At 37.3% G+C, this 72,089-nt stretch overlaps 1 protein-coding gene across 7 annotated transcripts; it reads left to right on the forward strand.

Moving 5' to 3' along the window:
- The first annotated feature begins 17,305 nt into the window (after positions 1 to 17,305).
- On the forward strand, positions 17,306 to 33,512 carry LOC133863475 (uncharacterized). 7 transcript variants are annotated; one of them, XM_062299415.1, is made up of 13 exons: positions 17,306 to 17,440; positions 19,281 to 19,434; positions 19,534 to 19,639; positions 19,955 to 20,044; positions 21,193 to 21,306; positions 22,442 to 22,627; positions 23,530 to 23,661; positions 23,874 to 24,379; positions 24,970 to 25,069; positions 27,928 to 27,987; positions 32,416 to 32,508; positions 32,594 to 32,713; positions 32,822 to 33,512. In XM_062299415.1, the coding sequence occupies exons 2-13, from the start codon at positions 19,397 to 19,399 to the stop codon at positions 33,137 to 33,139; spliced, it is 1,863 nt and encodes a 620-aa protein (XP_062155399.1). In that variant the 5' UTR covers positions 17,306 to 17,440; positions 19,281 to 19,396; the 3' UTR covers positions 33,140 to 33,512. The 7 variants fall into 7 exon arrangements, with proteins under 7 accessions (XP_062155399.1, XP_062155398.1, XP_062155395.1 ...); XM_062299414.1 differs by lacking the exon at positions 17,306 to 17,440 and adding an exon at positions 17,479 to 17,676; XM_062299411.1 differs by lacking the exon at positions 17,306 to 17,440 and adding an exon at positions 17,787 to 18,033.
- The last annotated feature ends 38,577 nt before the right edge of the window (positions 33,513 to 72,089 follow it).

Here is a 72,089-nt window from a genome sequence, read left to right on the forward strand (position 1 = left end):
TATTCCAGTGGCATGCAATTACCCAGATGTGTTTGCTAAGGTTGTGACAGGATTGCCACCTGATCGTGAGATTGAGTTCACCATTGACTTGATCCCGAGAACCCAACCTATTCACAAAGCACCATATTGTATGGCGCCCGCCAAGTTGAAAGAGTTGAAGGAACAACTCCAAGAATAACTGGATAGAGGATTCATACACCCAAGCGTATCACCATGGGGAGCACCGGTATTGTTTTTCAAGAAGAAAGGTGGCCATGCATGGACTACCGGGAGCTAAACCGCTTAACATAAAGAATAAATATCCTCTAGCAAGGATTGACAACCTATTCGACCAATTGAAGGAAGCAAAAGTATTCTCGAAAATCAACCTTCGATCGAGATACCATCACCTGAAGATAAAGGATGAAGATGTGCAAAAGACGGTGATCCGAACGAGATAAAGGATCAAAGCTGATGCTCTAGGATTAGGAACCAAATCCTAGGCATGTGTATCCTCACAAACTAGGTGAGTCCATTCCCCCTCAAGGGGTGAATGTCTGCCTCCTTCCTGACCCATGCCTGCCTTCTTTTTGGTTGTTGTTGACAGGACTTTATCTGATGATGCATCCACTGTATCATGCTTTGCATCCAAATAGGCAGCTCCCTATAGAATTGATCATCCTCCATCTTCTGTGGCTTCTTCATGAAGTGCCTTGATTTGTTAGTCTTAGGTTTGCCATTCTGATTTGCAAGAACAAATCTCTACTGAGGCCACTGATGCTGAGGAGCCTGGCATCGTGGGGCCTGATGCCTTGGAACTTGATGCCTTGGAACTTGATGCCATGGATCTTGATACTGGGGGGCCTGATGCCGTGGAGCCTTATGCTGGGCCAGAGGTCTTGTGCCAAAATTTGTTTGTCTGGGCACCTCTTTCTTGACCTTTGATTTCTGAGCCTTGAGGAGAGAGCTCTGGGGTCAAACATGCCTACTTAGGCCGTAGTGATGGCATATGGGAGGTCGTCTAATGGTGGGAGGTTTTTGAGTGATTGGAATATCTCCACCAATTACGTCATTACCTTTGTCCACGATGGTGAGTGGAGGCTCGAGGACTGTAGGCTTAACAAAGCAAGTCCTAGAAGTAGAGGGAATGTCAGAGGGAGGAGCTACATACCCAAGTCTGGTCTTCTCTGTTGGGCTCTTCTAGATTTACAGCATCTGGGTCAACTTCTCATCGGTGACCCTCTCCAACTGAAGTTGTGTCTCCAGTAGCTTCTCATCTAGGTCTTGTATCTTGAGCAACAGTGACCTTTTCTCAGTCTGTAAGCTATTCAGCTTATGGATGTTGATAAGCTTTGAATGTTGCACCTTCAAGCCCCTTAACTTGCATATGTTAATTTCTTAGCATTGTTATTTGTTTGATTTTGTGTTGTTTTAATGATTTCAAGTTTTAAATAGAGATGCAATTAATTCTATTGATTTTGGGCTTAAAGCACACTTTGAGAAGACCTAGGAGATTTTGGTAAGCTTAACCAATTATAAGAGAAGACCTATATGATGTGGTTAAGTTTAATCAAATCAAGTGAAGGATTAAATCGGAAATTTTCCACTAAGAGTCAAAATCGGATTGGGTTCAAATTTGGATTCTGCATATGTTTTAGTATTTTGGTCATAACTTTTGGCTCAAATATTAGATTGCAATAAAATTAGTAGAGTTAGAAAGCTAATAACAAATCCAACAAATATGTCAGAAATAGATTTTCCCTAATTCTGACATTTAATATGCCAAAATCTCCCCGCAATAAAAGACCACAATTCTGCACGAATTTGGAATCATTTTCCTACTTGGATTGAAGTTTCAATCTCATACTTGGACAAGAAGACTCAAGAGACGATTTTTTTGGAATTCCAAGAGCTTCTAGGCCTCTCCTAGTCTCTATAAATAAACCTCTAAGCTTCAAGAGAATGGGTGCTTGTGCTTAACTTTAGACAGAAAATTCTTCTTGGAGGGTTGATAAGTTGAAGAGGAGAAGAACAAGGGAGGAGGCCATCCCAGCACCACGATGAGCGGCTAAATTTGTCATAGGGTGTTGATATAGCCTTTTCCAAGTAACAATGGTTTAATTGTATTTTAATTTGGTATTTTCTATATGCATGATGGTTGTATAACTGTGAAAATTGATCTTAATGTTTATATTCAATCATTATGAATTTTTTATCTTGTCTTAGAAAATCTTTTATATTGATTGAACTCAATCCTTCAAATTTTCTGTGATTATATGAATAATTATTATACAACGGTTTTAATTGACATATGATCAAGAGGATTAGATAGACCATGCCTAGGAAAGACGGATTGTACTACACCCTAGTTTAGTGTAATTTAGGTAGACAGTTAGTACCAACCAAAGATAGATTATACTTTTTCATTGATTGTGTGTATCCTATTGTAACGCCCCGCCTTTTACAAAAAGACGTAAGTAAAAATTTCGATTTTCACATGACATTACGACATCATCAGAGTTATAAATTGGCTGCAGAATATATTTTTTTAATGATAACACATCAGAGCTTCTAACAAAAATACTTCAAAATATATATAAAGAGTGTAATTGAATAATTATACATAAGGTAGTATTTGTGCCACGCAAGACACATATAATTTACAAGCCAAAACAACTAGAGTATAGCTAATACACACCAACAGAAATATAAATATCGTTCTCAAGATAATATAATAAAGGACTAGAACACAGCAGTCCACAAAATGGAGGCAAGCTAGCCTCAAGTATTGACAACAGGATCCACCTAAGGATCTGGGTAATCCTAGTACTCCTCCTCCTCATATCCTGTAATAATATATAATATAAAAAGAAAACAGTAATACAAAATACCTAAGTGAGTCCACTGTTTCCAATAATATAATAAATGCTGATTTATTTATGAAATGCAACACAATGAAGTAAAATAAAATAAAGCTTATATATAAATATATAAATATAAATAAATAAATAAGGAAATGGCATGACAATTTTATATGCAAAGTTTAATTATCATCTTTTGCACTTTTCTCGTGATGGAACCTACGGTCCGTATTAGTGTGTTGTGGGAACCTACTGTCCCAGCTGGCAATACCTTCACCTCCCGCTGTATTAGCCAACTCTCACTTAAAGCTTATTTTATCTGGGGCTAGGAACCTAAGGTCCCAGCTAGCCTGTAAACCTACGGTTACAGCATTTGATTATTATTTTTACGGGAACCTAAGGTCCCACTAGCAATACCTTCGCCCCTCGCTATATTCACCAGTTTTGTTATTAATCAGCTTAATTAAAATATAAAACATGCAAATTCACATGCACAAACAAATTAAATAAAGGAGCAAACACAATATTATGGAAAAATCCACTAGCTTCGTCCTCAGTAAGTATAAAGATACTTACAGCCTTTTGGTGCAGTCTCAACTCATTATCTGCAATAAATACAAATATACCATAGAGATGGTATATTTATCAGTTTCCTTTTCTATTAAACATTAAAACTCAACTTATACCAAAACAGTTAACAACTCTATTAAAAACAGTAAAAACCATCTAACGTAGAAGAATCTACCTATCCGGTCAATCTTACAAAACTATGTTTAATTAACCTTGAAAACAACCTCAACTTAGCTAACATACATCCAACACAGGAGACACCAAATCCAAAACCACACATAGCCGAAACCACAACCCGAATTCAGCCGATCACCAAAACAGAGGATAGGGAACACGGGTTCAACCCCAAAATTATACACACACACCCACAGCCAAAACCCATCAAAATATAACCACAAGAAATCAACACCCACCCATAGTCAGCCAAGTGGCAAGACAGAGGAAGAACACCACACACACACACGGCTCGCCGAGGCAGGGGACCCAAAACAGGGGCAAGGCTGATCATCCACATACGCAAACACCATTCACAACTCATCAAGATTTTCAAAATAATACCCATAGTAAATCAAATACAGTCTATCCAAAATATCCACAACTGGAAACGGGGAAAAATCACGAAATTAAACCCATAAAAATTACAAGAGATTACCCAGAGAGTTTCTGAGAAACCCATCGGAAATCATCTCTGATTTTGCCGGAAAACGGAATCGGGTCGCCGGATATCGTGTCCCACGTTCCACAGGAGTCGACCCACCAAAAATTGGCCAGAATCGCGCCTCTGGTCTGCTGGACAATGCCGTCAGCTCGCTGTCGACCTACCAAAAATCAGGCTTCCGGTTGGCCATTGGTGCTGACCCATGGACGTGGGTCTGGGTTTGTTGGGTCTCACCCAGGTTCTCTCGATTTCTCTCGGTCTTGCGGTTCCTCTGGTTCACCGGAAGTCATGAACGTCACCCACCATGAACCACCGGAAGGTCGGATCTCCGATCTCCCCTGGGTTCGACGGGTTCTCTCTCACGGGTCTCCCGGATCTCTCCCTCTCCTTCGGTCTCTCTGTGTTTTTCTCTCCCTCAGCTCTCATCTCTCATTCTCTCTTAATCTCAATTTCTCTTGTGCACTGAGACGAAAAAGAAAATAGCAAGAAACAAAATGAAAGAAAAGAAGAAGAGAGAAATGAAGAAGCTCAGTAATTGAGAGGTGCGAGTTTCTGATGCAGAAGGGAGTTCGAATTTATAGAAGAGAAAGCGTGGGCGGCAAGGGTGATTCACAGGAGATGACGCACAGGGAATGACGTAGATGAGTAGTGAGCTGTCCAGGAGAAAGATTGCATAGAATCTCCTCAAAGATATCGGTACAGATGAAGTTAATCTGCAGGTATTTTTACATTAGGTCCTTATCATTTTAATTTCTCACTAGGATATAATTTTAAATCTGTTTTGAACCCAGTTCGTATCATAATTAATGTTAATTTTTGAATAATATTATTACACTGAATAATATTAGGCCAAAATAATATTATGTACAATAAATATTACACGATAATATTGTATATTATTCCAAAAAATATTCTCATATAATAATATTAGGAATATTATTATCCAACTAATTCATCAGATATAGGTTTCTCTATTTATCAATTAAGAACAGGTGGCGCATAAATATGCAATTATCAAAGCAATGTCGATCGAGCGACATAAAGTGGTTATCGAGCGACAGGTATTGTTCCCCACAGGTCTTAAATTCTATTTAAGACGATCTGTCTTAAATCTGGGGTATTACACTTTTTAAAGACGTAGCTAATTCATACCTAGGGAAGACGGGTCGTACCGCATCTTAGTGGTTAGGTAGATGGTCCGTGCCAATCGAAGATGGATTATACTTATTCTTTAGAGGTAATTTCTTGATTACTCGAGTGAGACGAGCCCTATATCATGCATAGTATGAATTTTCCTTGTTAATTTATTATTGACCATTGTTATGCGGTGAGTGGTGAAATCAATCCCCTATTCTTTCTCTCATCCCTACTCTATTTACATTTATGTATTTATTTTTAGAAAACAAAATCAATCAAACATCTTCTAAATTAAGTTATATTTAATCTCAAAAAGCTTGATAATAATTCTTACGCAGTCCTTTAGGTTTGACACCCTCAATATAGCCCTATCCTACAAGGATTCGTTCTATTGCGAGTGGTTATTTATTATTGATATATTTTGGTAAACAAAATACCACATCTATTTTTTGGCTCCGTTGCCGGGGACTGCAAACGGTTATGTTATTAAGTTTTAAAGATTGAATTTAACTTGATTCTTTTCTTCTTCTTTTTTTCTTCTTTTTTTTTTTATTTTGGTTTCTTTAGTTTTTTTTCCTTTATTTTTTTTGTTAATTTAATTCATGTGGGAAGGCATTCCAACACCCCATGGACCATGTTCATATTGCTATAGTCCTTATCACCATGTTAAAGATTGTCCTACTGCAAGACAATTTTCTAACTATTCTTATGAGCATATGAACACACAGTTATCTAGACCGAGGAATGACCCTTACTCTGACTCCTATGACCCAGGATGGAGCAACCAGTCTAATATCTTGTGGCAAGCTCAAGCTTCTGAAAATTATGCTCCACAATTTTATGAACTATACCATCAAGCATATCCACAGTTCAATGATCAAGCAGTCTATCCACCATCTAACTTCCATCCTCCCCACCAGCAATTGCAATCATCTCCATATTGTGCGGACTATAAGGATAACTGGCAGCCTTCTTCTCAGGCTACACCATCTCCTCAATCAGATTCTGACGTTCAAGCTCAGATCTTGAAACTTATGGGTGAGATCAATCAGAAACTCACTCAGACAATGACCTCTCTCAGTCAGACATTGAACTCTCACTCTGAATCCATTGCCAAGATAGAAGCTCACAGAGAGGAGTCATCTCCTATCTATTGGCCTCCACAACAACAGTCTCAACAGGAACCATATACCCCTCAATTCTTTGCCGAGATGGAAGTTAGGATGGATGCTCACTTTGAACAAATCATGAACCACCTCAATAGAGAAGAAAAAGAGCTTCAAAGACAATCAATGGCCAATCTTGATGGACACTACATGGTGAATGAGAGTACTTCCTATCATGAGCAAGCCATCACCACAATGAAGAATGGAGAAGTGGTCAAAACTTGGAAGAGATGAAGAAGGAGCAAATTAAGGCCCCACAAGCTCTACATCGGGCAAAAGGCGAGGAAGTGAGCACTGAGGCTCCTTCATTATCCACTCTTATTCTAGAGACACCATATGAACCCCAAGCCCCTATTGCTCATGACTTACCAAAAGGTCAGGAGAGTAGTTTGTTAAGGCTATTAGAAGAGCAAAAAGAGACCATCGAGGTAGAAAACTTTCTTGTGTATTCTTCTCACTTTACTCCAGTTCATGATTCCCTTTCGGATGAGAAACTGTTTGAGAATACTCAAAAGAATCCACCTCGATATGTGGACATTTGGAATTACCTTTATGTAGGTAAAATTTATTCTCTTTTGTCCAAGAGAAGAAAAGATTGGTGCTTCAAATTTAAATTTAAAGGTTAGAGAGCATTGAGCGCATCAAGGATGTGGATTCCGTTGGCTTGACGGATCCCACATATTTTGACTAAATGAGTCAGCTTCATAGGTTCGAGCACAGGCCCTGTGCGCTCGAGTCCTCCATCAGGCCAGGGTACATGATCTCCATTGTTGTTTCATTCTTAGTTTATATTTTTGCAACAATGTGTTGCACTTGACTAGTATTTGGTTGGAGTATCACTCTCTTTTTCAGAACTTGTTTTTACAATCAAGTTTGGGGGTATGATATGCCCGCATCTGCTCATTCAGGTATTCCTATCCTCTTATTGTTATGTTTAGTTCTATACACACATTAGGGACAATGTGTGATTCAAGTTTGGGGGTATGAAAGAACAAAACACTGTCCAATATTTTGCTATGTTATTCTTGAGCATGCTGTTGATCTTTAATTTTGATTTGTATTTCATTAATGAGCTTAACATGATGAACACATGATCACTTGACTAGGGAATTAAGAAGTTTTGTTATTTTCTTTGGCAGTATGAGATATTACTTATTTCAATTTGATTCTCACAAGCACACTAGCACGTAGTCTGTGGGGTATGAAATTTGAAATCAGTTATGTCTGTTATCAATATCTTGGATGCAACTGGGTAACTTATTAAAGGAATAACCTTGGCATAAAGAAAAAAAGAGAAAAAAAAGAGAAAATAATATTGATCACATTGAGCTTTTCACTGAGTAACCGGATCTCTTGCCTCATTAAGCATTGGGCATTCAAGTCAAAAAGTGAAAGTTTTGTTTGATTGATAAAATGACATAATATTGATCACATTGAGCTTTTCAATGAGTAACCGGATCTCTTACCTCATTAAGCATTGAATATTCACGTCAAAAGGTGGAAGTTTACCTTGATTGATAAATGGCTAAGTTTAGCTTCGTAGCCTTTTTGACTCGAGTTAGTAAGTCTTTAGGGTGTTTTACACCTAGTGCCCTAAAACCATCTGGTTTGGGAGTCATTGACCTAACACTCGTTACATAAGTCAATTAGAAAGCTTAAGGGAGCTAAGCATTGCATAGCCTGCATATATATAATAATAATAATAAATATATATGACTTGGTTGTTTTATCTAATAAGGAGTCCAGTGAATTTTGAGTGTTGAACCATTCATGATTGAGATTAGTTTTGAAATCTCCTGACTGTGTGTTAAGTTTACTTTACACTAGTTGAATCTTGTGATATCTCATAATACCATGTTAGTAGCTTAATTTTTAATTCCCTGAAATTGTGAAGATGGAGTTTATTTTGTTAAGTTTGCTAATGAATGAGAACCATTATTTTTATGATGCTGCATTCTTAAGGATAACATGGTAGGAACAATGTTTATGGGTATCATTCTTGGCAAACCCTCATGAGACTTCACTCGTCCACTAGGGAGTCCTAAGGGTTTAAAAGGCTTGTTGCATAAGCTAAATGGAATTGTACATCCCACGAAAGAAGGATTTATCTTGTTGTTTTTCAGTTTTATTTCTTGTTTTGTATTGCTAAGGGACTAGAAATATGTAAGTTTTGGGGTGCGATAAGCTTCGAATATTGCACATTCAAGCCCCTTAACTTGCATATGTTAATTTCTTAGCATTGTTATTCATTTGATTTTATGTTGTTTTAATGTTTTCAGGTTTTAAATAAAGATGCAATTAATTCCATTGATTTTGGGCTTAAAGCACACTTTGAGAAGACCTATAAGATATTGGTAAGCTTAACCAATCATAATAGAAGACATATATGATGTGGTTAAGTTTAATCAAATCAAATGAAGGGTTAAATCAGAATTTATCCACAAAGACTCAAAATCAGATTGGGTTCAAATTTGGATTCTGTACATGTTTCAGTGTTTTCATCATAACTTTTTTCTTAGACATTGGATTGCAATAACATTTGTGTCATTGGAAAGCTAATAAAAAATCCAACAAATATATCTGAAATAGCTTTTCCCTAATTCTGACGTTTACTATGCTAAAATCGTCATGCAATAAAAGACTGCAATTCTTGACGAATTTGGAATCCTTTTCCTACTTGGATTGAAGTTTCAATCTCATAGTTGGACAAGAAGACTCAAGAGACGATTTTTCTGGAATTCCAAGAGCTTCTAGGCCTCTCCTTATCTCTATAAATAGACCTCTAAGCTTCAAGAGAAGGGGTGCTTGTGCTTGTTCTTGTTCTTAACTTTAGACAGAAAATTCTTCTTAGAGGCTTGACAAGTTGAAGAGGAGAAGAACATGGTAGGAGGCCATCCCAACACCAAGATGAGCGGCTAAATTCGTCATAGGGTGTTGATGTAGCTCTATCCAAGTAACAATGGTTTAATTGTATTTTAATTGGTATTTTCTATATGCATGATGGTTGTATAACTATGAGAATTGATCTTAATATTTATATTCAATCATTATGAATTTCTTATCTTGTCTTAGAAAGTCTTTTATATTGATTGAACTCAATCCTTCATATTTTCTGTGATTATATGAATGATTATTATACAACAGTTTTAATTGACATATGATCAAGAGGGTTAGATAGACCATGCCTAGGAAAGATGGATTGTACTACACCCTAGTTTAGTGTAATTTAGGTAGACAGTTCGTACGAACGGAAGATGGATTATACTTTTCCATTGATTGTGTGTATCCTATTAAAGACGTAGCTAATTCATACATAGGGAAGACAGGTCCTACCGCATTTTAGTGGTTAGGTGGACGGTTCGTGCCAACCGAAGATGGATTATACTTATTCTTTAGAGGTAATTTCTTGATTACTCGAGTGAGACAAGCCCTATATCATGCATAGTATGAATTTTCCTTGTTAATTTATGATTGACCATTGTTATGCGGTGAGTGGTGAAATCAATCCCCTATTCTTTCTCTCATCCCTAATCTATTTACATTTATGTATTTATTTTTAGAAAACAAAATCAATCAAACATCTTCTAAATTAAGTTATATTTAATCTCGAAAAGCTTGATAATAATTCTTACGCAGTCCTTGAAGTTCGACACCCTCAATATAGCCCTATCCTACAAGGATTCATTTTATTGCGAGTGGTTATTTATTATTGATATATTTTGGTAAACAAAATACCCATCAAATGTGCTTCTTACAAGTATCCCTCAACTTCTCAAACTCTACATAGAGGATTTTGTATGCCACTTTGAGCTCTTCCCCATCTTCATCACCATGCTCAGAGTAGTAAGAATCCTCCTCTTCATGTGGATCTACAAAGGCTAGAAACTGATCTTCGGCAGGAGATTCTTCTTCTTCGGACTCATCACTGAGAGTCGCATTGTATGTCTTTCCTTTTCCCTACTTGAGATTCCCACAATCAGCTCATATATTCCCAAAGCCTAAGCATTCAAAACATCCGAGGCCACTTGGGTCTTTCTTCTCAGCTTCAGATTCTCTAGGGGTCTTCTTCAATTTTTCGGAGAATTTCTTCTTGAATCGATCATTCCTCATTAATCTTCTGAAATTCTTGGCCGGCATTGCCACAACATCTTCTTCTTTCTCATAGTCTTCTTCAGATGAGACTTTGGCTATCTTTTTAGATGCCTTGAGAGCAATTGTCTTCACCTTATTGACTGTGGGCAGGGATAGCTCATAGGTTTGAAGAGATCCCACCAACACTTTAATCTTCATCTCTTCTACATCTTTGCTCTTTTCAATGGTAATCACCTTGATTTTGAAACATTGTGGCAAAGATCATAGAATTTTACATCCGAGACTGTTTTCCCAAGACTTACCATTGAGTTTCTTAGGTCGCTCATCTTGGAGTAAAACTCTCCGAATGTCTTATCATCCAACATCTTAATCCCTTCAAATCTAGAAATCAACATTTAAAATTTGGCAGATTTAAAAAGTTTTGTGCCTTCATATGTTGTTTTTAAGATTTGCCATACTTCTTGAGCAGTTCCACAATTTGAAATTTTAGTAAATTCAGATGGTGAAAGCGCTTGACATAGAGCATGGATGGCTTTATCATTGGAAAGTCGTGCGTTCCTTTCATTTGCAAGCTCAATATTTGTATCCATTGGCTCAATCCAACCAGTTTCAATAGTTTTCCAACAATCAATGGATTTTAAAAAGAAACGCATACGAACTTTCCCATAGCCATAGTTCGTGCCATCAAAGGTTGGAATAGTTGTAAGATTTTGATACATATGAAAATAAAATAGAAGTCAACAAGAAGGATAACACTTAAGAATTAAATCTGAACAGGGTGTACCAAGCTCTGATACCAATTGAAAAATAAAGTGACTTCTAATTTAACGTGTGTATGTGTGACGTGTAACAAAATATTGTAAAAGTGGAATTTGAAAGACACAAATATTTTGTTAACAAAGTGGAAACTTAATTAAGAGAAAAATCACTCTGAGGCAACCAAACTCAGGATATCCACTATTCAGAAGACAAAGTTAGTTACAAAGCAGTAGCACTCACATATCCTTATGCAGTGGTCGTACCTTAAACTCTCACGTGTAACCCAACACAAACGCCTCCCAACCAAGTCACCTACTTGAAGGGGTCTTCAATGGAATCCTTTACCTTAGAGCTCCTCCCTAAGATAGATTTCACATGAACACAGCAACAGTACTTTGGCAACAGCTTGAGAGCAAACTGATCAGCACATTAACTCCTAAATTATACTCTCTAAGTACTATGGAATTCAATGCAGAATTCTTACAAATTACACGTCTAGAGGCTACAGAAGACCTAAATCGAGTCTGAATCAATTTTCTCTAGGCTGCGTCTAGACGATATCTGAGGGCATCTGCACAGACAACTGTGCAAATGGCTTTCCAAATTCGCTGAAATTCTTTCCTGAATAGAGCTGCGTTTGGAAGGTGTTGCCCTAGGGTCTGGATGGTTGCACTTCTGCTGCACGCAATTTCCATAATAAGGCCTAAGCGTCTAGATAGTGTAGACAGATATCCAGACGGTTGAATGTCTTCTGCACGACTTGCCTTATCAAGGATAGCGTCCGGACGGAATAACTACGTCTCTGAATGGTTGCAGCTGTCTTCCCATATCTGTGTTTGCAAAGGAAATTTTTTTACTTGTCGAACACTGAAAGGCGTCCAGACGTGTTGCTGAGACGCCCGAATGGATGCAACCTGGAACAGTTCAAAGCTTTTGGACACAAATGGGAGTCTGGACAGAAAGTTTTCGTTGTCCGGACAGATGTTGCTTGACTGATGAGCGTTCGGACGGAATACCACGTCGTCCGGATGGATGCAAGGGATTTGAACTTCACTGTCTTGAATTTTACACAGAGTCTTCTTGAAGTACATAACCGAAGTGTAGACTCTGAATATAACAGTATCCTTGATTAAAAATCAACATTACATAAAAGTGATTTTGTCCAACAGAATGCAGCCAATCACAAACTAATATTATATATGATAGAGATAGTCAGGTTGCATGGAATACCTGTCTATTGTATCTGATCGTGATGCATGGTTTACCTCTTGTTTCTGTCAATGTTTGCAAAAGGCAATGGGGACAAAGTTAACTCTTAGTACAACATACCATTCTCAAATCGATGGTCAATCAGAGAGGACCATTCAAATTTTGGAGGATGTGCTAAGACTTTGCGTGCTGGACTTTAAAGGTAAATGGATTTAATATTTACCATTGATTAAGTTTGCCTATAACAACAGTTTTGAAGCAACTATTGGAAGGGCTCCATACGAGGCACTCTATGGATGGAAATGCAGATCACCATTGTATTGAGATGAAGTTGGGGAAAGACAGCTAGTAGGACCGAAGATAATTCAGGACACTAAAAGACAAGATTACCCTAATTCGAAAGCGGATGCTGGCCGTATAGAGTCGCCAAAAGAGTTATGTTGATACACGACGTCATAAGCTAGAGTTCGAAGCCGGTGACTAGTTGTTTCTGAAAGTATCACCGATGAAGGGAGTCATGCAGTTCGGTAAAAAGGGGAAGTTGAATCCGAGGTATGTCGGTCCCTTTTTAGTGACTAAGGTCATAGGTTTGGTCACCTATACTATAGAGTCAAATTACCATTTGACCTAACCGATGTACACGACGTATTTCACATTTCCACGCTACGAAAATACGTGCACGACCTGTTACACGTGATCGGCTTTGAACCCTTGCAAGTTCAGGCAGATTTGAAATATGAAGAGAAGTCGGTGCAGATCTTGGACTGAAAAGTATAACAACTCAGAACAAAGACAATACCACTAATAAAAGTCCTATGGCAGAACCACGATGTGGAAGAGGCTTCTTGGGAATTAGAATAGGAAATAAGAACCGAGTACCCGTATCTATTCCCGTGATTTACTATGCAGTAGGTATATGTATAGACTTCCATGATTTACTGTGCAGTATGTATTATTATTATATTTCATGATTTGTTATGCATTAATTTTAAATTAATTAATTTTGGATTTAGTATGCAATAATTAAATAATTTTGCAATTAAATAATTTTAAAATAAATTTCGTGATTTATGATGCTGTAATTTATAATTAATATATTTTTGATTTACCGAGCAGTAATTTTTATTTTTATTTATTGCGTAGTAATTGTATTGAATATATTTTGTGAATAGTAAAAATCACTTTTTACTATTAAATATAATAGAAGTAATAGGATGTAGACATTTCAGGGACCACTTGAAAGAGACATGGAGAATAAGGAAGAACCTGAGTCAGAGTATGAGAAAGGTAGCACATCGGGGACTAAAGATGAATTACCTGATGATGGTACTAAGAAAAATCCTAAGGATAATGATGATCTTGAATCAATAACTGAGCTTCCTAACCTTAGTCCTGCGATGGAAGTAAAGGATCAAGGTGCTCAAGGTGTAATTGTTGTTGACAACTGGGGAGAGTGGGCTCTAGTAACTTGAGATGATCCATTCTTCCTAGGATTGCCAGGGTAACAACTACATCTAGATGAGATCCCTCAAACTCCCTCTGGGCCTCATCCATATAACTCAGATGATGAAAAGTGAGGCAAGTTAAATCTTAAAAGGTTTAAGTTTTCTTTAGTGTAAACTTTATGCTTAACATAGTTTACAAATTTCGGGGACGAAATTTCGATAAGTTGGGTAGGATGTAATGCCCAGAAAATTCAAGCTATTAAGAACTCATTGATATTGTCGAGAAGACAATATCAATAAGCTTTTATAGCCAAACCTAAAAGTTGTTTTTAAAGCTTAAAGATCAAATCTCAAAACCTTAAAACCTAAAAATTAACATGAAAAATAAAGATGACTTCTATTCAGAAGACAAAACTAGTTACAAAGCAGTAGCACTCACATACCTGTATGCAGTGGTCGTACCTTGAACTCTGACGTGTAACCTAACACGAACACTTCCCAACCAAGTTGCCTAATTGAAGGGGTCTTCAATAAAATCTTTTACCTTAGGGCCAACCCTTAAGATAGACTTCAATTTCAGCATAGCAACAACACTTGGCAATGGCTTGAGAGTGAGTAAATATGCACAACAACTCATAAAATAATCTCTCCAAGCACTATGGAATTCAATACTGAATTCATACAAATTACATGCTTAAGGGCCTTTATTTATAGGCTACAGAAACCTAAATCGTGTCTGATACGATTTTCTTAGGCGGCGTCCGGATGGTAGCTGAGGGCATCCGGACGGTGCTGCCTTAGAGTCCAGATGGTTGCACTTCAGCTGAACGCAATTTTCATAATAAGGCCTGAGCATTTGGACCATGGAGTTTGACGTCCAGACGGTTGAACATCTTCTGCACGACTTGCCTTATCAAGGATAGTGTCCGGATAGAATAGCCACATCGTCCGGACGGTTGCAACTGTCTTCCCATATCTTTTAACTTGTCGAACACTGAAAGGCGCCCGAACGGATTCAACCGAGAGCAATTTGAAGCTTCTGGACATAGAGGGATGTCCTGACGGAAAGTTCTCATTTTCCAGACGGATGATGCTTGACAGATGAGCGTTCGGACGAAAAACCACATCGTCCGAACAGATGCAAGGGAATTGAACTGCACTATTTAGAATCTTGCACAGAGTCTTCTTGAAGCTCATAACTGAACTATAGAATCTGAATAAAACAGTATCCCTGTATAATAAGCATCATTATATAGAAGTGATTTTATTCAACAAAATGCAACCAATCACAAACTAACATAACATTTAAGCTTTAAACTTTGATTGAACGAAAATTGGTCAAACGAACTCAGATTTAGACGAATTAAAGACCGTTGTACTCACAAAAGAAAGATCTATCATATGGAAAAAGTTTGTAAAAAATCCACTGGTTGACTTTTGACTTTAAGAATTGACTATTTAGTGACAAGTGACACTTTTTGTTGAAGTTTGACTTCTAAATTTGGGCTTGATAAATATGTTTTTAGAACTTATAATTACGCAATATAGTATTTATATAGTTAATACTTGAATCCTATGAAGTCAGAATTCAATTTGGAGAGAGTTGACTTTTTTGCCAAAACCGGTGCCTAAATTATCCAACTGTTGAATTTTTAGCAAAATTAAATCCAAAGCCTAAGGCAGCCAGCCCTAGCTGGTTTCTAGAACTGAGACAAGTTGGTTTCTTGTTAGTTTTGAAGTCTAGTTAGAAACAAAGTCCAAGGTTGAAACTTAGTTAGACTTTTTAGGTGTGAAAGTAAGAAAGTGGGACAAAAGGAAGTTTCCTTTGTTTTGATTTTTCCAGCAAGCAGTGTGGCTTTTTCTTCACCAACCTCAACCCTTAAGTCCTCTATAAATAGACAGCATGCTGGTCACCCTTTGCCTTAATGCAGAATCCCAAAAACACATGTAAAAGAGAGACAAGTTTCCTATGATGTCACTTGGCCAACTTGGAAAAAAAGAGAGTAGAACTTTCTATTTTTCCATTGCAACTTATGTTTCCTTTTTGTAGCTACTGTCCAGCACCCTTAGAAGACTTAGGATCACCCATTTCCTTCCCCTTTCATGTCCTAAAAACATAGGATAATATCAAAAGCCAAATCAACCCAAAAAATTTCCCACTCGACCACTTTCACCTTGAGAAGCAACTTTGTCCAGAAATTGTGTGGTATGATTCTTATGTATTTAAGTATTCCAAAAGTAATTTCTAAGATGTATTTTATGTTAAGATGTTGCCTAAAATACAGATAACAAAAGAAATAATTTTAAAAAGAAAAGAATTCAAGGGAATGACCCAAAAGAATAAGATGGATTATGCTTATTCTTTAAAAGGTAATTTATTGTTTATTTATATCATGCATAAAATGAATTTCTTTGATTAAATATGATTAACAATTAATGTGCGAATATCGGTGAGGTCAATACTCTACTCTATTTATCTATCGTATATTTCAATTATCTTTTACGCTTATTTTATGCACTTTAGTTAATAAAAAAAAAATCAACAATCTTTTTTATAGTTTTTTTTAATCTTCATAAACTTGATAACAACACTCCTGCAGTCCTTGAGATTCGACACCTTCTCTATAGCATTGTCCTACAAAGATTCATTCTATTGTGAGTGTTTAATTTATTATTGATATATTTTTGCTTTAAAAATACCACATCAAGTTCTATTCGGCCAGGACTGCTCCTTAACTGAATTCAAACAGATCTCTTATCATATATTGTGTGGGATAAGAGATTATCTCAGAGAATCTAAGATTTAGACCTCGTAACACTTTTTCGAGAATTACGGGATAGATTCTACCCATTACTCCCTCCTATAATATCGGGATATGGATCCCACGTATCTTTTCTCCTGATCACCTCAGTGGTGGTTTTGAGGAATCTGATTTCAGGACCATCTGGATATGGGCATTCTGCATGAATTCTTTTCGTGGTCTCAGGATAACGGCGTACCTCATCGGTCATGATCTACCGAGGGATATTTGCCTCTAGGAATCCTTGGTTGAATATTGCTCGATGACGTTCTCCAAATACGATGCTCCCGAGACGTCATCTACCTGGGGCCACTAAGGACCAAGTCTAAGGCATTTATGATGGATGGTATTTATATGGGCTTTAAGTGACAAATATGCGTTCTTTGTGAGCTTAGTGGACCGAACAGGCCCGCAGACTCAGTGGTGGACTTGTTTGGGTGGAACAATTCCCCTACAGCTTACATCAGATTCTCCTCTCTATCAAAACCCGTCCCAAGCACTTATTAAAAATCCAAGATTGTGAGCCTGTGATGGTGACAGCAGATGCTGCGGCGTGGAGAAAGAGTCCAAGTCACACCCTATCCTGGCAATTAAATGAAGCAAAGAAAAATAAAACCCACGAGACAGTCTGACACGGTAAATGTGTTGAAGAAAGTCAAAAACGAGTGCATCTCGAACCTCCCATGTGTTTTTATTTTCAACTCACCACACCAGTTTGGCGTATTTGCACATTCGGCAGGCAGTGGAAGTGTCGTCAATCGAGGTAGTGTGCGGTTCCCGCATTTCTACACAGCGGCGGCTCATGTAAACGGGGTTTTCAAATTTCAAACGCTGTTCTGTTCTGAAATTGTGGAGTCTTGTGTGTGTCTTCAGCTCCAAGCGCGCGCTGGCTAAAAAGCATCGCTCTTTGTTTAGCTAGCCTCTGGGCACAAACAGACACGAACGTCCATTTCTATATATTATTTTGATTTCTACTGTTTTTATTTATTCTCAAGAAAGGTATTAAACTATTTTAGTTTTCAAAAAATGTTGTTTGGAGGTAGTTCTGGATTCTACTACCTGCGCTTTTTCTTTTGGGATTTTGTTTTGTTTGTGTCTTCTCTTGTTTGAAAATCGAAGAAATCTCTCTTGCTGCGTCTTATTTTTTTAAGATGCTCTCAACTGCATCTTTGTCATTTTTCCTTTTCTTTTTGAATGCTTGAATTCAAGGATATGATACTGCATCCCGTTGACATTATTTTAAGTTGAAACTTGGCTTTGCTACGTTTGATTTGCATGAGAGAGAAACAAGCATTTCAAGAAGTTGGGAGGTCTTTTCAAGTGGGTTTTGTGCGGAGGGTCTTTCAGTGCTTGATGGTCTCTTTCTCATTCTCCTCGTTCTTTTTTGTTCCACACCTTTCATTACCTCAAGGGTCTTTTACCTTCCCCATGTATTACTGGTGTTCTGTGAACATGGGCTTTGAAATCTCTCTCTCTCTCTCTCTCTCTCTCTCTCTCTCTCTCTGTGTACTTATTTTTAAGCTACGTTTATGGGTCTGTGACACTGGCTTGTATTCAGCGCGGAGAGTGAAGAGGGTCTGTGTTGATTTGTTTTCTTGTGTTTGTCTTCGGGTTAAAGATTCAGGAAAATAGGTTTCCTTTATTGTAGATGGGCCAGGTTGTGGTAAGTGTAAAAACTGAAGGGAAGAAGAGGGACCATTAAGATCTGTCCTTTGGATTTTTCTGTTGCTTCTTTTTTATGCGGAGTGAAACTTAGATCTGTCCCATAGATTGGATGCTTTTGTAACCCAAATCCCATTTCTTTACTTGACTTACACTGTTCACCCTCACTTACTTTCTGAAAGCACGTTGAAAATCCCAAACTTTCTATCTGAGATTCTGAGGTGTGTGAAGCCTCACTTTGTTTCTTTTAGGCCAACTATCAATTTCCTTTTTATCTTAAATTTTTCAAGGGATACGAAATGGGCTCTGTGAATCAACTTTTAAAGACTTTTTGAGGGTGTGATTGTGAAATCCTGTCCTTTCATTTCACAATTGGAACAACTTTTGTCTTTTGACTTCCATGATGGGTTGGGCGGTACCCCACTTTTTCTTTTCCTTTGTTCTTTGCATTTGAGTGCCCTATCAATGTGCAAAAGCCCTTTTGCTCCTAATTTGGCCCTTTCACCTTTTCCTTTGTGGCGACAATCATTCCTTGAGCTCTTGAGTTTACTGCTTTTTGCTCAGCTCTGAAATTCATGAAGTACAAAATTTAACTGGTTATTGAATGATTCTCGTGCACAATGTTAGTCAGTATATTTTTTTCGGTCTCTTTTTGACATTTATTTCAAGGTCCGTCTGGTTGTCTTAAGTTGGAAATATAAATTGATTAGTCTCACAAGTTGTGTTGGTAATGTTTGTATAGTTGTGTTGAAAATGACTGGTAGATATGCATTGATGGGTTTCTTTGTCCTTATTACACGTTCACAGGTGTCACAGTGTTTTTCCTCTGTTTCTACATCTCATTATGCCCTGTGTTTCAAGTTATCATAAGATTACTGGTTTTAGAGTTCCCGTTTTAAATGCAAAAGAACCAGATATTTAATGTTTGAAATGAATTACAGGGTTTATGATGCTTGTTTGCACATGGGAATAGTAGTTTCTGGTAGCAGAAACCAAGGTTTCTGAGGAATTTCCGTTTGTACTTTACGTGAGAAACGCCAAACCTCCTAATCACAAGATGCTCAACTCACCAGTCGTGCAATCTGCCTTGACCCGGTAAGGATGCAGCATTCTTGTTCGTTGTTTACGGATGGAGCTCAAGGCTATTTCCTTTCCAATGCTTTCTTATTTTTCTTTCTGATTGAACTTTTACAGAAATGATTCTCTTTCTAAACCATCGCATTCTGGTGACAGTTGTTGTGATTCAGAAATACATCTACATAATGTGGATGAAATTTGGAGCAATAACTCGTCCTTAGAGGTGAGACTGTTGGGGTTTTCTCTTGACGGGTTTATTATGTTGAAATTCTTGACTTCAAAATTAAGCTGCTAGTTTTCGATGCAAGTACCTACTGTATATTCTAAATCCTATCCAGCGCTCTTTGTCTCTGATCTGATGGTTTGAACTGCCAGAGTATTAGTGGCATCATCAGCCTTAAGTTACTCTCAGCTTGAAATAATTGTTTCTTAATATTTTATTAAAACTTTTTTAACTGTTAATTATGATAGCCATTTTTTCTTGTAATCAAATTGCATATTTATTGAAAGTAAATATGGTGAATTGTATAATCTTTAGGAGAGCAATCTTGGAGATAAGATTGAAAGTCCTGGATCGTGCACTAAAAGCAACAATGCTTATCCTTCCAGGTTTCAGCTTGAACAGGATGTAAGCTTCTTTTCTCTTCCCTTCGAGGGACCATTGTTAATTATTTGCACTTTTTCCACTTTAATATGTAATTTCCATGTCTAAGGAGTTGTGCATTTAAGCTCTAGAAGCAGGATGCACTATATTGATTCTGAAGTGGTGCTCATCTTTGTGGATTTACGACAATTAAGGTGGTTTTGAAAGGAACCTATTGGTGATAATAATTTCACTTAGGAGTTAGTATCTAGAGTTATAATGTGACCTTCAAATGTTGATTGTCAAGGAGAGTGCTGTAGAGATAACTATTAATGTCAGGTTGCTTTGGTGAATCATATGCAACTGAACACTAAGAGGAGCTTGTTAACCACTTCCTTCTTCCTTAGTCTTAGGGAATTTTGAATCATTTGCATTATTAGATAGTTTTTATGTAATCAATATCGTCACTAGCATCAATATTATTGCTATCATCAATAGGAAAACCCTTAGGCTTGTTATCCAGGAACTTGTCCAGACATTACTATCGTGTCATAGATCCCATTGCTGTAGAGGATTTTGTATAGGAAAGTGAGTACCATCGCAGCACTTGGCACTCTAAATATATGAAGAAGTGGTGGATTGTGAAGGTGGGAATGTTCAAAGTCATGTTATGCAGATCCTTACAACTTATGAAAATGGTGGTTGTTGCAGAAGATGGATGGATAGCTGCATTAGTGGTATGATTTAATGAAGCTTTTGTTGGTTCATATTTTTTCCTCAGTAAAGGACATCCTCTCTAGGGTGATGAGGACATTCTTGGCATCTTAAAACACCGTGTAGGTGCCCCAGGGGCAGGAATAGAAAAATCGAGTTAGCTTTATACATATTGCAGATGGCATGGTATTTTAGTGCTTTAAGGCAATCATTGGATTGAAGATGTAGTGTCCAGAAGATATTTTAGCTGTTCAAATGCATCTTAAGTTCTTAACCTCAAGATTCGGATTGGTATAGAATTAATGTCTTGGTTTTTTAATAATGTTATGGTAAATTTACTCATCAAATTCTATCTTGTAGCTTAGGAACACACTGTCATATAGGAATTATCAAGTTGAAACTAGTTATAGTAGATAACTTCCATGAAGGGAGCTTTACTGTTCTTGTTATTCCTTAAGATGGATGGGCCTTTGTGATAGGTAAAAAGATTACAACAGCAGTTGCAAGAAGAGATGGAACTGCATGCTATCCTGGAAAAGGCTATTCAGAAGAATGCTTCGAAATTCTCAAGTCCGTCACATCTCCCCCGCCAGGTTTGTTATCTATTGATTCTTCTTTTGGATTCTTTAGTATGTGTTTCCAAGTGAAGTAGTTGCATGGGCAACTCTGATGAAATGATCCGAAAGCTTCAACTTTTTGAAGCTTATTTCACCATGTTTGTTCAGGCTACTCTAAATGCGCTCATTTATCTTGTATGCATCTCTGCTAAGACTACTATTCTTGTTCGTTAGGCTTGGTTTTTTTTTTTGGTCTAAAGGAAAAGGGAGTGTGAGTGGGGTGGAATAATTTCATAAATCTTTCACTATGGTTTGTTTTCAGACTCCCAATTTATTTATTTTTTGAAATCCTTTTTTTTTTTTAATTGAGGATATGGCTTGTTCAAGCTTCTTGATTGTCATTGATATTGCTTGTCTTTTCTTTTTGCTGACACGTTTGCATTTTGAGTGGGGTAATTCTTTGTTATATCTTCCATTAAACTATAATGTTATTATGATTGATAGTTGGTCAATGTGAGTACTCCAGACCAGTGTTAAAATGATATTACAGCAGAACTGTGTCATGGGGACTACTGCAAAATTTCTAAGAGGCATTTTGTACACTCCCTGATTTGTAATGAAATCCTATAGAATCCTTGATTAATATTGAATGAAATTCTATGGATTCTAACATAAAGTTTGATTGTTTATGGAAGCTAAACAACGGCACAACTTGATAGTTCAGAAGTAACTGCATAAAAGTTCTAAAGATTTACCAAAACTTCAGAGGAACTTTTCCTATCCCGTGTATTAACTTTGGAGGTTTCGAAAGTAAGTAGACATCATATAAAGAGGATTTGATTTAGGTACATCTTTTTGTCTTTGTTTTCTTCTAAGTTGTGCCAGATTGAAACATTGAATTGGGGATAAGTGGTTTACTAATTTTGCCTCTTTTGTTTTGTTAAACTTATTACTCTAAAATCTTAAGCTGTTAGATAGAAGAGATCACTAAGATACATTGTTCTCGAATAGCTTAATCTTTTAGAATCATTATCACACCATTCTCTATTAACTTAAGCTTTTAGAGTTATTGTCTGTTCATCATGCTTTTACATTCCTACTTCACTCATGGGTGCCAGGGTTTAATAAGGATTTCATATTGTGATCATGTCCTCTTCTCATATTAGTACAGGCTCAAGACCTTCTATCTAATATTGCATTGTTGGAGGTCACGGTTTCGAAACTTGAACAAGAGATGGTCTCTTTGCATTTTCAACTTAGTCAAGAGAGAAATGAACGGAGGCTTGCAGAATATCATTTGAGGCATTCATCTTCTCAGTCAATATCTTATTGCTCCTCTGACATTATAGATACATCGGTAATTTATCTGCTTTTATTCACATCTAAATCCTTTGTGACTGGAACGACATTAAAAAAGGCAAAAAAAGAAAATTAGAAATGACTTCTTGTTACCTTTGTTTTCGAATTTCCAATTTGTTTCCCCCTTAAATATGCGAAGTATTCTTAGACAATATTTCTGCATTGATGTGAAGAAACTGGGACTTGGCCTAAAAGCTTCTCATGTTTCAAGTTGGAACCAGATTGTAGAAATTCTAATACGGTACTCAATTTCGGTCCCTCAGTTTTTTGTATGCAACATTGAATAATAAGTGTATTAAATAGGTGAAAAAATTGAAAGGCATTGAAATCAAGAATCTCAAAGGTAAAACCCTTTTTCTTGTAAAGAGGCTAGAGTAAAGTTTAAAGTGAATGGATTGAAGTAGTGAAGGACATGATAAATCTAGAGGTGACAGAGGGTATGGACTTAGCTAGGGTAAATTGCATTAGAAAGACGCATTTCGCTGTCCTCGCTTAGTTGAAAAAAATATTTATGGAGCCAACCCTAACCAATTCCAATTAAAGCTTGCTTGATTGAGCTGAATTTTTTACTGTTAAAAGAAAAAGTTTTGGATTTCAACGTTTTATTTAAAATCTTTTGCTAGATTTCCTTTACATATTTGGGTTAGTTGTACATGATCTCGTGTTTGTGCCACTTCCATATCATGAGAGCACCTTTAGTACACATGGGCAGGTAGCTTCTAAATGCTTGGTATGCTGAGATAGGATTTTCAATTACCATACTTTAGTACCTGCTGGTATAAACAATACGGTTATAAGAAAACTCACATGGTTGTCTTCCATATGGCCAATTAAACACACGCCATCCTGTATATGTTCAATATTGTTCAATATAGTTAACTTGTTTCTTACATTATCCAGAATTCACCTTCTTTGAGGTGTTCAAAGGTTTCTCTTTCTGAAGTGGGTGATTCGTCCGAAGATAACTCCTGTCTGGAGCAGAGAGACCAACCATTAGAATCTACTGACAGATATACAGAGTCCCTGATAGAGGTATCTGTCTAGTGTTCCTCTTACAGATGAAGCTTTTAAGTTAAAGATACTTTGATGGATTTGGTTTGGTATACTCATGAGAGTTCAGTTTGACCTAAAGCAGATGGGTTAATTTTTCCTCTTTGAAGCTTTTTAGTGTCGAAGTATTGATTAAACTTTTAATTTAATAGTCAATTGTTAGTAGGAATTTAACATGTGATACTTTGCATCAGAATTCAGTGGGCTCAGTTGTACTTTTCCCTGACAAGAAAATGTCCATGAAGATGGATTCCAAATCTTGTAGATTTGTAGAGTTCAGGAAGCTTCCTAAAGGGATGCCACCGAATGGCCTATGGGATCACCCTAATCAATTATCTGAAGAGATGGTGAGCTGTATGAAAAACATATTTATGTCCCTGGCAGATTCTACTATACCGTCAAAATCATCTGCATCAGAGAGCCACTGCTCACCTGTGTCACCACGTGGCCATCTTTCAAGCTCATCTTGGTGGTCCTCATCTGAAAGGTCAATGATTTCATCATGGGTGCAGAGCCCACAAGTTGATATAGATAGTAACTCTGAGGTGTTGGCTTCAGAGAATGCCTGTGATCCCTACAGGGTCCGGGGAAAATTAAGTTGGGCCGACATTGGAAACTATGGATTAGCAACTGAAGTTTCTTGGATGTCAGTTGGGAAGAAGCAACTAGAATATGCTGCGGGGGCACTGAGAAAGTTCAGGTATTCCATTTAATTCTTTTGGTTTGGATTTTCCTTCTGTCTCTTTGACAGACTATACTTAGATGTGAATTTGTAAATTCCAGAAAACTTCCTCCTATAGAAATTTAGGGAAACATTCCAAATACTCCTGATTTAGAGTAGGTATTGAGATTGCTTGAATTCTTTTATATGGGCTGTTTGCTTCAATTTGATCTACTTCTGATCATGTTTACTTGTGACTTCTGATCATTTCAATGTTTGCGTTGGTTTGTGCATTGTTGGTTACGCATCCTGAATACGTGGCTCATCGTTTTGTCTTCTTTTCTTAGTGAGAATGTATATTGATATAAGAGGCATACCCAAGTTTTTGAAGGATCCCTGTAAACTCCCACAGATGTTAATATATGAAGATGAATTTACAAAGATGGTGATTTTTATTCTGAAACGGCCCTGTTGCATGCATTTGTTTCTTTCTGATATTGCACATAGGTCAGACAAATATAACAATAGAATACTAAAATGAATCTGTAAGTCTTGCATTGGAATGGTTGACTTATTGTTTGAACCTAGAGCTGATCAAGTGCTGTTTTGTTTGATTGTTATGAGAGCAGGACACTTGTTGAGCAACTGGCCAAAGTGAATCCTATCCATTTGAGCTGCAACGAGAAGCTTGCTTTCTGGATCAACTTATATAATGCTCTGATCATGCATGTGAGTTGCTATATCATATATATATATAAAAGCCGAGTTCTTCCTTAGAATGACATAGAATAGTGACACGTGGCATGAACCCATATTTTTTAGTGACTAAACCGGTCATTTAAGTACTGAACCGGCCTTTTAAATAAAATTAAACCGGTCTATTTAATCTCTCTCTATTAATGATACAAGTAGCCTCTCTCTCTCAATTAATGATATAATTAAGTAGGACTCTTTGGTATTTTTATATTTTTAGTTTAAATCCAAATATGTTTCCATTTGTTTGTGAAATTTGTGGTTGAGCAATTCTTTATTTGAATATTTATGAGTTTTTTTTTTTTTTTTTGTTCATTTGCTTTTTCGAATGTTCATAATTATATAGGGTTGAAATATAATAGGTATCACATCGACATTAAAAAAAATTCCTGCTAATTTTATATTTTATATTTCGATAATCAAAATCGTAGTTTTCTTCTTGCTATTTTAATGTTCAAAATTATATGGATTTTATTTTTATTGAAACATATATATATATATATATAAGCTAAGTTTCAACTTAGAGTTGGCCTAGAATTAGGACACGTGGCATAAATCAATACTTTTTAAACATTGAATCGGTCATTTGAGTAAAAAACTAATAATTTAAGTAAAACTAAACCAGTCTGTATTTCAAGTTAAATAAACGGTGCATTTAATATGACTAATTAACTCTTTTATATTGAATAAAAAATGAATAGAAACGTCAAATTTTTTTTGTCATTAAATTCTCACTAATTTCTACATTTCTATTTGATTATTGTGCACAAAATGAATATAAATGTTTTTAAAACACTAGAGAGTTAATTAAGCATTAAATTTGAAATGCTTTTTTTTTTTTTTTTTTTAATGTTCAAAATTATATGGATTTTATTTTTATTGAAACATATCATATATCATATATATAACACAAGTTCCAACTTAGAGTTAGCATAGAATTAGGACACGTGGCATTAATCCATACTTTTTAAACATTGAACCGGTCATTTGAGTAAAAAACTGATAATTTAAGTAAAACTAAACCAATCTATGTATTTCAAGTAAAATAAACGGTGTACTTAATATGACTAATTAACTCTCTTATATTGAATAAAAAATGAATAGAAACGTCAAATTTTTTTTTTGTCATTAAATTCTCACTTATTTCTACCTCTTTCTCTTCCTTTAAGTAAAACTGAAAAAAATAAAAATAAAAATGTAAAATTAAACTGTTCCATGTATTTCAAGTGAAATAAACGGTGCGTTTAATATTCCTAATCAAATCTCTTCCATTGAATAGAAAATTAATAGAAACATCTAATTTTCTTATCCTTAAATTCTCACTAATTTCTACCTCTCTCTCTCTCTTCCTTTAAGTAAAACACCGCTTCCCCTCTCACTAAATGTCCGTTACAAACTAAACTTCAAAGAGTCAAACGTCAGTTTTTTTTCTTTGAGAAATGTCAAAAGTCACTACAATATATCTCTCATTTTCTCAAATAAATATATGGAGAAGTAATGGTTTGTGGCTATGCAAAACTGCAATGTTGTTTACATTACCGGAGAGTGGTGCTTAAAACAAAGAGAGCAAAGTTTTTGCTATTGTTAGAACCTTTTTGTTTGTAATACTGTTATACCCTTTGTTTTTTTTAGTTTGCCTTTTAAGTTTGTCGGGGTTGTGTTCATTAGAATTGTAAATAATATGTTTGTATTTATTTTATGTGCTTCTGTCTTTCTGGTTTGATTTTCTATCCTTATTTTTGCATTGATAATTTATATTATTTTTTTCTTATTTCTATTGAAAAAGTAGTTTCTTTTACACTATATATAAGAATGATGGTCAAATTAAAAAATATCTATTTGATCGTAGTTTCTTTCTATACCTATAAATTTCTTTGAAATTGAAAAAAGTATATAAAAAAAAATAGTTATTTTCTATTATATTAGTGGTTATCTTTTTACATTTTTTTTTTTACTTTATTTTCTATGATTTTGTTCTTTCTTTACATTTTTTTTGTCCCTATTTCCTAATTTATATTATTTTTTTTGTTCAAATTGCTTTTTTTTTTTTTTTTTTTTTTTTTTTTTTCTAAAATTTACATTGAATTCAAAGAAACCATGGGGAGAGAGTTTACATTAATTGTTGTTTTGGTACAAGGTATGGCAATTTTTTAATTTACATTGTTCATTGATTTTTTTTTTTCCCTGTATAATGCACATTGTTAACGTGCTTAATTGATAGACAATATTGATTTTCAAGGTTTCATATGAACCGAAAAAGTATATGGAAAAGAAAACTTTATTCTATTCTATTAGTATTTTTTATTTTTCATTTTTTTTCTATATTTTCTATGGTTCTCTTATTTCGTTTTCTCTTCTTTTTTTTTTTTCCCTAATTTTTATGTAATTAATATATTATTTTTCATTCAAATTGCTTATTTTATCTTTTGTAAATTTTACACTAAATTCAAGAAAATAATGGTGAGAGAGTTTCCTATGGTTGTTTTTTGTACGGGGTATGATGACTTTTTAGTATATTATGTTTATTGAGTAGTTTTTTATTACTTTGTGTAATACAGAAAAGATAACACTATTATATTATATTAGTGTTTTTCAGTTTTCATTTTTTATCTATATTTTCTATGCTTCTCTTCTTCCATTTTTTTTTTTATTTTTTCTTATGAAACAAAATTATAAGGAAGAATCCCGCGCATAGCACGGGTTATGAGCTTGTTTCAATTACATGTGTGTTTTGTTAAAAAGATACACGAGGCACTGCAAAGCACTTTCAAACTTGTGAAGTTTCTTATAAAAGACAGGTTAAGTATTGTGATCTTATGGCCAACTATGTACAGGCTTATTTGGCATATGGAGTCCCAAGAAGTGACTTGAAGCTCTTCTCTTTGATGCAAAAGGTTTGATTCTGACTTAAATTCTTTCGTTTTTGTTCATGTTTAGAAACTTTTTTTTTTTTTTTCCCTTTAATCAATGGTTATAATCAATTGACAGTGTTTTGCAACATGTCATGTAATTGCCTTGGTGAGCCCTTGCACTAACATGTCGATGCTTAGGTGATGTGGGGCAAAAAAATCACAAAAATTACATAGTGAAGTTGTGGCAAAATTAGGACAAAATGAGGAGAAAGAAGCAAAGAGAGGAGAGAGAAAGAAGCTAGAACCTGGAGGAAGAGAAGGGGAAAGAGAGAGAAGGAGAGAAGCAAGGGGAACGAGAGAGAAAGACGAGGGGGAAGGGAGAAGAATCAATTCTTCTTCTTCTTCTTCTTCTTCTTCTTTATTTTTTTTTAATTCCATCGAATTTGCTTCCATTGGAGTACAAAGTATGTTTAAATAGACTCACGACTAAACCCTAAGGCAACACCCATTTATTGACTTACCTAACATAATCTAGGACAACGTCATTTGTTTCCACTTATTGAATTAGCTAAATTAATCTAGGGCAACACCCATTTATTGAAGTATAAAAACACCCTTTTCACTTGTAAAAATTAAATAAAGCATAGATTAAAACTAATAATCTAGTGAGCTAATAAAACCTAAATAAAAATATAGGACCCAATCAACACTTGTTTCATTCTGCATTATTCTTCCCTGGTTGGAAAAAAACTCGACCTCGAGTTTTGAAATGCTTAAAGGTCAAAAGCATATGCCCAAATTTTTTTTTGATCCAAGCCCAATTTTTGTTTTTTGTTCTTGCTTCTATGCTGGACAGTGAGTACAGTAACGAAACAGAACCAGTTTCTCAAAAGAACACAACATCTCGCATCCAAGTATCGACACAATCATGGGCACCCACTTTAGCAACCGGTGGCGGCGACAGTGACAATGCAGAGGCAGGACAAGTTTGCAAGGGGTTGGTGGTGCATGAGCTTGCAAGTGGCGCGACATGGGGAGCGAGTATCGCGGGTCTCTCATAGCCCGACATTGTTGGTCGACAACTGGTGCGGTGGTTCGTTGATAGGAGTGGGCTGATGAGCTGGGGAGTGGTGGTGCGCAACTGGTGGTGGTAATGCCAGCATGATGGACCGTGACGGTTTGCGAGATAAAGTTTCAAACATGACCTTTTTTTTTTTTTTTTTTGGATTCGGTGGTGGTTACTAGTTGGTTGTATGGGTGATTGGATGGTGGTGCTTTAGGCTGTGTGATGGGGTTTCAGTAGCCCTTTTTCTTGTTTGGATTGGGTTTGTGGTGCGGTTATGCCCTATGGCAGAATTGCTGGTGGCTGGCGATGCGGTGGCTTGCACGGATTGATGGTGGCTGGTGGATTCTGGGTTGAGACGGTTTGAATGGGGGCTTTCTTTTTCTCTCTCTCTCTCTCTCTCTCTCGCTCTCGCTCTCTCTCTCTCTCTCTCTCTCTAACAGGGTATTTTGGTGGATCACTTTGGGTATTGGAAGTTGGGGCAAGTTAGGGTTTGATTTGGCTAGTAGGGAAGAGGCTTGGGATGGAAGACAATGGTGGTGGTCATGGCATTCGCTCGGTTGGGTAGCACGGTCGTGGATCGCACGATTGTTTTTTTACGACGATGAATCCCTCCAAAGCAGAGTTACTTTGTGTATCCACTCCTATCGGGTAAACTTCGAACCCGTGCAAATCGCCATTTTCACACGGATCAGGTAATACTTTAGCTTCATTGGTGGGCTGGTCCCAAGGAGTTTTTTGCATGATTGTTATAGGCTTTGAGACCAATTTGATGTGGGACAAAATAATCACAAAAATGACACAGTAAAGTTATGGCAAAATTAGGGCAAAGTGAGGAGAAAGAAGCTAAGAGAGGATGAGAGAAAGAAGCTAGAAAGCCAGGGGAAGAGAAGGGGAAAGAGAGAGAAAGAAGAGGGGGAAGGAAGAAGAATCAATTCTTTATTTTATTTTTTATTTTTTATTTTTTTATTCCATCAGATGTGCCTCCATTGGAGTGCAAAGTATGCTTAAGACTCACTTCTAAACCCTAGTGCAACACCCATTTATTGACTTACCTAACATAATCTAGGGCCAAGTCATTTGTTGCCATATATTGAATTACCTAAATTAATCTAGGGCAATGCCCACTTATTGAATTATAAAAGCACCACTCTTAAAAATTAAATAAAGCATAAATTAACTAACTAATACCCAATTAACTTATAAAACCTAAATAAAACTACAGGTCCCAATCAACTCTTGTTTGTTATCACTAGGTAGTTGATTGCTAACTTTTGAAATGTCAGTTTGGATCCTGCCACTTGGAAGAGTGCTCTAGTGATTTCAAATTGCACCAGGGCTGAAATAAAATTTGATGGAGTTTTGAAAAGAAATAGGTTCAATTTGCAGGTTTATTGTAGAGACACTTTAAGAAAGCATAGAGTAGCAAAAAATGCATAACTAGGGGCAGTTCAATTGGCATTTGTTGCAGAGTTAGATACTAGTGTGATAAGGTTTACGAAAGGTATTAGTATTAATTTTTAACTAAATGCTCTAAAAGTTTAAGATGATAGAAAATGGTTAAATTTTTTTTCTAGCACTCAGCTTCACATGTTGCCCTTCTGACACAGGCCATCCACATCAGGACTTGATTGCTAATTACGTAGACCTATAGACAATGTTTAGCTTTGATACCATAGTAATTGTTTTCTACTTGCTCTAATATCTTGAAATGGTAGAGAATGGTGTGATTTATTTATTGAGAAATGCTAGGGATTCCAAATTTTTTACCAAGAGATGAATACTTAAATGATATGGAGCTTATTTATTGGAGAGAATCAAAACAATTAATTAAGAGAAATGCTACAAGTACCAATGAATAAGTTCGACATCATTTTGGTACGATCTCTTGGTAAAAGATTTGGTACCTCTAGTATTTCTTTTATTTTTTAATATGTTTACATGATGGATACTAGAGGGAAACATTACTTTCCCTCTTAAGTAGTATGCTTTTATTATTTTGAACATTTAACCCTTTCAGAAATTTGATATTAGAAGGAAATTTTAGGGCATGTTAGGGTGTTGTTTTATATTTGATTATATTTGAAAATGTTGTTTGGGTTGGTTTTCAAGGTAAAATTGTACTCGGAATTTACCCGACCTGTTTTTCAACCCATTTTAACCCAACTCAAAAATAATAATAAAATAATAAAATAAACGAAATAAAAAAAGAAAAAACCCAGGGGTGGCCAATCCACCCCCTAGGCAGTGGCTTGGGGGTGGCTGACCACCCCAATTTTGTTTGTTTGCCTTTTTTTTTTTTCTAAAAAAAAAAAAAAATCCAGTTTTGAATTTTGTCTCAGATTCTCTAAACCATCAAAACATAATTTTCTAAAACAAATTCCTTCGGTATTTACACTTTTGAATATAGTAGAATATAAAAAAATCGAACACCTAAATGAGCCCTTAACTTTGATAAGATTCTATGGTGTAACTAAAAAAAGGGAAAATGTGAAGAGACTTTTAGAGGGATAAAATACTGTTGTTGATCACTGTTCTTTAGTTCTTTATCGTTGACACTCAACATGAACTTAACCATAAGTTGTTTATGAGCAATCGTTTCTACTATCTATTAGAGAATGGGGGAGATCACTTTTTGACTGCCAGATATGATAGAGTTTGCTGGTTGCACTTTCATACCTTGGTTAAAACCTAGTGCTAAGCTAGACTGATGGTGGCCATCAAGAGTTCCAAGTGTTGTGGATTGAGAAATTCTTTTTAAAACTTGTGGCGCTTTCAAAAGCTTATTTTAAATTCAAGTAGGATCAAATCAGTGCTGAAGTATGGATGAGATCTGAACCTTAAATGAAATGCACTTATTTATTTATTTATTTTTAATGTGTATATGATTGTTGGTGTCATGAGTAATTTCTGTCGTGATATAAAATTTGACAGCCCTTAGGAAAGAGCTGAACTGAATAGTTTGTTTAAGTCACATCACAATTAACAAGTGAATATAATAAAAGGGAAAAATGATGGAATATAGAAGGAAGATGATTCCTCCAAAGAGGGGAAAAGAAAGCAACAATAGTTGAAAAAATCTCTACGGATCAAAGCCTTCTATGCATATCTTTGTTGTTATGTTAGAATGAACTTTATGAATTGGTAGACAAGGAATGATTAAGCTAGTTTATCTTCATCCCAAGAATCATTAGATGCCTCATATTTCTCCTGTTGATGTATGGGCGGTAACTGTATAGCGTGACCAAATCAGTTAAAGGATGGATCGCTACTATCATAGGACTGTTACATGGACCATTTTGTGGCTGCAGTTGATGAATGTGTAGTTGTTTATGGCCTTTCATGCTTGCTCAATGTCTACTGATGTTTTTTTTTTTACTATTATTTATTTATTTATTTTTTTACAGGCAGCATACACTGTTGGGGGACATTCTTTCAGTGCAGCTGCTATTGAATATGTGATTCTGAAAATGAGACCACCACTTCATCGGCCACAAATTGTATGACTTGCTCTACTAATATGGTTGATTTATTCTCTTATTTACTTCATTCCCTGATTAACATTTATATGCAAACTATTATCAGGCTTTGCTTCTTGCGCTTCACAAGCTGAAGGTATCAGAGGAGCAGCGGAAGTCAGCAGTTGATACGTATGAACCATTTGTAGCTTTTGCTCTTAGCTGTGGAATGTACTCTTCACCTGCGGTAATCTCAACACTTCTTCCACAAAATGTTCAATAGGTTGTTTTATTTTTAGTTCTTCTGTAAGTTGAGCTGAATTTTACCTAACTTAGTAGAGGATAACAAATGCAGGTAAGAATCTACACTGCTAAAAATGTGAGGGAAGAACTTCAAGAAGCGCAACATGATTTTATTCGAGCTTCAGTGGGGATTAGCAGCAAAGGGAGGTTATTGGTTCCCAAAATGCTACACTGCTTTGCCAAAAGCTTTGTGGATGATGCAAATTTGGCTGTATGGATGTTGCATTACCTTCCGCCTCATCAGGCCGCCTTTGTTGAACAATGTATTTCACAGAGGAGGCAGAGCCTTCTTGGTTCACGCAACTGTGGCATTCTTCCGTTTGATTCACGCTTCCGATACCTATTCCTTCCTGACAAAATTCCTCTGTGATAATGTGTTACCACTGTGCGTCCAGATATACCTTGCTTGCCTTGGTCTGGGCAAGCCAATACAAAAAAAAAATGTTGGCTTTAAACGATGCTAAGGTTGCATCTCTAGTGTGACGCTTAACCTCAAGAATAACAAAGATGGTGGCAGTTTTGGTCTTCTGCCTTATTGACCTGCTATATCCCCCAGGGTGTTGTACATTTTGTTCATGGATAAAGCGATTCCATGCATTGCTTCTTGTACAGTTCTTAAGAATAATCTGTTTCCTGGACTACTGATTGTTCAGAACTAATTTAGTTGCTCATGTTGCATATTGTCAAGATTAAGGAAAGTTTGTAGGGCAAATAATATTTGAAGTTATTGTATACAAACAAAATCAAGGATATCTAGCAAGCAATTACAGTTTGGTCTTCTTGAATAGAAAGAAAAAAAAAACTACAGTTTGGTCTTTCAATATGTAGCATTCAGAGGATATGGGACAATGTCCTACAATTACATAATAGAGGTGTTACCATACAATAAAGCATGAGGAAATGTACATTAACAGAAGAAAAAAAAAACCTCTCAACTCTTGCAACAGCCTGGCCATCTCTTGGTCATATACTATGGTTGCAATTTGTTTTGTTTTGTTTTATTTTTTTTGTCGGCTTTGAGTTGTATCGAGGCATGTCTATAAAATTATAGGTCAACTATTATTTGAGTCATTTAATTAAACGGTTCAGACTATTTCTTTATAACTCACTAATTTTATCTCTCTCTTTTTTTTTTTTTTTCCTCAAAACACATCACTTTCCAGCTTAGCCTTCGCCTTCCTTTGTTCACTGCCGTGCTTCTCTCCTTCCATTTTTCTCTCTCCCTCACCGGCTAGTTTTTTTTTGATTTGTGGAGGTTCATGGATTTCGTTTTTTTCAAGGCCTGACCTGTAACCCTTCATCAGTTTTGCCCTCAAACCTGTTATTTTACTGTGCTCCTAACTCTTCCTGCTATTATAATTTGTTAATTTTATGTTGAGTTCGTATCGAATTTAATAATTGTATAAAAAATTGTTAGTCCTATCATAAACTATTACTGTTTCTTAACAGCAGTAACTAACTTGGATATTGCTTCTCTTAATTGGATTAGGTGTTTTGGCAACAAAAGGTGGATTCTAAAATATGAAATTAGAGTCTATGGCCTCTGACATGATCCCTCTGCCCCATTTATTCGTTTTTTTAATGTCCCAAATGCTTGTCCGATTGGAAGAGTCAAATGTGTTGTCGTTTTATTATTATTAATAACAGTTATAGCGAACTCTTTGTTAATATTACACCATGCAATAAAGTCTGACCTGCTCACAAATCACAATCATGTTCTCCTCGTGCTTGCGGCTCACCAACTTTCTTGTCATTTATTATTTAATCCATAACTCCTATTATTTATATTTTCTTAAATATATGAATATGAATATGAATATTTTATGATAAGATGATTTTTAATCTCCCATCATTTTTTATATTTTGTAAACTGAGAGGGAACAACAGACATCTAATTATTATTATTTTTTCTGTAACCCTAGGGTAATTATCAGGGACGGAGCCAGAAGTTCTTGTGGGCAGGGGCCAGTCGTAAAAAAAAATTATTGGTAGGGGTCAATAGGCTAAATTTTTAATTTTTTAGCTTATATATATATATATTTTTTTTGAGATTTTTTTTTTTAACCTAAGAATTTTTTTTTTTTCAAGGAATGAAACATAATTGTTTACCGAAAGAAAGGCTTACAAAATTTCCAACGGGTAAGGGTAAGCACCTAAGTCGAATTCATGAAAAAAAAGTGTGAGAGCTTGATGGAGTTGTGGATGGTGGTTGATTATATATATGGGTATGTCTACTGTATAGCTAGGTCCAGGTGTCTCTGTAATGTCGTAGTTTGATGTGTGGTTTTGGTTGTTTTGGGATGGTGGTTGTATTTCTGGAGCCAGGAGTTGGGTGTACTTGTAGATTTTTGGAGAAGACGTGGGGGTGATCGAGCCAATTGCAAGAAAGATAGTCAACTGGAGTTTGACGTGTTCTCTCACTCAAAGACAAAAAAGAGATGGAGTGATTTCAGAGGGACATGATAACCTTATCATTTTGATAATTTGCTAAAGCCTACTTTGCCTAGAAAAGAAAAAACTACAAAAGCCTCTTACACTTTTCTAACCACCCACTTTAAGAGCTGATTAGCTATATATATATATATATATATATATATATATTTATTTATTTATTTATTTATTTATGAGAGAAGACTTAATTAATTATTCCCATATTAACGGCTTCTCCAAATATATGCGAACAAAGAGAGGGGGCGGGGTTGATAAAATTGACTCTAACCAAAAAATTTCAAAAGCTCAATTTAGAGGTGCTAATATTTTCCACTTAACTAGTCCAACGTCCCATGAATTATTCCCTACGCAAAATAAATTTGGTAAAATTACCCCCTTACGTTTTTGATTTTCGGATTAAAATTATTTGGTGTGACTATCTCAACATATTTCGGTTGCTTTTTTCTTAACTCTCTCGACTTGGCCCACAATATCTACTTCATTCGGCACAACATCGACCTAGCCAACGGTTTTCAGGCCACCGACCCGTTTCCACCCTGATTCCAAAACGATTCAAATCCGTCCAAAGGTTTTCTGGAAAAACCAGCCTCGTTCACCTTGTTTCAAGCTCTTAACCCAGTTCAACTCATTTCTCAGAGCATTCTCAGTCGGTTCAACCTGGTTTCATAGCATTCTCAGCCGGTCAACCCGATTTAAGTTCGATTCCAATCCAACCAAGTTCTTTTCTTCCTCGGTTCAACCCAGTTTAGCTTACTTTTATCTCAGTTCAACCCGCTTCAAGTTATTTTCATCCCGGTTCAGGCCATTTTATCCCAGTTTGACCCGGTTCAGGTCATTTACATAGCACGTTGGTGCTTCTTTTGGTTAGTTTTTTCACTGCCGTACGTTGGTTAAAGATTACAAACGTGCGTGTAAAAATGAAGAGTTTAAATTTAAAAAACGATTTACGGTTTTCGTTTTTCAAAAATTATAAAGACTTTTACGATTAAACTGAAAATGATTTTCGTTGACTATTATTTTTGCCTCCACCGATTATTAAAAAATACGAAAAATATTTTCCAAAAAATATTTTATGCCGAAACAAACGGACTATTAAATTCAAGTGTCGTGGTATTTCATTAATACTCCAAAGGTTGATGATTATCAATTAAAAGTGAACCCAGAAAGGAAAAAAAAAATGAAAAAAATTCTTTTTGGAAAGTAAAAGAAAAAAAAGAAGAAGAGAATTTTCTGAAACGAAAAGAATAATACTAAAAATCACATTTCTATCCCACTTTCACTCAACTAGGCTGACGTGGTAATGCCCATCCGCCTTTGTTAAAAAAAATAAAATTCAAAGGTTAATGAGCACTAACTTGTCAGCATTTCTCAAATGGAGTACTGTTAAAAACTATACTGGACTGGCGTGGCAGTGCCTTGCCTATCAGTAATTTGATCGGCCAATGGAAGACCCACGACTAGTCGTTGGTGTCCATGTGTGTAAGTCTCTGTTGAAGGAGCATATATGGGTAAATGCATGTCATGATATATATATTTTTAATATAAGGACATAATTGTAGTTTCACACATCTCATATGGGGTATAATCGACATTTTATGTCTTGTGTGAGTCACATCATGCGTTTGCTGTCAAAGTTAATAGAAAATCCTAATGACAAAAGGGTTAAGTGAAAGCATGAAAGGGTTAGGTAGTTTGGGGATAAATTGTAACTTTATAAAGTTTACGAGACATTGCAATTTGAGTGCAAGTTTAAGAGAGTAAGTATAGTTTCTCCTAAAAAAAAACAAAAAAAAAAAAAAATTGAAAAATTGAAAAATCAACTTGATTGAATCGATACATGCCCACATGTAGTTTTAGCATTAAGAGTGATGATTTAATTTTAGATCAAGCACAAGAATCTATAGCTTGTGGAATGAACATAATTAATGTAACTTTGATAACAAATTTTGCTACGTAGATATGATTGTTTTAATGCCTATATATTAAATTGCATCGACACCTTGAAATTATTAATTTTTCTTTGATGAGAACAGCAGTATTTTATGAAAATTAAACATCAGCAAATGACATACTCCAAGCCTGGCAAGCCAGTTCAGCTGGTAAGATGTCCTTTTTAAGTTCACTTTAAAAGTCTTTGTTGTCACCCTCCCTCAACTAAAACCCAAAGTCCAAACCCAAACCTTCCACTTTCCAAAGCTACTATAAAACTCAGTTATACTAGGCTTTCAGACAAAAAGTAACGACTGCAAAATTCAACTGTTCAGAAATTTCTTTTTCGTTTTCTTTTTAAATGCCATATATATATATTCAACTTAGAGTGGGTTAGAATATACAGAAAATATATTTTCCGTATATTTCATATTTGGTTGATATTGTAATATTCTATTTATATTTTCCGTATATTTCATATTTGGTTGATATTGTAATATTCTCTATTTACGGTGAATTGTAATCAAATCACCATGATTTGATTACCATATTGGTATTTATTCTAAACCCTATAAATAGAGACTTTTGTATTGTAGACAATAAAGTTAATAAGAGCACAATGTAACCCTTTAGGCTTTACCCTGTGGACGTAAGTCATAGATCAAACCACGTAAAATCTCTGTCTCTTTTCTCTCTCATTCTTCCGCTATTCTTTCTCTATAGATTCATACACAAATCTTAACATTGTATCCGAACTTATTTTGATCCCTCTTTTGGATTTATTTTTGCCTATTTTGTTGTGATCTGCGGCTTAATTCATTGGCGAAACTTGGCATAATATGATTTGGCCCTTCACAAGATTAACGGCTAATTTCTGTTTCCGACCATCATTGTAAGTTGCGATTTGGCCCCTCATGGGATTAACGGATATTCTCCGTTCTCCGGCTGTCTCCTTCAGCCTTTTGGCACAATGTGGTTTGGCCCTTTGCAGGATTGATAGCTAGTTACCGTTCTCCGACCATCATTGTCAGTTGCGGCTTGACTCCTCACGGGATTAACGGCTAGTCTTCGTTCTCCGGCCGTCACTTTCAGCCTTTCTTGCCGACACCGTTTTGATCCAACCATCGACTTTGGCTGCATTTAAATCCGACTTCTAATTTCAAACTCAAGGTTCCAGAATCTTCCACCTTGAGTTTGAGTGGGGATGTTAGGATATACGAAAAATATAATATATTTTCCATATATTCCATATTTGGTTGATATTGTAATATTCTCTATTTACGGTGAATTGTAATCAAATCACCATGATTTGATTACCATATTAGCGTTTATTCTAAACCCTATAAATATGGACTTTTGTACTATAGACAATAAAGTTAATAAGAGCACAATGTAACCCTTTAGGCTTTACCCTGTGGACGTAGGTCATAGATCAAATCACGTAAAATCTCTGTCTCTTTTCTCTCTCATGCTTCCGATGTTCTCTCTCTTTATATTCATACACAAATTTCAACAGAGTGGTTGGCATATAGTTGAACAACTTGATTCCTCATATCTGATTGGTTGGCACTTGGCACTCATCAATCATCATCAAAACTGACTTTAATTAGTTTCTTCCTTAATTTAATGACTCATGCATTGCATGGGTAGCTAAGATTCTGTGTATGGTGAACTAACTCATTGACTCTATATATGATTCTGGCTAAACCATATTACTACTTTCTGCTCTATTAAATCTTTAGCTAATACACAAACTGATACTTGCAATTAAACTCTTTTATTCCTTTCTTTAAGTTATATACTTTTACTTATTAAGAGGCCAAAATGGTTCAACCACCTGTTTTTTCACTTTCTTTTCAAGATTTATATTTTATTCTTTTACCTGGTTCAAGGCTGTGGGAGGGATGTGCCATCACTTGATCACATATTTTATCAATAAAGCTTATTTTTCATTTTAAATTCCTGTCAAACTTAGTTATATATATATATGATTAGCATATGAGAGATGATGGATACATGGTTATAAGATATTAATTAGGGAGAGAGGGGGCGGTGGGAAATTATGCTTTCTATCGTACGTCATGATTTTGTTTTTGGGTGCTAAATTAATAGTTTTGCTGTTTCCATTAAAGAGGAGTCCACTTAAGGCATTTTCATCTATTGATTATACTGATGAGTGAGCCCTTATACGTGCACTACTAGTAGACATATGACTTAAGTGGATCTTGTTTTTTAACCAATTGGATATGGATTAATTAGGAAAAAAAAAATGGATATGGATTGATATCTTGAAAGCCAAACCTTTTATATTCTAATATTTATTCCCCCTTTACTTCTTAGAAATTATGAACACTACCAAAAAAAAAAAAAAAAAAAAAAGGTTTTCTTTTTGTTGGAGCCGTTTTAACAAAAAGGTTCGAAATGGAGCCGTTTTGATCAAAACGGCTATAATTGCAGCCGTTTCAACAAAAAAAAAGGTCTCACATAGATCGTATCACGATCGATCACATGATCATACCATGATTGATCACACATGATCGTAGCATGATCGATCACATAGATCGTATCACGACCTATCACATTGATCGTACCACGATCGATCATATGATCATACCACGATCGATCATATGATCATACCACGATCGATCACACTTAGAACATACCACGATCGATCACACTTAGATTGTACCACGATCGATCACACTTAGATCGTACCACGATCGATCACATGATCATACCACGATCTATCACACATGATCGTACCACGATCGATCACATAGATTGTACCACGATCTATCACACATGATCGTACCACGATCGATCACATAGATCGTACCACGATCGATCACACATGGTCGTACCACGATCCATCACATAGATCGTACCATTATCGATCACACATGATCGTACCACGATCGATCACATAGATCGTACCACGATCGATCACATAGATCGTACCACGATCCATCACACATGATCGTACCACGATCCATCACATAGATCGTACCATTATCGATCACACATGATCATGTGATGAATCGTGGTACGATCAATGTGATGGATTGTAGTACAATCTTTGTGCTGGATCATTGTACGATTTATGTGATCGATCGTGGTATGATGATGTGATGGATCGTGGTACGATCTATGTGATCGATCGTGGTACGATCTATATATATTCCCTTCAAACTACCATTTAATTGTCAATGTCCCTCCAAACTACCAATTGTGTCAATATCCCCCCTCAAACTACCAAAAAATGTCAATGTTTCCCTTAATGACAAAAATACCCTTCATAAGATTATTAAAATTAAAAAAATATAAAATAACAAAAAATTGTAGAAAAAAAAAGATTTTAATTTTTTTTTTTCTTTTGTTTATTTAATTTGTTATTATTAATTTTTTTTTAATAATTTTCAGTTTATTTTTTTAAACAAAAATTTGTTTTTTATTTGTTTTTCCCTTTTTTCTTTAATTTGTTTTTTAAAAAATATTTTTTATGTGTACTTTTCCTAGTTGGAGCCGTTTTGGAAGAAAACGACTCTAGTCGGAGTCGTTTTCTTCCAAAACGACTCTAAATTTCGGGCCTTGTGCGTGGGACATGAAATTTTTGTGTCCTACGCGCGCACAGCCAAAATTTTTTTTCAAGTTTTGAATTTTAATTTGTTTTTTTTTTCCTTTCACACACCCATAAAATATCTCCTTCACTCTTTCTCTGATCCGTCACTCTCAAGTCTCATCTTTCCATCGTCTTCCTTTCTCCCTTTCTTTCTTCTTTCTTGTTCTTCTTCTCCCTTCTCTCTCTCTCTCTCTCTCTCCTTCTCTCGACGACCACTGTTGTGGGTCTTAAGAGACCCACTACCACCGTCTTTTGAGACCTAGCCGTGGGTCTCTTGAGACCCAGCCAGAGGTCGATTTCCGGCAGCTGGGCAAGGGGTCGACGATGACATAACCAAGGGAGGCTTCCAGTGAAATTTTCGACTGCCTGAGACATGATTTCCAGTTGATTTTCTAGGAAAATCCTCTAGGTAAATAACTTTTGTAAGATATGTTGCTTTATTTGTGATCTCCCAGTTCATATTTGATCTCTATTTCCCCCCCCCCCCCTTTTTTTTCAATTGTTAAGCAGAAAGTCCTAATTTTTTTTTCCTCTTTTATGATTATGCAGATGCCAATGGGTGTCCCAGTTGCAATAAACAATGCTACCAACGTAGGTTTGCTCGCAGTAAGGATGTTGGGGATGATTCAGGATGCTGACCTACTGGCTAGGTTCTGTTCTGACGTGCACTGTGTTATAATCCAGCGCACTATTCTTGGTATTAACTGGATGTTTCTATGTTTTGGGGTTCTTGATGGACTGAGCCGTGAATGTGATTATGCTTTGATGGTTTTCTGTTGGTGTGGTGTTCCGGCCAGTTGTGTATTGTGGGTTGTGGTAATGTTAGTAACCTAATGGTCTTGATGTTGTGATAAATTTAGATGAGTATTTGTGGGTTTGGTTTGTAGCCTTTGTTGATGGGTATACTAATTTGGGGTTATTTTTGATCAGATGTATATGGTGTACTGAAAAGGGGTTTTGATATATATATATATATATATATTAATTTCTTGTTATTTCGACTCTAAAAAAATAGTTTTTTTGTAATTTTTTTTTTTTATTTTTTTTATTTTTTTTTATTTAGATTTGTTTTAGGAACCCTAAAACGGCTCTAAAAAAATTAATGGTTTTTTTATTTTTATTTTTATTTTTTATTTTTAAAAAATTTAGAGCCGTTTTAGGGTCCTTAAAACGGCTCCAATTAGTTAGAGTTGTTTTGGTCCAAAACGGCTCAAATCGGTTTGAACGGTTTTTACCAAATTTGAGCCGTTTTAAAAAGCGGCTCAATTCGGTTGAGTTGTTTTTATTAAAACAGCTCAAATTAGAGCCGTTTTAGTCCAAAACGGCTCAAACCGAGACTTTAATATGCGATATGTTGAGCCATTTTGAAAACGGCTAAAAAAAAAAAAAGGCTCAAAACACCTGTGTTTTTTTTTTTTTTTGTAGTGGAAGGATGCTACAATATATATATATATATATATAGGGTTATGGTTATACGTACATAGATATATAGTATACTAAATATAACTTATATAAAATTGTTTAGTGCTGCTATATATATAGAGTATACTAAATATAACTTATATACTACTACCTATGTTGGTGTTTACTTTTCAAATAAAACCAAGCAAGAGTTTTTGGTGTTAGGGGTTAGGGTTTTATATATATTCCTTATAAAAGGGGAATAATGCATGCTACAACCATATACTCATTAGCCATTTTGTGTATTATAATGTAGTCACGTTATATATGGACAAGAGTTGGATGATGAAGTGGAGAGGCTCGAGGGAGTTTACGAATGGGCCGAGGCGTTTGTAAGGTTTGCAGTTACGAACTTTAGAACTAAAGATTTAATTGTGTGCCCATGCAAGACGTGTGGCTTGAACAAGAGCCTACGACCAGAAGAAGTATATGACCACTTGACCGGTGGAATTGGAATTTTGACTAGTTGCATTAAATGGGTTTGGCATGGAGAGAAGATTAGTGCTCCTGTACTTAATAGAGTACCAATAATTGAATCTCCTAATCCGGCTCTGGCTGCAAATAATGTACCAATACCTGACAAGTGAAGAACGATGCATGCCATGTTGCAACATTGAAAATAATTTATTGAATTCTAATTTAAACCAAGTGTGTGATTGTGTACAAACAAATATCTTAAATGCGAAATTTAAATGAGACAAGATATTTGTTACGAAGTGCAAACTCTATGAAGAGAAAAAATCACTCCGAGGCTTCCAAACCTAGGAAATCCACTATCCAAAAACAAAGCTTGTTACAAGACACTCGTACTCACATAACCCTATGCAATAGTCATACCTTTAACTCTGACGTGTAGCCCAACACGAACGCTTCCCAACCAGATCTTCCACCTGAAGGGGTTTTTGACGGATTCCTTTACCCTAGGGCCGACCCCTAAGATAGAATTCAAACGAACACTTGAGTACACACTGGCAACGGCTTGAGAGCTAGCGGATCTTCGATTCTCCCTAAACACCCTCTTAAAGCACTATGGAATTCACTGTCGAATGACTTGAATTTTGTACAAAACACTAGCCTAGAGCTCCCTATTTATAGGCTTCAAGAGACCTAAAAAACTGCTGAGATTTAGACTCTGGCCGGCGAGCGTTCGGACGGAAGTTAGCCATGCCCGGACGGTTTTCTGCGATATCCTTTCAGAAACATCGTAATTTTATCTTTATTGGGTTCACGTCCGGACGGCTTGATCGAGCATCCGGACTGTCTTCGCTAAATCCTTTCCGCGTTCGAACGAAACTCTGGAATATTCTGAACTATTGTACATCGTCCAGACGTGTTGCCACGTCGTTCGGACGGCTTGCAGAGACTTCCCAAACAATGTCGACTTCTTAAAACAGACTCCTTGTTGAATACTGATTGACCTAGGGTCCGGACAGTGTTGCTCTGACGTCCAGACGTCTTCAATGTTTATCTGTAAGACACTGCGGGGCGTCCAGACGCCTTCAAAGGCCCGTTCGGACTGTTGCACATGAACCAATTGTTTTTGTCTTCGATTTTGCAAGGACTCTTCATGGACATCTTTAAGCAGCTTGTGATCAGTTATTGTCTGAATAACATGAAGATTCTAATTTGAAAATCAATCATCCTGTTAACACGCAACCATTACGTAAAGTATTTTTGTTTTATCCAGAATGTATCCAATAAAATACTAACAAACTTCCCCTTTGGCCATTCTGGGACAAAAACACTTGACCGGCTTGGAAAATACATTTTCGGTCTAAACACAAAATATAATCAAAAAATACTCCCCCTTTTTGTCACACAATGACAAAGGGTAAACATAGTATGAAATTAAAACCATAAGTGTTTAAGCAGTACAGAAAGTGTCAACATAAATTGTTCTGAAAATAAGACAAGAACAACTAAAAATAAACACTCAATCATCATCATCATTCAGCTTTGGATGATGATATTTCAGGCATTCTCTGATGTTGATCTGGCTCTGCTTGACACGCTCCCGGATAAGATTGACTTCCCACTGAAGAGCTGACATGGAAGTCATGAGCTGTGCAAAAGCAGCCTCAATGTCAAAAGAGGGAGGCACAACCTGAGATGATGATGATGTAGCTGCTGGGGGGAGATCTGGTGGAGGCTGAGGAACAGCGCCTTGAGCCTCGTGTCGCAACTGGGCATTAGACTTCATGAGAGTCTGAATGCCAAGAGGATTTGGGATCCATGAGCGGGGCTCCGAGTCTGAAATATCTGGCACGACCTGAAGGCATATTTGGGTGATCAGACACCCAAACGACAGACTCGCGTTCTGCTCATCTCGAACCTCGAGCATAGTGTGCAAGATGTGCTTGCACAGGCAAAATGGAGTCCGCATCACGATGACATAGAGAAGGGTGGCCTTCTTAAGGGTAAGCTCACTCCGTCGAGCTTGAGGCCAAAGGTTTGTGACAACAACCTTTGCTAAGAATCGGTGCATAGGAGCAAAGGCACCGATGTTGATCTGGGAGTGGGACTTGTCCTCGCGCTGTGGTCTCGTCCCAAAGAAGTCATGTAAGAACTCAATGCTGGGAGCCTCCTCAGGAAAAAGAACTCCGGAGACTGGTAGAACAGGGACCCCGATCACAGAACTGATAAGCTGGGGGTCTATCAAAATTGTTTGGCCTCTGACCATAGTCTGCATGATCAATCCTCTATCATCATCCTGAATGATGATCATGTGGCCATAAAATTCCAGCACCAGTCTGGGAAATGCCTGGCAGGCACAATTGTACAGATACTCCCAGTTGTTTTCCAATAGCATCTGAGCGATGGGAAGTAGAACTGGGTCTCTCAGATCTATGCGGTGAAGATTTCGCTCAGATAGGACCTGTCAGGATTGCATACGGTGCAACCGATCAGCAACTGATTCCTCAATTCTTTCCCTGACTCGGGGAGGAGAGTTGTCTGAAGACATATTTTCTGAACTAAAAAAAACATAGAAACAAATCCATGAAAGCATTAATTCGTGTTAGTCGAAAAAAATTTGGGCATTATAACGGCTGTAAACTGGACTATCCCAGAAATTACAACATCAAGTAACACAACTCAAACAACATTTAGAACAAATATGCAAAATCTCAACCCAAATAATAAGGAATTTTTGAGCAATAATATACATTTAACTAAAAAAAATGAAAACTCAAAAACAAACTATTTTAAGCATGAAAACTTAAAAAAAATTAGTAAAAGAGTATAAATACATACCTGTGGAGGAGATAAAATCCAAAGACGACATGTGCATGAGAGAAATACGCATAAAAAAACACAAGGAAAACGTACAAGACGACAAAAAAAAAAAAAAAAAAAAAAACTAAAGGAGAGGAGAAAATGGCATGTGGCGCTAGGGAGAATACGATTTAACCCTATAGGGTTCACCATCCGGACGAAACTTAAGTGACGTTCGGACGTAGTGCCATGTAGAGGTTGTAAAAACACGCTTGTCCGGACAAGAAGAATGAACGTCCGGATGAATCAACCGCATCGTCCGGACAAATACCGTCCAGACATACAGGATCACCGTCCGGACGCTCAACACAAAAGAATCTGACAACGAGAGGAAAAAGAGAAGAAAAAAAAATTTTCCAAATAATTTCCAGAGCACGCATGTATAAAATATTGATATCTTAGTTCAATTAGCATTTTAAAAAATCCAAGATATAATTGAGAGTTATGTTTTAATCACCACAAGAATTTCCCTGCCGAAGGACATTTTTCAATAGAAAACTTAACTCATGCAATGCGTTTGAGTGTGAAGGCTTTCTCAATAAGGTATGAAGTATGCTGATATGACTTAAAATACCTGAATTTTTCAAAGAAGAGAGAAACTCAATGTTAGATCAGTCAAAAGTTAAACCTTATTATGCTAGGGCCTAGTTACCTTCATCTGATACACTCCCCCTAAGCTGCAGCACTTTTCTTTTACTATGTCCTTTAGTGACCATCTATTTCCGCAATGATGTGGTCACTGACTGTTTCTTTAGGGACAAGATCAAGAACAGATTTAACATAAGCAGTGGATCTTTTTATTTATCCATTTTTATTCAGTTGAATGCATTTTATCATTGGTGCTGCAACCTAGAAAGAATGTCAGAATTTATGGGTTCTAGGTTCAACTAGCGAGTTGGTAAATTTGACCATCTTGGAAAAACAAATCTCTCTCATTAAAAAAATCCAAAAGCTAAAAGTCAGAGGAGAGAGAAAAAACCTTAGGGGAGCCTTGGATAGTGCACAATTTTCATCGCATGAGAAAATCAACTATCTAGAATGGATGCCACTGGAAAACTTCACAGATATAACAAAACTCTCAGTTATTTAAAGACAATTGAATAAATGCATCAGAAACTGAGACATCAGTTAAACGTACATAAGATATCTGGAAGTTATAAAACAATAAACCTCTACATCCTTTTAACCCCCCTTTTTTTTTTTATTAAAAAAAAAAATGCCTTCAAAATAAAGAGAGTAGGGTTGACCAAGCATTTATGGCAAAAACAAACCTGACCTCAGGGAGAGAGGTTTGAGAGTAACAAGATAGAAAAAACAGCCGCTCGACGTGCTTTTACTATCATCCCTATTTAATACCTGCAGAATTTCCTCAAGACAACCCAAGAGGGAATACAGGGATAGAAAAGATGGTTCCATAACAACATGCAAAGTATTTATAAGATGACAAAATAAATTAAACTATGCAAGTGTACATGTCATGGTCTTGGATTTAGGAACCAAAATCCTAGGCATGTGTGACCTTACCTACTAGGTAGGTCTGTTCCCTCTCGGGGAGTGAGTGTTCTCATCCTTGTCCTGTCCTTCCTTCTGAAGCTGTAGAGTTAGAAATCTGACCAGATCTTGCATGAAAGTACTGGCGGAAGATGTTCCTTCATTGGATATTTCTCTTGCTGTAGTTTTCTTGGGGACCCATGTTTTTTTTTGCCTGAGTAGGCTTCTGCAGCTGCTGATGCCTTGGAGTATGATTTTTGGTTGGAGATCTATGCTGCCTGGTTGACTTAGGTGGAGAACACTTCGGTCTGACTTGATTGCTAACTCCACATTGGTGACACATGGGAGTTTTAGGAGCCTGCCACTTTTTCTTCCTTTGAAATTGTCGATGTGGGCAGTTAGGTCTGATGTGCCTTGACTCGCTGCAGTGATGGCATATGAGAGGCTTTCTTCGTATATGAAGCTTGACCAGAGGCTGAGGGTTAAAAGGAACTTCTCCTTCCATAACTGCTTTTCCCTTATCCATTCTTGGAGGTGGAGATTCAGGAATAACTGGCCTCACGAAAATGGTCTTGGAGGTAGAAGGAGTATCAGAAGTAGGAACATACCCCAGTCCGGTCTTGTCAGTTGGGCACTTTTGAATGGAGAGCATGTGAGTGAGCTTCTCGTCTGTGACTCTTTCCAGTTGTAACTTTGTCTCCAGCAGCCTCTCTTCTAAATCATTAATCTTTATGAGCATGGAGATCTTTTCAGTTCTGAGGCTGTTCAGTTCTAGAACATGCTGCTTGTATTTTTCCCTTAGCTTTAGAAATTCTACATATTGAAGTTGATAGGCTGACTGCATATCTTTTTTTTCACTATTCTCACAGTAGTAGGACTGAGAATCCTCCTTATCTTCGTGTGGGGCTACGAATGCCAGGAATTTTTCTTCCTTAGGAGTTTCTTCTTCTTTCTCAGACTCATCGCTGAGAGTTGCATTAAAGGCTTTCCCTCTTTGTTTCTTCAGATTTGCACATTCAGTCCTGATGTGCCCAAAGCCTGAACATTCGAAGCATTGAGGACCCCTCGGATCTTTCTTCTCTGTTTCTTCTGTATCAGCTGTATGAGTAGCCTTTATTAATTTGTCAAAGAACTTCTTCTTGAATTTATTATTCTTCATAAAACGCTCGAAGTTCTTGGCTAACATAGCCACTGCATCTTCATCAACATCGGAGTCTTCGTCAGATGAGACTACGGATTTCTTCTTGGATGCCTTAGATGCTTTGAGGGCAATTGTCTTTTCCTTTCTGACCGGAGGTAAGGAATATTTGTACGTCTGAAGAGATCCTACCAGCTCTTCAATCTTCATCTCCTCCAGATCTTTGCTTTCTTCTATACTTGTCACCTTAATCCTGAAACGCTCAGGCAAAGATCTTAGTATCGTGTTATATGCTTATATTCACTGCTTCTGTGCTGAAATAAGCCTTGTCCTTCATGGTGCAAGTAAAATTTTACCTTGTCCTTCATGGTACAAATAAAACAATTAGGTGCTGCATCTTAGGGGGAGTGTATCAGATGAGGGTGGCTAGGCCTTAGTAATTAATAAGGTTTGACTTTTGATTGATCTTTCATTGAGTTTCTCTCTTGTCTAGAAAATCTAGTTGCTTTTTGTCATACCAGTTAAATTCAAACTTTTTGGGAAAAGTCTTCACACACACACACACACACGCATTGCTTGAGTTGAGTAATCTATTTAAAATTTCTATTGCAGGAAAATTTGTGCTTATTGAATACATAACTCTTATTTATATATGAGATTTGCTTCCCAAGACTCACCATCGAGTTTCTTAGGCCGCTAATCTTAGTGTAGAACTCTTCGAATGTCTCATCTTCTAGCATCTTAATTTCTTCAAATTTAGAAATCAACATTTGAAGTTTGGTAGATTTTACTAGTTTTGTGCCTTCATATGTTCTTTCTAGAATTTGCCATGCATCTTTTGCAATTTCACAATTTGAAATTCTTGCGAATTCAGATGGTGAAAGTGCTTGACATAGTGCATGGAGGGCTTTATCATTGGAAAGCCTTGCGCTTGTTTGAACAACAGTAATTTCGTCTGCTTCTTCTGGTTTAATCCAACCAGTTTCAACAATTTTTCATACGTCAATAGATTTTAAAAAGACGCACATTCGGGCTTTCCAATAGCCATAGTTCGTCCCATCAAAGGACGGAACAAAATTAAGATTTTGAGACATAATAATCAAAAACAAAAGTCAAAAGGATACACTTAAGAAATAAATCTAAAACAGAGTGTACCAAGCTCTGATACCAATTGAAAATAATTTATTGACTTCTAATTTAAACCAAGTGTGTGTTTGTGTGCAAACAAATATCTTAAATGCGGAATTTAAATGAGACAAGATATTTGTTACGAAGTGGAAACTCTATAAAGAGAAAAAACCACCCCGGGGCAGCCAAACCCAGGAAATCCACTATCCAAAAACAAAGCTTGTTACAAGACACTCGTACTCACATAACCCTATGCAGTAGTCATACCTTTAACTTTGACGTGTAGCCCAACACGAACGCTTCCCAACCAGATCTTCCACCTGAAGGGGTTTTTGATGGATTCCTTTACCCTAGGGCCGACCCCTAAGATAGACTTCACACAAACACTTGAGCACACACTGGCAACGGCTTGAGAGCTAGCGGATCTTCGATTCTCCCTAAACACCCTCTCAAAGCACTATGGAATTCACTGTCGAATGACTCGAATTCTGTACAAAACACTAGCCTAGAGCCCCTTATTTATAGGCTTGAAGAGACCTCAAAAACTGCTGAGATTCAGACTCTGGCCGGCGAGCGTCCGGACGGAAGTTAGCCACGCCCGGATGGTTTTCTGCGATATCCTTTCAGAAACATCGTAATTTTATCTTTATTGGGTTCACGTCCGGACGGCTTGAGCGAGCATCTGGATGGTCTTCACTAAATCCTTTCCGCGTTTGAATGGAACTCTGGAATATTCTGAACTACTGGACATCGTCCTGACGTGTTGCCACATTGTCCGGACAGCTTGTAGAGACTTCCCAAATAGTGTCGACTTCTGAAAATAGATTCCTTGTTGAATACTGATTGACCTAGCGTCTAGACGGTGTTGCTCTGATGTCCGGACGTCTTCAATGTTTATCTATAAGATACTGCGGGGCGACCAGACGCCTTCAAAGGCCCGTCCGGACAGTTGCACAGGAACCAGTTGTTTTTGTCTTGGATTTTGCAAGGACTCTTCGTGGACATCTTTAAGCAGCTTGTGATCAGTTATTGTCTTTGGTTTGATCATTGTCTGAATAACATGAAGATTCAAATTTGAAAACCGATCATCCTATTAACACGCAACCATTACATAAAGTGTTTTTTTTTTTTTTTTTTTTTACCCAGAATGTAGCCAATAAAATACTAACAAACATGTTTTTGGTATGGATGATATTCGAGCAGACGAGAGTGGGTGTCAAGTGGAAGTGCAAGACAAAGATGTACCTGGGGCAGTTAAGGAAGAAATCGATGAGAGTGTTAGAGACAACTTGGTTAAAGATGCAGACAAGCCACTTCATGATAAAACAAAATATAGCAAATTGCCAGCTATTGTACACCCATACAATTTGGTGTGGGTGGACTGAGTAATATGATTTTCACATCTTTGCTTGAGTTCATCAATCAGTTAGTACCAATAGATTAGCCAGCTTTGCCTAAAATACGTAAGAGGCCAAATTTTTTTTTTGAGAGATTTGGAGCTTGGATATGACATGATTCCGGCTTGTCAAAAAGATTGTATGCTATTTTGGAAGGAAAATGAGAAGTACGATATATGTATAGTGTGTGGAAAATCAAAGTGGAAGGAGGAATTTATTGAAGAAGATAGGTCATCCTAAACATTGAAGAGATGGCCGATGAAGGTGTTGTGGTGGTTTCCATTGGCATCAAGATTGCAAAGGTTGTACATGTCACAACATACCGCTTCCTACATGAGGTGGCACGCTCATGGGCACACAAAAGATGGTGTGCAGGCATCGGGCAGACCGTGAAGCGTGGAGGGCATTTCATACACTAGACCTAGATTTTGCATTAGACCCATGCAATGTTTGGCTTGGGCTAGCATCGGATGGTTTTAATCATTTTGGGAACATTAGCAAAAGCCATAGTATTTGGCTTGTCATGTTGGTTCCGTACAACTTGCCTCCTTGGATGTGCATGAACAACCTATTTCATTTTATCCATTATTATTCTAGACCCAACTTCACCTGGAATGAATATAGATGTCTACCTACAACCTCTAATATCAAAGTTATAGGAGTTGTGGAATGTAGGGGGTACATACATTTGATATCTCCATGGAAAAATTGTTTGTTAGGCCGACATCATTGATGTGGACAATAAATGACTTCACTGCATACGCAGATTTATCTTGATGGAGTACTAGGGGCACACTGGCATGTCCTTGTTGTATGCATTCAATGAGATCTACATGGTTAACATACAGACACAAATTTTCTTATATGTGGCATAGGCGATGGTTGCCTCAAGATCATAGGTGGCGACTGAATGCAAGATCCTTTGATTGTAAACAAGAGCTGGGTGCTGTGCCTATTGTGCCAGATGACGATGAAATCCTAAGACAATTATAGGAACTTCTTTGTGTTCATAAACATAGAGGAAGGGGCAAACGAAAAAAAAAAAAAAAACGTGCAACAGGGTCAGTGAGCAAATGAGGAAGTGGTATGGTAGAAGAAAAATATTTTCTTCACATTGCCCTATTGGAGATATAATTTGTTATGACACAACCTTGATGTGATGCACATAGAGAAAAGTGTGACGGATAATATCCTTGGGACACTACTAGACATGAAAGAAAAAACAAAAGGCAATCACACATCATGTTTGGACCTATGTAAAATGGGTTTGAGACCAAAACTTCATCCATTTACCAACAAGTAAGGCAAAACATATTTGCCCGCGGTATGCCACACAATGTCTAATAAGGATAAATTAATTTTTTTTTGAAAGTAATCAAAGATGTCAGGGTACCTGATGGATATGCCTCAAACGTGTCTCGTTGTGTGAAACTTAAAGCCCGTACCGTTGTTGGTTTGAAGAGTCATGACAACCATATACTCATGCAACAGCTTGTGTCAATCGCTTTGCGTGGATCCTTGCCAAAGAAGGTTGTGAAACCTTTGATAGAATTGTCTATATTTTTCAAGGGTATATGTTCAAAAACATTAACAGAAGAAAATCTAGCCCGACAGAAAGCTGAAATCCCTATAATATTGTGCAAGCTTGAACAAATATTTCCTCCGAGTTTCTTTACAAGCATGATTCATGTTGTCGTACATTTAGTTCATGAATGTCAGCTTGGTGGACTGGTATACTATTGGTGGATGTATCCGGCTGAAAGGTAACACTAGTATTCTATATATAAGGGTTTTTTTTTTCCTTAATTGTCTCATTGAGGTAATATAGCAAATAATTTTGTTTTCTCTATATAGGTCCCTTGGATGGTACAAATCTTTAGTGCGCAACATAGTTGCACTTAAGAGTTCTATAGCGTAAGGTTATTTAGTAGATGAAATGTTGACATTTTATTCGAGGTACTTAGAGAATGCACCCACTGTCTACAATATGCCTTAAAGAAACCTTGATGAGGTTAAAGGGGTGGTAACACGAGTCAACCTCGACCAATGAACATTAGCGCAGGTTCATCGATATATATTATTTTTAACTTGAACGAGTTCCTTCAATTGAACACGAGTTATATTTTAGAGACATCTTACTTCAGCTTAAACATACACTTGTGAATTCTAAATGTGGACTGCAAATACGATGCACCTGGATGAGCTGAGGCACGGCTCCAATAAGGGCTTACTATTGGACAGGGAATTGCACTGACAACATAGGGACAAATTTTGTGAATTGTACCTTGACTACGTAAGAATTTATTATGGTTTATAAAATCATGATGATTGTTTTAGTGTATATGTAATTTTCTACATCCCGCTAACTATCAGCAACATTATATCAAAATCGCAGGTCAACTGAATGGACGAGACACGCAAAACTGAACTAGGGGATAAGCTTGTATGGCATTCTAAATGGCTAGTCGAAACGGCCCTTGAATACAACCGATATGTGGTTAACGGCTAGTTGTTTCACACTTTGGCCCAAGATGAAGGAAAGACAACTCAAAATAGTAGCGTGTGTGTGCTAACAGTTGATGGCAATACATATTATGGGAAGCTAACACGAATAATCGAGGTAGAGTACTATGACATGACTAGGTATGTGCTATTCAAGTGTGATTGGGCGGACATCAAAAAGGATAAGGGATACTCAGAGGATGAGTATGGTATAACACTTGTGAATTTAAAAAACCAGATACACACGGGAGAGCAGGTTATTGATGATCCTTACATATTATCTTTATAAGTATCACAAGTATACTATGTTTGAGACGACATGAACCTAGACTGATGTTGTGTAGTAATGACTAAATCAAGAAACGTGTATGACGTTGGTCAGGGGGAAGGGAACAATGATGAAGGTCTCAACTATTATGACAGTGGGCCTTTAAACTTGAACGTTTATCATGATCCAAATGAAGTTGACAATAATGTTGTTTACTGTGTCTGTAACAATGTACCTGCATTCGAAGTAGAACTACCACAATAAAAGTAGCATGTATTATTAGTTTTGTTGGCTGCATTCTGTTGACAAAATCACTATTATGTAATGTTGCTATTTTAACAGGGATGCCGTATATTTTAGAATCTTCACAATATTTAGGGCTTATGTCTCTATTATGGAAAAAGCCTTGTTATGACAAGTTTTAGTGTCACAAGCTTCAAGAAGACTATTTTAGTGTTCCAGTTGGATTCTGTACAGATTCCAACTCATAAAAAGTCGAATCTTTTGTTTCTGTCCGGATGGCCCAGTTATACGTCCAGATGGCCTAGTTATGCGTTCAGACGCCCATCAATGTCGAGAAGCTTTTGAATAGCTCCAGGTTGCATTCATCTGGACGTCATGGCAATATGTCCGGACGCTCTTCAGAGTTTGAGAAGATTCCCGAATTCCTTTGCAGACACAGATTGGGAAGACAACTGCATCCGTCCGGACGACAGGGCAATACTGTTCGGACGCGTTCCTTGATAAGAAAATTATGTGCAGACAATTTGCAACCGTCCGGACTCTAGGGCAACATCGTACAGACGTGACCTTAATATGGAAACATGTGAAGCGCATTATGGAAAGGTGGTTGCACAGTTCACCATCCGGATGCTCTATGCTTCCTTCAGGACGCGACCTAGAGAAATCAGAGATAGAGTCGTTTTAGGTCTTCTAAGCCTATAAATAGAGGCCTTTAGGCATGTAATATTTACAGAATTCAGTATTGAATTCTCTATAGCTTAGAGAGGGTGTTTAGGGGGATATTGTGAAGATCTGCTAGCTCTCTAGCTGTTGTCGGTGTGCTGTTACTTTGTTCATGTGAAGTCTATCTTAGGGAGGAGCCCTAAGGTAAAGGAATCCATTGAAGACCCCTTCAAGTAAGTGACTTGGTTGGGAGGTGTTCACATTGGGTTACGTGTCAGAGTGCAAGATACGATCGCTGCATAGGGGTATGTGAGTGTTACCGTCTTGTTACTAGCTTTGTCTTCTAAGTGGTGGAATTCCTGGGTTTGGTTGCCCCGGAGTGGTTTTTCTCTTAATTGAGTTTCTACTTCGTTAACAAAATATCTATCTTATTTAAATTCCGCATCTTGATATGTTGTTACACTTTGATCACACACACATGGTAAATTAGAAGTCTCTTTATTTTTCAATTGGTATCAAAGCGAGTACACTCATGTTTGGATTAATTTCCTGAGTGTGATTCATATTTTTGTTGACTTTTTTTTATCATGAATTCTTCTATGTTATCTGAAGAGAATTCTGATAATGAGCTCCTTGAGGATTTTCTTAAATTGAGTAAAATTTCAAAAAATTCCAATAAAGAGCTCAAAAAGGTTAAGTAAGAAAAATAGTCTTTAATCATTAAATTGTCTGAATCACATGCTTTGATTTGCTCTTTGAAATCTGAGAATACTATATTGTTTAACACTACTGATACACTTAAGAATAAATTAAAAGAATTTGAAGATCTCTTGAAAAAAATTCTCTAGTAATAATTTAAAAAGCATGCTTTGTGAAAAATAATGAGACTTCTAATTTAACCGTGTGCGTGTGCAATGTGTAACAAAATATTGTAAATGCAAAATTGAAATGATACAAATATTTTATTAACAAAGTGCAAACTCAATTAAGAGAAAAACCATTCCAGGGTAGCCAAACTCAGGAAATCCACTATTCATAAGACAAAGCTAGTAACAAGACAATAACACTCACATACCCTTGTGTAGCGATCGTATCTTGTACTTTGACACGTAACCCAACGTGAACACCTCCTAACCAAGTCACCTACTTGAAGGGGTCTTCAATGGATTCCTTTACCTTAGAGCTCCTCCCTAAGATAGACTTCAACACGAGCACAACAACAGCACTACGGCAACGGCTTGAGAGCAAACTAATCAGCACAATAACTCCTAAGTTATACTCTCTAAGCTCTAAGGAATTCAATACCGAATTCTTACAAATTACATGCCTAGAGGCCTCTATTTATAGGCTACAGAAGACTTAAATCGGGTCTGGAATGATTTTCTCTAGGTGGCGTCCGGACAGTGGCTGAGAGCGTCCAGACAGATAACTGTGCAACTAGCTGCACGAAATTTCCATAATAAGGACTGGCGTCAGGACGGTGTTGTCCTGACATCCGGATGGTTGCAAATCTTCTCCACGTCTTGCCTTATCAAGGATAGTATCAAGATGGTGTAGACCTGTCGTCCGGATCGTTGTAGTTGTCTTCACATATCTGTGTCTGCGAAGGAAATCCTTTTACTTGTTGAACACTGAATTGCGTTCGGAAGTGTTGCTGAGACGTCCGAACGGATGCAACCTTGGAACAGTTCGAAGCTTCTGGACATTGATGGGAGTCCGGATGGAATAACCACATCGTTCGGATGGATGTTGCTTGACTAATGAGCGTCCAGACGGTTGACAGGGACATTCGGATGGAATCTTGGGATCCGACTTCTCTGACTTGGAATCTGTGCAGAATCTACTTGGAGCACATCTCTGAACAGAAGACTCTGAATTAAACAGTATCCCTGATTAAACAGCAACATTACATAGAAGTGATTTTGTCCAACAGAATGCAGCCAATCACAAACTGACAAACTCCCCCTTTAGCCATTCTGGGACAAAAATCACTTGACCGGTTTAAAAATACAATCCCTGTCCAAATCAAAAAATAGTCCCCATTTTTGTCTCAAAAGGACAAAGGGTAAAATAGATCATATAAAAACCAACAATAAAATTACTCCCCTTTAATGTCTCTGCGAGACAAGGGTAAACAGAGTAAAAAACAAAATCCAGAGTTATAAAAATATTACAATAATCCAAAACATGAAATCAATAAAATGTCTCAAAATATGCTAAACAAAGCACCAAAAAAAAAAAAAAATCAATCCTCCTCAGCAAGGGTTGGATAATCCTCGTTATCACGAGCTAGATGATGGTGCTGGAGACACTCCTGGATATCTAGCTGGAACTGCTCCACATGGAGGTTAATAGAGTGAACCACCCGCTGCATTGAACTCATACCTCCTTGAAGTGACTCGAGAGAAGCTAGAATTTGAGTCAAAATTGCATCAGACTGTGGAGGTGGAGGAGCAGTCTGTGAAGATGATGCTATAGCAGGCATCTCAACATGAATAGGAGGAGGCTGAGGAGCTTCATCTTGACCTTCACGCCTTAGCTGGGCATTTGACTTCATCAGTGTCTTATAACTGAGGGGGTCCTGAATCTTCATCTTAGGCTTTCCAGAAATGTCTATCCTAGACTGAATGATAATCTGCGTGATCAAGCATGCGAATGGGAGTTTTGTAGTATTCTCATCTCGGGCCTCCAGCATAATATTGAGGATATGCTTGCACAGGCAAAAAGGCAACTTCATGATAATGGCAAATAAAAATTGAGCTCTCTTCTGAATTAGGTCACTCCTACGAACAGTAGGCCAGAGATTATGCTGGACAATCTTCGCGAGCAGGCTGTGCGGGGGAGAAAAGGCACCGATTCTGATATTTGTAGCTCGCTTCTCGCCCTATGGAACATCATTAAAGAACTCCCTAAGATCCTCCAAAGTGGGAGCCTCCACAACCTCATTAAATGGGCTGGCGGAAATATGAAGCATTGGTACACCAATAATCCTGTTGATGACCTATGGATCAATCTGAAACACATGCCCCTCTACAATAGACTAAAGGACAATGCCACTGTCCTCATCCTGCACAACCTCCAGATGCGTATAGAATTCTCGGACCAGCCTGATGAGCACAATACAGGCACAATTGTAGAGGTAGCCCTAGTTATATGTCTGAATTATGTCATTGATAACATCAAGGGGTGCTACCATAACATCAGCCCTAACAACACTCCTTTCTGGAATAACTGGCTTGTTTGCTATTCTAGCTTTGGAAGCAGCAATGCCTTCCTCTGTCCTCTTGCGAACTCTACGTTGTGAACAGCTGGCAGACATGATTTTGCAAAAGAAAATTCAACCATTTTGCCAAAAAAAAATAACACCAATGAAATGAGTTCCTGTTAGTCCCAAAAATTTTGGCATTATAACGGCAGTAAAATGGACTTCCCAAGATAAACAGATATGCAATCAAGAATATCCAACATTTTTCTCAAAATATATTCCAAAATATTAAAATGATTAACAGTTAAATAATACTGAAAAAAATGCAAAAGATGAAGCAAAATACCTGGAAAAGAGATAAAATGCACAAGAGGACAAAATAAGCCGAGAACTCGTGAGAAAACAAGAGAAAAAGCACCAAAAAAGGCAAAAATCTCAAGAGAAAACCGAGAGAAACAAAAGGGAGATGAGGCCGTTAGGGAAGAAACGCGATACTCAAACCTATAGGGTAACCGTCTGGACGCATCACTAACCCATCCGAACGTGGGCTGCCACATAAGCATACGGCAGAACCGCGCTCGTCCGGACGTTTCACCTGACCGTCCGACCATCTGAGCTGTACACGTCTTGACTCAAGAGGAGATCGTCCGGACGCTTCACACTGAAAAACAAAAAACTGAAGGAAAATTTGTAGAAAAATTATTTGCCCTAAAGTTAGCTTCAGAACACGGATGTATAATCAACTGATATAGTAGTCTGATAGCATTTCAAAAATATGCAGAGATATAACTGAGAGTTAAGTATTCAGTAAGCACAAATTTCCCTACAAATAGAAAATTTAAATAGATTACTCAACTCATGCAATGTGTGTGTGTGTGTGTGTGTGTGTGTGTGTGTGTGAAGACTTTCTCAATAAGGTATGAAGTTCACTGATATGACTTAAAAGCAACTAAATTTTCTAAACAAGAGAGAAAATTAATGAGAGAATAGTTAAAAGTCAAACCTTATTTTACTAGGGCCTAGCAATCCTCATCTGATACACTCCCCCTAAGATGCAACACTTTTCTTTTACTTAGTCCTTTAGTGACCGTCTATTTCTGCAATGATTTGATCACTGACTATTTCTTTAAGGACAAGTTCAAGAGTAGATTTATAGTACAATAAGCAGTAGATCTTTTTATTTACCCATACTTACTAATTTTTTGAATGCTTTTTATCACTTGGTGCTGCAACCCAGAGAGAATGCTAGAATTTTTAGGTTATAGGTTCAACTAACGAGTTGGTCAATTTGACCATCTTTAAAAAAATCTCTCTCATTAGAATTTTCAGAACCAAAAAGTCAGAGAGAAAAAAATGCACCTTAGGGGAGCCTTGGATAGTGCATAAAATCATCACATGAGAAAAGTAACTATCGCATTAAGATGCACAGGAAAACTTGGCAAATATTAGGCATAAACTCTCAATCATATATAAGCATAGTCAATTAATGCACAATGAACCGAGATATTAGGCAAAAACACATGCAATATCTGTAATGCCAAGAAAAGAAAAAAAATAAAATTCCTGCATCTTCTCCCCCCAAATATATATATATATATATAAAAGCAATAAAAACATGCTACAAAGGTGAATAGACAATCATAAACCTAGCATGTGTTAAGATCAAATCTGTCTTCAAAGAGAAGGGATCAAAAATACCAATATAGAAAAATAGTGGCCCGATGTGCTTTTTCTGTCATCCCCAAATATTATCTGCAAAATTTTCTCAAGAGCAACAAGAGAAATAGGGGGCAAATAACAATGGTTCCTAAATTGCAAGGCCAATAAAGATATGATATGTAGAGAATAATGCAATGCAATCAAACCTGATGCTCTAGGATTAGGAACCAAATCCTAGGCATGTGTATCCTCACCAACTAGGTGAGTCCATTCCCCCTCAAGGGGTGAATGTTTGCCTCCTTTCTGACCCATGCCTACCTTCCTTGTGGTGGTTGTTGACAGGACTTATCCAGTGATCCATTCACTGTATCATACTCTGCATCCATATAGGCATCTCCTTATAGAATTGATCATCCTCCATCTTCAGTGGCTTCTTCATGAATTGCCTTGATTTATTAGTCTTGTGTTTGCCATTCTGATTGATAGGAACAAATCTTTGTTGATGCCGATGATGTTGAGGAGCCTGACGCCGTGGGCCCTGGTGCCTTGGAACCTGATGCCATAGAGCTTGATACTGGGGAGCCTAATGCCGTGCCAGAGGTCTTGTGCCGAAATTAGCTTGTCTTGGCACTTCTTTTTTGACCTTTGATCTCTGAACTTTGAGAAGAGAGCACTGGTGTAACGACCTGCCTTTTACGAAAAGGAATAAGTGAAAATTTCAATTTTGCACGTGATGTTATGACGTCGTCAGAGTTATAAAATAGTAGCGGAATATAATTTTTACATAAAGACTTGTTAATTATAACACAATACATTGAGCTGACTGAAATTCCTCTAGACATTCATTAAAAGTCCTTTTCAATAATTACAATGAAACACGTGTCATACACGAAAGTGTACATGGAAATTTACTACATACAAGTAAATCACTAAACATATTACATACAAAATAGTACAAACATTAATAATTACAAAGCAATGGAACCTAACTACATTAGCTTTAGAACTCTTAAGTTAGCAGTTAATCCAATCCATAATCTTCAGAACATGTGCAATCATCTATGAGATGATGGTTATTACCACAAGCCCATAGTTACATAAGTGAGCTAACTGTCATTCAACAATATAATGTATTATGCTTTATTTAAGGAGAGAGATAACATAATGATGAGATGACAGTTTTATATGTAGAGTCTTAAACAGTTCAATTTAGTTCTTTCACTCCACTCGAGTGGGCCGTTCCCCGATTAGCGGCTATCCTCGAGGCTGTTGCCCCTACGTTACTTTTTATTAACATATTTTCGTACTATCAGAGACCTCCCCCCTCTAGTACTTTGAGAGACGTTCCAATCAATATGATTATTATGGTTTCCGGTTTAGGCACTATTCCTATCCTGAACCTTTGGGATCCGTCCATTCCCAATATTGATAAGTTCATTATTCACAGTATCCAATAATCATTCACACGCATCCAATTAAAATAAAACATAAACAAAACATTATTGAAATCCAGTACTACCCTCAGTAAGTATTTTATACTTACAGCCCTTTTGTGCAGTCTTAGTTCATCATTTGCATCAAATACATATATATATGTGCATAGAAGGTCAATATCATTACTTTTAGAAATTCATGCCTAAACATGAACCTTAATCACACAGCATTTGTTAGTTTTTGTGTTGGCTGCATTCTGTCGACAAAATCACTTCTATGTAATGTTGCTGTTTTCATCAGGGAAGCTGCCTTATCTAGAGTCTACTTTTTCAGCCATGTCCTTCAAGAAGATTCTGTGAAGTTTGGAAGCAAGTTTATTTCGGTTCCCTGCTAGCCATCCGAACGACGTGGTATTCCTTTCGGACACTCATCAATCAGCAACATCCATCTGGACGACAAGATCTTTTCCGTCCAGACATCCATCAGTGTCTAGAAGCTTATCAGAGTTCATGAAGATCCCAGTGTTCCAGTGCATCTGTCCGGATGACGTGGTTATACCATTCGGACGCCATTCAGGGTTTGACAAGCATTAGAGTTTCTGCCTCAAGATACAGTTATGGGAAGATGGTTGCTACCGTCTGGACGATATGTGATCCCTTCCGGACGATGTTTTCTATAAGGCAAGATGTGCACTAGTTCAACCGTCCGGACATCAGTCTTTAGGGTCCAGACGCTTCAAGCCTTACTATGGTAATTACGTGCAGCCGAGATGCTGTAAACAGGGATTCCACTATTCAGAGTGAAGTCAGAAGAAATTCAAGTTCCCTGTCAGCCGTCCGGACGATCGTGCCATCTTGTCCGGACGCATACTGTTCTTGCTTCTTCCGTCCAGACGATGTGTCATCCCGTCCGGACACAGTCAGTCAAGCATCATCTGTCCGGACGATGTGATTCTTTCGTCCGGACACCTACACTGTATCGAGAAATTTCTGTGCCAGCTTGCTTCCGTTCGGACGTTTCAGCAGCACATCTGAACGCCTATCAGTTCTCGAACTGTTCACTGATTCTTTCCAAGTTCCAAGAAAGGAAAGATCAATCAACCGTCCGGACGATGTGGTATACCATCCGGACGCGTATCTCCGTAAGGCAAGAATCGCAGTTCAAAATGAACCATTTGGACGTCTGACAGCTGTGGTTCGGACGCTGGTGCATCGTTTATGGTAATTGACGATTCGACTTCAACCGTTCGGAAGTCTCCCCCTCATGGTCCGGTCGCACACGCATCAGATATGGAAATTGCGTGCTGAAGTTTATCCGTTCGGACGCTCCTGCCCTATGGTCCGGACGTGCGAAGCCTGATGTGGAAATAACTTGTGGCGGATGTGCGACCGTTCAGACGATCGAGCAATCCTGTCTGGACGATGTTCTTATACAAAGATTTCTCCGCGAAAATTTCCGAAAATCCTGTCGCACAGTTGTCCGTCCGGACGGTCATGGTCCACCGTCTGGACGGCTCATAGGCTTATTTTGCCTAACGCCCATTCTGACCCCTAGACTATAAATAGGGGTCCTTGGGCACTTAGAGCTGCAAGAATTCGAAGTGAATTCCTCTACAGCTCAGAGAAGTTAGAAATTCCTCTGAAGCCATTCACAGAATTTGGTGGTGAATTCTCTACAGCTTAGAGACGTGATATTTCCTCTAAAGCCTTGCCAAGGGTGTGAATTCCATTAGAGCTCAGAGAAGTCATCAATCCCTCTGAAGCCATTTTACAAGTGTGCTGTGCTGTAAATCGAAGTCCATCTTAGAAGTCGGCTCTAAGGTAAGGAGTTCCATTGAAGACCCCTTCAGGTAGGTGAACCTGGTTGGGAAGCATTCGTGTTGGGTTACACGTCAGAGATCAAGGTACGACCACTGCATCGGTACATGTGAGTGTTACTGTCTTGTATCTAGCTATGTCTTCTGAATAGTGGAATTCCTGGGTTTGGCTGCCCCGGAGTGGTTTTTCTCTTAACTGAGTTTCCATTTCGTCAACAAAAATCTCTGTGTCATTTAATTTCCGCTGTGCTTTAATTTTTGTTTACACTTATGCACACACTTTAATTTTAGAAGTCATTTCAATTTTTTAGCATTATTACCACAAATTAATTAACTCATCAAAATAATATTAAACTCTTTTCCATAAAACACCAAAACTTAGTTCTTTTAATAACACATTTCCATCTTTGATAAAATCAATTAGCAAATCAATACCCTAGAATAATATCCAAAATTATCCATGGTTAACACACAATGAATTTACCCCCAAATAACTTAAGCAAGAAATATCATTTAATCCATAATATTGATAGAGTATAATAATCCTCTAACCCTTCACCATTTAAAACATATTAATTTATAACCACTTATCTTTATAAATAGAACTGTGGAAACTCCAATTCAATTGATCATTTTAACTAAATTAGTACTAATTAAGATTATAGCAACACAAGACACTCAAATCTCATAATCAATTTAGGTATTAATCCATCAAGACTATAAATATTAAAGGATCAAGAACTTAATTCCCAATCTGTCCCTTCAGTCAAAAACAACTAACACTTATTCATCCAAATCACTACAAGGCAGAAAACACCAACATACAACTCCAGATTTCTGTTGAATTAAAACAGATCAAAATAAATACCCAATCTCAGCATATCACAAAATCATAACATCACAAGGCAAATAGGTAGTAACTAAAATTTAAGGAAATAAACTTCAGTTTTAAAAACCACACGGCCAGCATACCTAAATATTGAACACATGGATTTACATATCTGAACAGGAATTATCTTCTAGCTTAACTATACATGGTTTTCACCCAAAACATTAAACCAAACATATCTCCCATCCAAAAAATTACAACCACCTAACCAAATCACTACAAAACAGGAACACTATACCAAAAATATAGCCATTGCTAATGCACACACGCTTAGCCAAAACATAGCCTAGCCGAGACACAGTTCCATATCAAACAATTACTCACATACACTCACGGTAAACCTCTTTCCAAATAACCATCAACACTAACTCAAAACACCCATAATCATCAAAATTAATGTATGGCTTCAATCAACCAACATCAATCCAAAATCTAGCCAACAATAGGGAATATACCACAAATAACCGAAATAGGGAACACTCGGCCAATACTACACAGCCAATCAAGAAATCTACTTATGGAAAACCCATCCACAAAATAGGACAGTATTCGGCCAATAGCAGGGGAATCGGTCCAACCACAAAACAGGGGTACACGGCTAAATAGGGAATACACAACATACATATACAAATCCAAGAACACCCATATACCCATTCGACTATTCCAATGAATCACACCGTCACTTCACTTCAAAACATACCCAAATTAGCAACAGAGTACTCAATAACATAGCTCACCAAAATTAACTAAAAGAATCCAACAATTAGTAAAACTAATATCCATTCAAGCAAGTCTAAACTAAATCACCCATAGCCACTTTTACACAACCGGCCAGAATAAAGAATACACCACTTATTAACTCAATTAGCCAACAATCAGCAAGAACAGGGAAGAACAACACTTAACCAGCCGATACACACATAATCCAAACCCACATACACCCATCAATAATATCTCCCACCAATTTTTGGTCAAAACACCACAAAACAACCCACTAGAATTCATCAACAATCGGCCACCATCAAAATAGGGGTATAAAAAATCCAAAACTACAATAATCCCCAAATCACAGGAACCGGCTGAAATACAAAACCTAAAATCAACAGAATATCAACTAGAAATTAACAAGAAATTACCTAGAGGATTTCCTTTCAATCATAGAGAAATCTACCGGAAAATCGTATCCAAAAGTTGCCGAAAAATCAGCCTTCAAGCCGTCGGGTCTCGGGTCAACGGGTCACGGGTTTCCACGGTTCACCGGTTGCAGGGCTTACTGGAAATTGCTCCTCAACCGCCGGATTTCGGTTCTAGCCGCCGATCATGGGGGATCGGGTCTTCCTCTCGCCGGATCTCCATGGGTAGTTCGGGTTATGGGTTTTCTCCGAGTCTTTTCTGTCTCTCAGCCTCTCTCCGTCTCTTATCTCTTTCGATCTCACTCTCTGCTCTCAACTCTCTCTCTGTGTTCGGTCTGTTCTCAGGCGAGAAGAACAAAGAAGAAGAAATGAAGAACAGAAAGAAGGAGAAAATAAAAGAAAGGAAAGAGAGATGGATGTTGTGCAGGTGCGGGGAAATTGAAGGGAGAGAGGTTCGGATATTATAAGAAAATTAGGATATTATTTACTAAAACTTAGTCATTAAGTTTAGTAAAATATCAGTAGATATTTTGAACAAAACTTAGTAGTTAAGTTTTCATAAAAATATCTTTAGATATTATATCAGTGGATATTTTTACACTGGGACTTTACCATTATGTATAATTCATTAAGATTATAATCTAAGTCCGTTTTAAGTCTAGTTCGTTTCATTGTTAATATTATTCCATTAATAATATTATTGTACCAATAATATTATAACACAACAAATATTATAATATATATCAAATATATATATATATATGTACCAAATAATAAATATTACACAATAATATTATTCATCAATATTACGATATCAATTAGCCCACTCAATAATTCAGTCTGTCTATTTAATAATCGAGTAATATTATTAGAGTCTAATAATATTATTCTTTATTTATAAAATCAAGGTTTATAAATAATAAGACTAAGGAATATTTATTTTCATAAATATTCATATAACCTTATTAATTTATCGGGGATAAAATATTGTGTCAGAAGCCACGTATTTTATTAAGTGCTGGATGTGAATACTGTTTCCTATAGTATTAAGCTGTTCGAGCATCGAGTCTTGTGGATCGAATGTCAATTCTAAACTTGTCTATTTTACTCAGTCTTAAATTCTAATTTAAGACATTTTATTTTATGACTTAAAATCTGGGGCGCTACAATTGAAGTCAGATGTGCCCGCTTAAGTCGCAGTGGTGGTATATAGAAGGTCGTCTAATGGTGGGGGGCCTTCTGAGTGACCGGAATACCTCCACCAATTACGTCATTTTCTTTGTCCACAACTGTGAGTGGAGGCTCAGGGACTGTGGGCTTGACAAAAACAGTCCTAGAAGTAGAGGGAATGTTGGAGGGAGGAGCTACATACCCGAGTCCAGTCTTGTCTGTTGGGCTCTTATGGATTGACAGCATATAGTTCAGTTTCTCATTAGTGACCCTCTCCAACTATAGTTGTGTCTCCAGTAGCTTCTCCTCTAGATCCTGTATCTTGAGCAACAGTGAACTCTTCTCAGTCTGTAAACTGTTCAGCTCATGAATGTCCTGCTTACGAATCTCCCTTAACTTCTCGAACTCTACATAGAGGATTTTATATGCCTCTTTGAGTTCTTCCCCGTCTTCATCACTGTGCTCAGAGTAGTAAGAATCCTCCTCTTCTTCATGTAGAGCCGCAAAGGCTAGAAACTGATCTTGAGCAGGAATTTCTTCTTCTTCAGACTCATCACTAAGAGTCGCATTGTAGGCCTTCCCTTTACCCTGCTTGAGATTCCCACAGTCAGCCCGTATATGCCTAAAGCCTGAGCATTTAAAACATCTGGGGCCTCGTGGGTCTTTCTTCTCAGCTTCTTCAGGTTCAGACTCTTTGTGGGCCTTCTTTAGTCTTTCGGAGAATTTCTTCTTGAATTTATCATTCTTCATCAATCTTTCAAAATTCTTGGCCAGCATTGCCACTGCATCTTCTTCTTTCTCAGAGTCCTCTTCAGAGGAGACTTTGGTTTTCTTCTTAGATGCCTTGAGGGCAATAGTCTTCACCTTCTTAACTGGGAGCAAGGAAAGCTCATAGGTTTGAAGAGATCCCACCAACTCTTCAATCTTCATCTCTTCTAAATCTTTGCTTTCTTCAATGGTAGTCACCTTGATTCTGAAACGCTCAAGCAAAGATCTTAAAATTTTTCTGAGGAGCTTTACATCCGAGACGGGCTTCGCAAGACTCACCATCGAGTTCCCTAGGTCGCTCATCTTAGAGTAAAACTCTCCGAATGTCTCATCTTCAAGCATCTTAATTTCTTCAAATCTAGAAATCAACATTTGAAGTTTGGCTGATTTAACAAGTTTTGTGCCTTCATATATTGTTTCTAAGATTTCCCATGCTTTTTGAGAAGTTCCACAGTTTGAAATTTTAGTAAATTCAGATGGTGAAAGAGCTTGACATAGAGCTTGGAGGGCTTCGTCTTCGGCAAGGCATGTGTTCTTTTCAGTTACAAGCTCAATATTTGTATCCACTGGCTTAGTCCAACTAGTTTCAATAGTTTTCCAACAATCAATGGATTTTAAAAAGAAATGCATACGAGCTTTCCAATAGCCATAGTTCGTACCATCAAAGGTGGGAACGGTCATAAGATTTTGAGACATGGTAAAATAAAATAGAAGTCAAAAGGATACACTCAAAAAATAAATCTAAACAGAGTGTACCAAGCTCTGATACCAATTGAAAAGTAATGAGACTTCTAATTTAACCATGTGCGTGTGTAACATGTAACAAAATATTGTAAATGCAAAATTTAAATGACAGAAATATTTTATTAACAAAGTGAAAACTCAATTAAGAGAAAAACCACTTCACGTCAGCCAAACCCTAGAAACCCACTATTCAGAAGACAAAGCTAGTAACAAGACAGTAACACTCACTCACCCTTATGCAGTGATTATATCTGGCACTCTGACACGTAACCCAATGTGAATGCCTCCCAACCAAGTCACCTTCTTGAAGGGGTCTTCAATGGATTCCTTTACCTTAGGGCTCCTCCTTAATATAGACTTCAACACGAGCACATAAACAACACTACGGCAACGGATTGAGAGAAAACTAATAAGCGCAATAACTTCTAAATTATACTCTCTAAGCTATAAGGAATTCAATATCGAATTCTTACAAATTAGATGCCAAGAGGCCTCTATTTATAGGATACAAAAGACTTAAATCGAGTCTGGAATGATTTTCTCTAGGGGACGTCTGGACGGTAGCTGAGAGCGCCCGAATTGTTGCAAATCTTCTCCACGTCTTGCCTTATCAAGGATAGTGTCCGAACGATGTAGACCTCTTGTCTGGACGATTGTAACTGTCTTCCCATATCTATGTCTGTGAAGGAAATCCTTTTACTTGTCGAACACTGAATGGTGTCTGGACGTGTTGCTGAGACGTCCAAACGGATGCAACCTTTGAACATGTTAGTATTTTATTGGCTACATTTTGGATAAACCAAAAACACTTTATGTAATGGTTGCATTAACAGGACAGTTGGTTTTCAAATCAGAATCTTCATGTTATTCAGACAATGATCAAATCAAAGACAATAACTGATCACAAGCTGCTTAAAGATGTCCATGAAGAGTCCTTGCAAAATCCAAGACAAAAACAACCGATTCCTGTGCAACAGTTCGGACGAGCCTTTGAATGCATCCGGACGCCCAGCAGTGTCTTACAGATAAACATTGAAGACGTCTGGACATCAGAGCAACACCGTCCGGACGCTCGGTCAATCAGTATTCAACAAGGAGTCTGTTTTTAGAAATCGACACTGTTTGGGAAGTCTCTGTAAGCCGTCCGGATGCTCGGTCAAGCCGTCTGGACGTGAACCCGATAAAGATAAAATTACGTTGTTTCTGAAAGGATATCGCAGAAAACCTTCCGAACGTGACTAACTTCCGTCCGAACAATCGCCAGCAAGAGTCCGAATCTCAGCAGTTTTTGAGGTCTCTTGAAGCCTATAAATAGGGGGCTCTAGGCTAGTGTTTTGTACAGAATTCGGTGGTGAATTCCATAGTGCTTTGAGAGGGTGTTTAGGGAGAATTTAAGATCCGCTAGCTCTCAAGCCGGTGCCAGTGTGTGCTCAAGTGTTCGTGTGAAGTCTATCTTAGGGGTCGGCTCTAAGGTAAAGGAATCCATCAAAAACTCCTTAAGGTGGAAGATCTGGTTGAGAAGCGTTCATGTTGGGCTACACGTTAGAGTTAAAGGTATGACTACAGCATAGGGTTATGTGAGTATGAGTGTCTTGTAACTAGCTTTGTTTTTGGATAGTGGATTTCTGGGTTTGGCTGCCCCAGAGTGGTTTTTTCTCTTCATAGAGTTTCCACTTCGTAACAAATATCTTGTCTCATTTAAATTCCGCATTTAAGATATTTGTTTGCACACAAACACACACTTGGTTTAAATTAGAAGTCAATAAATTTCTTTCAATTGGTATCAGAGCTTGGTACACTCTGTTTAAGATTTATTTCTTGAGTGTGATCCTTTTTACTTCAATTGTTTTTTTATATAATGTCTCAATCTCTTCATTGCATTCCTGCCTTTGATGGCACGAATTATGGGTATTGGAATGCTCGTATGTGCTTCTTTTTAACATCTATTGATGTTTGGCAAATGGTAGAAACTGGTTGGATTAAGCCAGAGGCTACAACTACCGAACTATCTGTTGCTCAAAATAGTGCACAACTTTCCAACGATAAAGCCCTCCATGCTCTATGTCAAGCGCTTTCCCCATCTGAATTCAGAAGAATTTCAAATTGTGAATCCGCTAAAGAAGCATGGCAAATCTTAGAAACAACATATGAGGGCACCAAACTTGTTAAATCTGCCAAGCTCCAGATGTTGATTTCTAGATTTGAAGAAATTAAGATGATAGAGAATGATACATTCGGTGAGTTTTACGCCAGGATCAACGACTTGAGAAACTCAATGGTGAGTCTCAGGAAGAAGGTCTCTGATGCAAAACTCATCAAAAAGATTCTAAGGTCTTTGCCAGAGCGTTTCAGGATTAAAGTGACTTCCATTGAAGAAAGCAAGGACTTAGACTCTATGAAGATTGAAGAGTTGGTGGGATCTCTTCAAACTTATGAGTACTCCCTACCCCTAGTCAAGAAAGCAAAGGGGATGGCTTTCAAGGCAACTAAAAGCAAAGTCTCATCAAATGAAGACTCAGACAATGAAGAAGAATTAGCCCTGATCGCCAACAGGATCAATAAATTGATGAAGACTGATAAATTCATCTAAGGACTGAGGGACACTCCCAGTGAAGCGAAGCTAGAAGAAGATCCAAGAGGTCAGAGATGTTGTGAGTGCTCCGGCTTTGGGCACATGAGAACTGAATGAGCAAATCTTAAGCAAGCTAAGGGGAAGGCCTACATTGCAACTCTCAGCGATGAGTCTGAGAAAGAAGAAGAATCTCCTAAGGATTGTCTAACACGTGTGGCTCCATGTGAAAACCAGGACGATCTTTACTACTCTGAGCATGGTAACAAAGCACTAAAAGAGGAATATTGTGTCATGTACATGGAACTCATGAAGCTGAGAAAGTCCAATCAGAAGAAGGTGATAAAGCTGAACACGATGAAGACAGAAAGAGACACGTTACTTCAAAAGATCATAGACATGGAAGATAAATTGATGGATGCACAGTTACAATTGGAAAAGTTCTCAGACAACAAGATAGCTCAGATGCTGATAGGTCAGAAGTGCTCATCTGACAAAACTGGTCTCGGGTATGTAGCTACTAATTCCTCCAACATTGCTTCTACTTCCAGAACTGTGTTTTTGAAGCCCTTAGGTTCCGAGCCTCAGAATGACAAAGGTAAGGCTATTATGGTTCCTTGTGAGAATGATAATACTACTCCTACAAAGTCTAAGCATTCTACAGAGAAAAGCCTACCTACATGTCATCATTGTGGGATGGTGGGACATATTAGACCAAATTGTGGTCAGTTAAAATTCCCAAGAACTTGGAATAAGAAGAATGCTCCTAAGAAGGAAAAAGATGTTGAAGAACATTCCAAGACAAAATATGTTCCTCCACATAGGAGACAACCCACTCAAAAGTTTATCCCTATTTTGCCATCACTGTGGGTTAAGCGATCACATCCGACCCAAGTGCCCCACGTACTTGTTCAGAGGTCTAAAGTGAGGAAGGAGTTGCCAAAGAAAGATTCTGCTAGCACCAGACCTACTAGGGAGCATTAGGCTCAGAGGAAATTATCAAGGTATGCTCCACCAGTGCACAAAACTCCCATATGTCACCAATGTGGAGTTAATAGTCATGTCAGACCCAATGGTCCTCAGCCTTAGAAATACCCACCTAGAAAGACTGGACCTCATACAAGATATCTTGCTCTAAGGCATCAGTGACAACTGTAGAGGTTTGCTCCTGTAAAATAGGCCTGGTTGCCAAAGAAGAACAAATCTCAGCATCATGAAGAAAAGCCGCAGAAGCCTAAAAAGGATCCATCATATGAAGAATTACCCATTGCTGGCAGCTTTATGAGGAGCTTGATCAGATATATGGAATTACAGCCGAAGGATGGAGGACAGGATAGGCACACTCACTTCCCTAGGGGGAGCAGACCCATCTAGTAGGTGAGGTCACACATGCCTAGGATTGTGGTTCCTAAATCCTAATGCATGTCAAGTATACTTGCATTGCATCTTTTATATTGTCATATCTTGTTCATGCTTTGCATATTTGTTATGGAACCATTTTTTCTATCCCTATAGTTTCTTTTGTTATCTTGAGAAAATTCTGCAGGTATTTCATAGGGATGACAGAGAAAGCATGTCGGGCGGCTGCTTTTCTGTCTTGGTATAGGTAAACCTCTCTCCTTGAGGTCAGGTTTGCCCTTACCTTACATGCTTGGACTAGATTTTTCTTTTCCTGTGTAGCATGTTTTTGTTGTTTTTCTACTTTTATTTTCAACAAAAAAAAAAGAGGGGATTTGATGCAAGGTTTCTTCTAAAAGTTTTCAGCTATCTCATGTATATTTATCTATTTTGACAGTTCTCTGTGCCTTGATAGAATATACATTCATATGGTTAAGATTCTAAATCTGATATGTGTTGAGTTTTCCTATTGCATCTTTACTAGATAGTTGCTTTTCTCATGTGATGAAAAATGTGCACTATCCAAGGCTCCTCTAAGGTATTTTTTTTTTCTCTCTGACTTTTAGCTTCTAGAAATTCTAATGAGAGAGATTTTTTTTTTTTGCTAAGATGGTTAAACTGACCAACTCACTAGTTGAACCTAGAACCCATAAATTCTGGCATTCTTTCTAGGTTGCAGCACCAAGTGATAAAAAGCATTCAAATCTGAATAAAAATGGATTAATAAAAAAAATCCACTGCTTATGCTATAAATCTGTTCTTAATCTTGTCCCTAAAGAAACAGTCAATGATCACATCATTGCAGAAATAGACGGTCACTAAAGGACGATGTAAAAGAAATTGTGCTGCAGCTTAGGGGTAGTGTATCAGATGAGGGTGGCTAGGCCCTAGTAAAATAAGGTTTGACTTTTGATTGATCTAACATTGATTTTCCCTCTTATTTAGAAAATTCGGGTGATTTAAGTCATATCA

This window comes from Alnus glutinosa, chromosome 3, assembly GCF_958979055.1.
Source record: "Alnus glutinosa chromosome 3, dhAlnGlut1.1, whole genome shotgun sequence".
In the NCBI taxonomy this organism is placed as follows: Eukaryota; Viridiplantae; Streptophyta; class Magnoliopsida; order Fagales; family Betulaceae; genus Alnus; species Alnus glutinosa.

Bases quoted from the DNA above. Each gene is read 5' to 3' on its own strand.
- LOC133863475 (XM_062299415.1), top strand. From the start codon at position 19,397: ATGCTCAACTCACCAGTCGTGCAATCTGCCTTGACCCG. The intron at 21,307-22,441 runs GTTTGTTATCTA...ATATTAGTACAG, and splicing joins CGTCACATCTCCCCCGCCAG to GCTCAAGACCTTCTATCTAA. The intron at 32,714-32,821 runs GTAATCTCAACA...TAACAAATGCAG, and splicing joins GAATGTACTCTTCACCTGCG to GTAAGAATCTACACTGCTAA.